This window comes from Hypanus sabinus, unplaced genomic scaffold, assembly GCF_030144855.1.
Source record: "Hypanus sabinus isolate sHypSab1 unplaced genomic scaffold, sHypSab1.hap1 scaffold_1290, whole genome shotgun sequence".
In the NCBI taxonomy this organism is placed as follows: domain Eukaryota; kingdom Metazoa; phylum Chordata; class Chondrichthyes; order Myliobatiformes; family Dasyatidae; genus Hypanus; species Hypanus sabinus.
Genome location: NW_026779357.1, coordinates 13232 through 85320, shown reverse-complemented (window position 1 = coordinate 85320; position 72089 = coordinate 13232). Strand labels below are relative to the sequence as shown.

Below are 72089 nucleotides of genomic sequence, written 5' to 3'. Positions count from 1 at the left end.
TCCCGTGGTCAGACTCAGTGTGATTATTCCTCTACACGGTCCCATCACACACGCCCGGGGTCAGACACAGAGGGAAACCCCCACCACACTGTCCCATCACACACTCCCGGTTTAGACACAGAGTGATTATTCCTTTACACGGTCCCACCAAACACTCCCGGGGTCAGACACAGTGTGATTATTCCTCTACACGGTCCCATCAAACACTCCCGGGTGTCAGACACAGAGTGATTATTCCTCTACAGGGTTCCATCAAACACTCCTGGGGTCAGACACAGAGTGATTATTCCTCTACACGGTACCATCACACACTCCCGGGGTCAGACACAGAGTGAATCTCCCTCCACACCGTCCCATCACACACTCCCGGGTTAGACACAGAGTGATTATACCTCTACACGGTCCCATCAAATACTCCCGGGGTCAGACACAGAGTGATTATTCCTCTACACGGTCCCATCAAACACTCCTGTGTGTCAGACACAGAGTGATTATTCCTCTACACGGTCCCATCAAGCACTCCTGGGGTCAGACACAGAGTGATTATTCCTCTACACGGTTCCATCAAACACTCCTGGGGTCAGACACAGAGTGATTATTCCTCTACACGGTACCATCACACTCGCCCGGGGTCAGACACAGAGTGAAACTCCCACCACACGGTCCCATCACACACTCCCGGGGTCAGACACAGAGTGAATCTCCCTCTACACCGCCCATCACACACTCCCGGGCTCAGACACAGAGTGAATCACCCACCACACGGTCCCATCACACACTCCCGGGGTCAGACAGAGAGTGAATCACCCTCTACACCGTCCCATCACACACTCCCGGGGTCAGACACAGAGTGATTGTTCCTCTACACCGCCCATCACACATTTTGGTATCAGACACAGAGTGATTATTCCTCTACACCGCCCATCACACACTCCCTCGGTCAGACACAGAGTGATTATTCCTCTACACGGTCCCATCACACACTCCCGGGGTCAGGCTCAGTGAATCTCCTTCCACACCGTCCTATCACACACTCCCGTGGTCAGACTCAGAGTGATTATTCCTCTACACGGTCCCATCACACACGCCCGGGGTCAGACACAGAGTGATTATTCCTCTACACGGCCCCATCACACACTCCCGGTTTAGACACAGAGTGATTGTTCCTCTACACGGTCCCACCAAACACTCCCGGGGTCAGACACAGAGTGATTATTCCTCTACACGGTCCCATCAAACACTCCCGGGTGTCAGACACAGAGTGATTATTCCTCTACAGGGTTCCATCAAACACTCCTGGGGTCAGACACATAGTGATTATTCCTCTACACGGTACCATCACACACGCCCGGGGTCAGACACAGAGGGAAACCCCCACCACACTGTCCCATCACACACTCCCGGTTTAGACACAGAGTGATTATTCCTCTACACGGTCCCACCAAACACTCCCGGGGTCAGACACTGAGTGATTATTCCTCTACACGGTCCCATCAAACACTCCCGGGTGTCAGACACAGAGTGATTATTCCTCTACAGGGTTCCATCAAACACTCCTGGGGTCATACACAGAGTGAAACTCCCACCACACGGTCCCATCACACACTCCCGGGGTCAGACACAGAGTGAATTTCCCTCTACACCGCCATCGCACAATCCCGGGGTCAGACACAGAGTGAATCACCCTCCACACCGCCCCATCACACACTCCCGGGGTCAGACACAGAGTGAGTATTCCTCTACAAGGTCCCATCAAACACTCCCGGGGTCAGACACAGAGTGATTATTCCTCTACACGGTGCATCAAACACACCCGGGGTCAGACACAGAGTGAATCTCCCTCCACACCGTCCCATCACACACTCCCGGGGTCAGACACAGAGTGAATCTCCCTCTGCACCGCCCATCAGACACTCCCGGGTTAGACACAGAGTGATTATTCCTCTACACGGTCCCATCAAACACTCCCGGGGTCAGACACAGAGTGATTATTCCTCTACACGGTCCCATCAAACACTCCCGGGGTCAGACACAGAGTGATTATTCCTCTAGACGGTACCATCACACACGCCCGGGGTCAGACACAGAGTGAATCTCCCTCCACACCGTCCCGTCACAAACTCCCGGGTTAGAGTGATTATTCCTCTACACGGTCCCATCAAACACTCCTGGCGGTCAGACACAGAGTGATTATTCCTCTGCACGGTCCCATCAAACACTCCTGGGGTCAGACACAGAGTGATTATTCCTCTACACGGTACCATCACACTAGCCCGGGGTCAGACACAGAGTGAAACTCCCACCACACGGTCCGATCACACACTCCCGGGGTCAGACACAGAGTGAATCTCCATCTACACCGCCCATCACACACTCCCGGGGTCAGACACAGAGTGAATCACCCACCACACGGTCCCATCTCACACTCCCGGGGTCAGACACAGAGTGAATCACCCTCTACAACGTCCCATCACACATTTTGGTGTCAGACACAGAGTGATTATTCCACTACACCGCCCATCACACACTCCCGGGGTCAGACACAGAGTGATTATTCCTCTACACGGTCCCATCACACACTCCCGGGGTCAGGCTCAGTGAATCTCCTTCCACACCGTCCCATCACACACTCCCGTGGTCAGACTCAGTGTGATTATTCCTCTACACGGTCCCATCACACACGCCCGGGGTCAGACACAGAGGGAAACCCACACCACACTGTCCCATCACACACTCCCGGTTTAGACACAGAGTGATTATTCCTTTACACGGTCCCACCAAACACTCCCGGGGTCAGACACAGTGTGATTATTCCTCTACACGGTCCCATCAAATACTCCCGGGTGTCAGACACAGAGTGATTATTCCTCTACAGGGTTCCATCAAACACTCCTGGGGTCAGACACAGAGTGATTATTCCTCTACACGGTACCATCACACACGCCCGGGGTCAGACACAGAGTGAATCACCCTCCACACCGTCCCATCACACACTCCCTGGTTAGACACAGAGTGATTATTCCTCTACACGGTCACACCAAACACTCCCGGGGTCAGACACAGAGTGATTATTCCTCTACACGGTCCCATCAAACACTCCCGGGGTCAGACACAGAGTGAATCTCCCTCCACACCGTCCCATCACACACTCCCGGGTTAGACACAGAGTGATTATACCTCTACACGGTCCCATCAAATACTCCCGGGGTCAGACACAGAGTGATTATTCCTCTACACGGTCCCATCAAACACTCCTGGGTGTCAGACACAGAGTGATTATTCCTCTACACGGTCCCATCAAACACTCCTGGGGTCAGACACAGAGTGATTATTCCTCTACACGGTTCCATCAAACACTCCTGGGGTCAGACACAGAGTGATTATTCCTCTACACGGTACCATCACACTCGCCCGGGGTCAGACACAGAGTGAAACTCCCACCACACGGTCCCATCACACACTCCCGGGGTCAGACACAGAGTGAATTTCCCTCTAAACCGCCATCGCACACTCCCGGGGTCAGACACAGAGTGAATCACCCTCCACACCGCCCCATCACACACTCCCGGGGTCAGACACAGAGTGATTATTCCTCTACAAGGTCCCATCAAACACTCCCGGGGTCAGACACAGAGTGATTATTCCTCTACACGGTGCATCAAACACACCCGGGGTCAGACACAGAGTGAATCTCCCTCCACACCGTCCCATCACACACTCCCGGGGTCAGACACAGAGTGAATCTCCCTCTGCACCGCCCATCACACACTCCCGGGTTAGACACAGAGTGATTATTCCTCTACACGGTCCCATCAAACACTCCCGGGGTCAGACACAGAGTGATTATTCCTCTACACGGTCCCATCAAACACTCCTGGGGGTCAGACACAGAGTGATTATTCCTCTGCACGGTCCCATCAAACACTCCTGGGGTCAGACACAGAGTGATTATTCCTCTACACGGTACCATCACACTAGCCCGGGGTCAGACACAGAGTGAAACTCCCACCACACGGTCCCATCACACACTCCCGGGGTCAGACACAGAGTGAATCTCCATCTACACCGCCCATCACACACTCCCGGGGTCAGACACAGAGTGAATCACCCACCACACGGTCCCATCACACACTCCCGGGGTCAGACACAGAGTGAATCACCCTCTACAACGTCCCATCACACATTTTGGTGTCAGACACAGAGTGATTATTCCACTACACCGCCCATCACACACTCCCGGGGTCAGACACAGAGTGATTATTCCTCTACACGGTCCCATCACACACTCCCGGGGTCAGGCTCAGTGAATCTCCTTCCACACCGTCCCATCACACACTCCCGTGGTCAGACTCAGTGTGATTATTCCTCTACACGGTCCCATCACACACGCCCGGGGTCAGACACAGAGGGAAACCCCCACCACACTGTCCCATCACACACTCCCGGTTTAGACACAGAGTGATTATTCCTTTACACGGTCCCACCAAACACTCCCGGGTCAGACACAGTGTGATTATTCCTCTACACGGTCCCATCAAACACTCCCGGGTGTCAGACACAGAGTGATTATTCCTCTACAGGGTTCCATCAAACACTCCTGGGGTCAGACACAGAGTGATTATTCCTCTACACGGTACCATCACACACGCCCGGGGTCAGACACAGAGTGAATCACCCTCCACACCGTCCCATCACACACTCCCTGGTTAGACACAGAGTGATTATTCCTCTACACGGTCACACCAAACACTCCCGGGGTCAGACACAGAGTGATTATTCCTCTACACGGTCCCATCAAACACTCCCGGGGTCAGACACAGAGTGAATCTCCCTCCACACCGTCCCATCACACACTCCCGGGTTAGACACAGAGTGATTATACCTCTACACGGTCCCATCAAATACTCCCGGGGTCAGACACAGAGTGATTATTCCTCTACACGGTCCCATCAAACACTCCTGGGTGTCAGACACAGAGTGATTATTCCTCTACACGGTCCCATCAAACACTCCTGGGGTCAGACACAGAGTGATTATTCCTCTACACGGTTCCATCAAACACTCCTGGGGTCAGACACAGAGTGATTATTCCTCTACACGGTACCATCACACTCGCCCGGGGTCAGACACAGAGTGAAACTCCCACCACACGGTCCCATCACACACTCCCGGGGTCAGACACAGAGTGAATCTCCCTCTACACCGCCCATCACACACTCCCGGGGTCAGACACAGAGTGAATCACCCACCACACGGTCCCATCACACACTCCCGGGGTCAGACAGAGAGTGAATCACCCTCTACACCGTCCCATCACACACTCCCGGGGTCAGACACAGAGTGATTGTTCCTCTACACCGCCCATCACACATTTTGGTATCAGACACAGAGTGATTATTCCTCTACACCGCCCATCACACACTCCCTCGGTCAGACACAGAGTGATTATTCCTCTACACGGTCCCATCACACACTCCCGGGGTCAGGCTCAGTGAATCTCCTTCCACACCGTCCTATCACACACTCCCGTGGTCAGGCTCAGTGAATCTCCTTCCACACCGTCCTATCACACACTCCCGTGGTCAGACTCAGAGTGATTATTCCTCTACACGGTCCCATCACACACGCCCGGGGTCAGACACAGAGTGATTATTCCTCTACACGGCCCCATCACACACTCCCGGGGTCAGACACAGAGTGATTATTCCTCTAGACGGTACCATCACACACGCCCGGGGTCAGACACAGAGTGAATCTCCCTCCACACCGTCCCGTCACAAACTCCCGGGTTAGAGTGATTATTCCTCTACACGGTCCCATCAAACACTCCTGGGGGTCAGACACAGAGTGATTATTCCTCTGCACGGTCCCATCAAACACTCCTGGGGTCAGACACAGAGTGATTATTCCTCTACACGGTACCATCACACTAGCCCGGGGTCAGACACAGAGTGAAACTCCCACCACACGGTCCGATCACACACTCCCGGGGTCAGACACAGAGTGAATCTCCATCTACACCGCCCATCACACACTCCCGGGGTCAGACACAGAGTGAATCACCCACCACACGGTCCCATCTCACACTCCCGGGGTCAGACACAGAGTGAATCACCCTCTACAACGTCCCATCACACATTTTGGTGTCAGACACAGAGTGATTATTCCACTACACCGCCCATCACACACTCCCGGGGTCAGACACAGAGTGATTATTCCTCTACACGGTCCCATCACACACTCCCGGGGTCAGGCTCAGTGAATCTCCTTCCACACCGTCCCATCACACACTCCCGTGGTCAGACTCAGTGTGATTATTCCTCTACACGGTCCCATCACACACGCCCGGGGTCAGACACAGAGGGAAACCCACACCACACTGTCCCATCACACACTCCCGGTTTAGACACAGAGTGATTATTCCTTTACACGGTCCCACCAAACACTCCCGGGGTCAGACACAGTGTGATTATTCCTCTACACGGTCCCATCAAACACTCCCGGGTGTCAGACACAGAGTGATTATTCCTCTACAGGGTTCCATCAAACACTCCTGGGGTCAGACACAGAGTGATTATTCCTCTACACGGTACCATCACACACGCCCGGGGTCAGACACAGAGTGAATCACCCTCCACACCGTCCCATCACACACTCCCTGGTTAGACACAGAGTGATTATTCCTCTACACGGTCACACCAAACACTCCCGGGGTCAGACACAGAGTGATTATTCCTCTACACGGTCCCATCAAACACTCCCGGGGTCAGACACAGAGTGAATCTCCCTCCACACCGTCCCATCACACACTCCCGGGTTAGACACAGAGTGATTATACCTCTACACGGTCCCATCAAATACTCCCGGGGTCAGACACAGAGTGATTATTCCTCTACACGGTCCCATCAAACACTCCTGGGTGTCAGACACAGAGTGATTATTCCTCTACACGGTCCCATCAAACACTCCTGGGGTCAGACACAGAGTGATTATTCCTCTACACGGTTCCATCAAACACTCCTGGGGTCAGACACAGAGTGATTATTCCTCTACACGGTACCATCACACTCGCCCGGGGTCAGACACAGAGTGAAACTCCCACCACACGGTCCCATCACACACTCCCGGGGTCAGACACAGAGTGAATCTCCCTCTACACCGCCCATCACACACTCCCGGGGTCAGACACAGAGTGAATCACCCACCACACGGTCCCATCACACACTCCCGGGGTCAGACAGAGAGTGAATCACCCTCTACACCGTCCCATCACACACTCCCGGGGTCAGACACAGAGTGATTGTTCCTCTACACCGCCCATCACACATTTTGGTATCAGACACAGAGTGATTATTCCTCTACACCGCCCATCACACACTCCCTCGGTCAGACACAGAGTGATTATTCCTCTACACGGTCCCATCACACACTCCCGGGGTCAGGCTCAGTGAATCTCCTTCCACACCGTCCTATCACACACTCCCGTGGTCAGGCTCAGTGAATCTCCTTCCACACCGTCCTATCACACACTCCCGTGGTCAGACTCAGAGTGATTATTCCTCTACACGGTCCCATCACACACGCCCGGGGTCAGACACAGAGTGATTATTCCTCTACACGGCCCCATCACACACTCCCGGGGTCAGACACAGAGTGATTATTCCTCTAGACGGTACCATCACACACGCCCGGGGTCAGACACAGAGTGAATCTCCCTCCACACCGTCCCGTCACAAACTCCCGGGTTAGAGTGATTATTCCTCTACACGGTCCCATCAAACACTCCTGGGGGTCAGACACAGAGTGATTATTCCTCTGCACGGTCCCATCAAACACTCCTGGGGTCAGACACAGAGTGATTATTCCTCTACACGGTACCATCACACTAGCCCGGGGTCAGACACAGAGTGAAACTCCCACCACACGGTCCGATCACACACTCCCGGGGTCAGACACAGAGTGAATCTCCATCTACACCGCCCATCACACACTCCCGGGGTCAGACACAGAGTGAATCACCCACCACACGGTCCCATCTCACACTCCCGGGGTCAGACACAGAGTGAATCACCCTCTACAACGTCCCATCACACATTTTGGTGTCAGACACAGAGTGATTATTCCACTACACCGCCCATCACACACTCCCGGGGTCAGACACAGAGTGATTATTCCTCTACACGGTCCCATCACACACTCCCGGGGTCAGGCTCAGTGAATCTCCTTCCACACCGTCCCATCACACACTCCCGTGGTCAGACTCAGTGTGATTATTCCTCTACACGGTCCCATCACACACGCCCGGGGTCAGACACAGAGGGAAACCCACACCACACTGTCCCATCACACACTCCCGGTTTAGACACAGAGTGATTATTCCTTTACACGGTCCCACCAAACACTCCCGGGGTCAGACACAGTGTGATTATTCCTCTACACGGTCCCATCAAATACTCCCGGGTGTCAGACACAGAGTGATTATTCCTCTACAGGGTTCCATCAAACACTCCTGGGGTCAGACACAGAGTGATTATTCCTCTACACGGTACCATCACACACGCCCGGGGTCAGACACAGAGTGAATCACCCTCCACACCGTCCCATCACACACTCCCTGGTTAGACACAGAGTGATTATTCCTCTACACGGTCACACCAAACACTCCCGGGGTCAGACACAGAGTGATTATTCCTCTACACGGTCCCATCAAACACTCCCGGGGTCAGACACAGAGTGAATCTCCCTCCACACCGTCCCATCACACACTCCCGGGTTAGACACAGAGTGATTATACCTCTACACGGTCCCATCAAATACTCCCGGGGTCAGACACAGAGTGATTATTCCTCTACACGGTCCCATCAAACACTCCTGGGTGTCAGACACAGAGTGATTATTCCTCTACACGGTCCCATCAAACACTCCTGGGGTCAGACACAGAGTGATTATTCCTCTACACGGTTCCATCAAACACTCCTGGGGTCAGACACAGAGTGATTATTCCTCTACACGGTACCATCACACTCGCCCGGGGTCAGACACAGAGTGAAACTCCCACCACACGGTCCCATCACACACTCCCGGGGTCAGACACAGAGTGAATTTCCCTCTAAACCGCCATCGCACACTCCCGGGGTCAGACACAGAGTGAATCACCCTCCACACCGCCCCATCACACACTCCCGGGGTCAGACACAGAGTGATTATTCCTCTACAAGGTCCCATCAAACACTCCCGGGGTCAGACACAGAGTGATTATTCCTCTACACGGTGCATCAAACACACCCGGGGTCAGACACAGAGTGAATCTCCCTCCACACCGTCCCATCACACACTCCCGGGGTCAGACACAGAGTGAATCTCCCTCTGCACCGCCCATCACACACTCCCGGGTTAGACACAGAGTGATTATTCCTCTACACGGTCCCATCAAACACTCCCGGGGTCAGACACAGAGTGATTATTCCTCTACACGGTCCCATCAAACACTCCTGGGGGTCAGACACAGAGTGATTATTCCTCTGCACGGTCCCATCAAACACTCCTGGGGTCAGACACAGAGTGATTATTCCTCTACACGGTACCATCACACTAGCCCGGGGTCAGACACAGAGTGAAACTCCCACCACACGGTCCCATCACACACTCCCGGGGTCAGACACAGAGTGAATCTCCATCTACACCGCCCATCACACACTCCCGGGGTCAGACACAGAGTGAATCACCCACCACACGGTCCCATCACACACTCCCGGGGTCAGACACAGAGTGAATCACCCTCTACAACGTCCCATCACACATTTTGGTGTCAGACACAGAGTGATTATTCCACTACACCGCCCATCACACACTCCCGGGGTCAGACACAGAGTGATTATTCCTCTACACGGTCCCATCACACACTCCCGGGGTCAGGCTCAGTGAATCTCCTTCCACACCGTCCCATCACACACTCCCGTGGTCAGACTCAGTGTGATTATTCCTCTACACGGTCCCATCACACACGCCCGGGGTCAGACACAGAGGGAAACCCCCACCACACTGTCCCATCACACACTCCCGGTTTAGACACAGAGTGATTATTCCTTTACACGGTCCCACCAAACACTCCCGGGGTCAGACACAGTGTGATTATTCCTCTACACGGTCCCATCAAACACTCCCGGGTGTCAGACACAGAGTGATTATTCCTCTACAGGGTTCCATCAAACACTCCTGGGGTCAGACACAGAGTGATTATTCCTCTACACGGTACCATCACACACGCCCGGGGTCAGACACAGAGTGAATCACCCTCCACACCGTCCCATCACACACTCCCTGGTTAGACACAGAGTGATTATTCCTCTACACGGTCACACCAAACACTCCCGGGGTCAGACACAGAGTGATTATTCCTCTACACGGTCCCATCAAACACTCCCGGGGTCAGACACAGAGTGAATCTCCCTCCACACCGTCCCATCACACACTCCCGGGTTAGACACAGAGTGATTATACCTCTACACGGTCCCATCAAATACTCCCGGGGTCAGACACAGAGTGATTATTCCTCTACACGGTCCCATCAAACACTCCTGGGTGTCAGACACAGAGTGATTATTCCTCTACACGGTCCCATCAAACACTCCTGGGGTCAGACACAGAGTGATTATTCCTCTACACGGTTCCATCAAACACTCCTGGGGTCAGACACAGAGTGATTATTCCTCTACACGGTACCATCACACTCGCCCGGGGTCAGACACAGAGTGAAACTCCCACCACACGGTCCCATCACACACTCCCGGGGTCAGACACAGAGTGAATCTCCCTCTACACCGCCCATCACACACTCCCGGGGTCAGACACAGAGTGAATCACCCACCACACGGTCCCATCACACACTCCCGGGGTCAGACAGAGAGTGAATCACCCTCTACACCGTCCCATCACACACTCCCGGGGTCAGACACAGAGTGATTGTTCCTCTACACCGCCCATCACACATTTTGGTATCAGACACAGAGTGATTATTCCTCTACACCGCCCATCACACACTCCCTCGGTCAGACACAGAGTGATTATTCCTCTACACGGTCCCATCACACACTCCCGGGGTCAGGCTCAGTGAATCTCCTTCCACACCGTCCTATCACACACTCCCGTGGTCAGGCTCAGTGAATCTCCTTCCACACCGTCCTATCACACACTCCCGTGGTCAGACTCAGAGTGATTATTCCTCTACACGGTCCCATCACACACGCCCGGGGTCAGACACAGAGTGATTATTCCTCTACACGGCCCCATCACACACTCCCGGTTTAGACACAGAGTGATTGTTCCTCTACACGGTCCCACCAAACACTCCCGGGGTCAGACACAGAGTGATTATTCCTCTACACGGTCCCATCAAACACTCCCGGGTGTCAGACACAGAGTGATTATTCCTCTACAGGGTTCCATCAAACACTCCTGGGGTCAGACACATAGTGATTATTCCTCTACACGGTACCATCACACACGCCCGGGGTCAGACACAGAGGGAAACCCCCACCACACTGTCCCATCACACACTCCCGGTTTAGACACAGAGTGATTATTCCTCTACACGGTCCCACCAAACACTCCCGGGGTCAGACACTGAGTGATTATTCCTCTACACGGTCCCATCAAACACTCCCGGGTGTCAGACACAGAGTGATTATTCCTCTACAGGGTTCCATCAAACACTCCTGGGGTCATACACAGAGTGAAACTCCCACCACACGGTCCCATCACACACTCCCGGGGTCAGACACAGAGTGAATTTCCCTCTACACCGCCATCGCACAATCCCGGGGTCAGACACAGAGTGAATCACCCTCCACACCGCCCCATCACACACTCCCGGGGTCAGACACAGAGTGATTATTCCTCTACAAGGTCCCATCAAACACTCCCGGGGTCAGACACAGAGTGATTATTCCTCTACACGGTGCATCAAACACACCCGGGGTCAGACACAGAGTGAATCTCCCTCCACACCGTCCCATCACACACTCCCGGGGTCAGACACAGAGTGAATCTCCCTCTGCACCGCCCATCACACACTCCCGGGTTAGACACAGAGTGATTATTCCTCTACACGGTCCCATCAAACACTCCCGGGGTCAGACACAGAGTGATTATTCCTCTACACGGTCCCATCAAACACTCCCGGGGTCAGACACAGAGTGATTATTCCTCTAGACGGTACCATCACACACGCCCGGGGTCAGACACAGAGTGAATCTCCCTCCACACCGTCCCGTCACAAACTCCCGGGTTAGAGTGATTATTCCTCTACACGGTCCCATCAAACACTCCTGGGGGTCAGACACAGAGTGATTATTCCTCTGCACGGTCCCATCAAACACTCCTGGGGTCAGACACAGAGTGATTATTCCTCTACACGGTACCATCACACTAGCCCGGGGTCAGACACAGAGTGAAACTCCCACCACACGGTCCCATCACACACTCCCGGGGTCAGACACAGAGTGGATCTCCATCTACACCGCCCATCACACACTCCCGGGGTCAGACACAGAGTGAATCACCCACCACACGGTCCCATCACACACTCCCGGGGTCAGACACAGAGTGAATCACCCTCTACAACGTCCCATCACACATTTTGGTGTCAGACACAGAGTGATTATTCCACTACACCGCCCATCACACACTCCCGGGGTCAGACACAGAGTGATTATTCCTCTACACGGTCCCATCACACACTCCCGGGGTCAGGCTCAGTGAATCTCCTTCCACACCGTCCCATCACACACTCCCGTGGTCAGACTCAGTGTGATTATTCCTCTACACGGTCCCATCACACACGCCCGGGGTCAGACACAGAGGGAAACCCCCACCACCCTGTCCCATCACACACTCCCGGTTTAGACACAGAGTGATTATTCCTTTACACGGTCCCACCAAACACTCCCGGGGTCAGACACAGTGTGATTATTCCTCTACACGGTCCCATCAAACACTCCCGGGTGTCAGACACAGAGTGATTATTCCTCTACAGGGTTCCATCAAACACTCCTGGGGTCAGACACAGAGTGATTATTCCTCTACACGGTACCATCACACACGCCCGGGGTCAGACACAGAGTGAATCACCCTCCACACCGTCCCATCACACACTCCCTGGTTAGACACAGAGTGATTATTCCTCTACACGATCACACCAAACACTCCCGGGGTCAGACACAGAGTGATTATTCCTCTACACGGTCCCATCAAACACTCCCGGGGTCAGACACAGAGTGAATCTCCCTCCACACCGTCCCATCACACACTCCCGGGTTAGACACAGAGTGATTATACCTCTACACGGTCCCATCAAATACTCCCGGGGTCAGACACAGAGTGATTATTCCTCTACACGGTCCCATCAAACACTCCTGGGTGTCAGACACAGAGTGATTATTCCTCTACACGGTCCCATCAAACACTCCTGGGGTCAGACACAGAGTGATTATTCCTCTACACGGTTCCATCAAACACTCCTGGGGTCAGACACAGAGTGATTATTCCTCTACACGGTACCATCACACTCGCCCGGGGTCAGACACAGAGTGAAACTCCCACCACACGGTCCCATCACACACTCCCGGGGTCAGACACAGAGTGAATTTCCCTCTACACCGCCATCGCACACTCCCGGGGTCAGACACAGAGTGAATCACCCTCCACACCGCCCCATCACACACTCCCGGGGTCAGACACAGAGTGATTATTCCTCTACAAGGTCCCATCAAACACTCCCGGGGTCAGACACAGAGTGATTATTCCTCTACACGGTGCATCAAACACACCCGGGGTCAGACACAGAGTGAATCTCCCTCCACACCGTCCCATCACACACTCCCGGGGTCAGACACAGAGTGAATCTCCCTCTGCACCGCCCATCACACACTCCCGGGTTAGACACAGAGTGATTATTCCTCTACACGGTCCCATCAAACACTCCCGGGGTCAGACACAGAGTGATTATTCCTCTACACGGTCCCATCAAACACTCCCGGGGTCAGACACAGAGTGATTATTCCTCTAGACGGTACCATCACACACGCCCGGGGTCAGACACAGAGTGAATCTCCCTCCACACCGTCCCGTCACAAACTCCCGGGTTAGAGTGATTATTCCTCTACACGGTCCCATCAAACACTCCTGGGGGTCAGACACAGAGTGATTATTCCTCTGCACGGTCCCATCAAACACTCCTGGGGTCAGACACAGAGTGATTATTCCTCTACACGGTACCATCACACTAGCCCGGGGTCAGACACAGAGTGAAACTCCCACCACACGGTCCCATCACACACTCCCGGGGTCAGACACAGAGTGAATCTCCATCTACACCGCCCATCACACACTCCCGGGGTCAGACACAGAGTGAATCACCCACCACACGGTCCCATCACACACTCCCGGGGTCAGACACAGAGTGAATCACCCTCTACAACGTCCCATCACACATTTTGGTGTCAGACACAGAGTGATTATTCCACTACACCGCCCATCACACACTCCCGGGGTCAGACACAGAGTGATTATTCCTCTACACGGTCCCATCACACACTCCCGGGGTCAGGCTCAGTGAATCTCCTTCCACACCGTCCCATCAAACACTCCCGGGTGTCAGACACAGAGTGATTATTCCTCTACAGGGTTCCATCAAACACTCCTGGGGTCAGACACAGAGTGATTATTCCTCTACACGGTACCATCACACACGCCCGGGGTCAGACACAGAGTGAATCACCCTCCACACCGTCCCATCACACACTCCCTGGTTAGACACAGAGTGATTATTCCTCTACACGGTCACACCAAACACTCCCGGGGTCAGACACAGAGTGATTATTCCTCTACACGGTCCCATCAAACACTCCCGGGGTCAGACACAGAGTGAATCTCCCTCCACACCGTCCCATCACACACTCCCGGGTTAGACACAGAGTGATTATACCTCTACACGGTCCCATCAAATACTCCCGGGGTCAGACACAGAGTGATTATTCCTCTACACGGTCCCATCAAACACTCCTGGGTGTCAGACACAGAGTGATTATTCCTCTACACGGTCCCATCAAACACTCCTGGGGTCAGACACAGAGTGATTATTCCTCTACACGGTTCCATCAAACACTCCTGGGGTCAGACACAGAGTGATTATTCCTCTACACGGTACCATCACACTCGCCCGGGGTCAGACACAGAGTGAAACTCCCACCACACGGTCCCATCACACACTCCCGGGGTCAGACACAGAGTGAATCTCCCTCTACACCGCCCATCACACACTCCCGGGGTCAGACACAGAGTGAATCACCCACCACACGGTCCCATCACACACTCCCGGGGTCAGACAGAGAGTGAATCACCCTCTACACCGTCCCATCACACACTCCCGGGGTCAGACACAGAGTGATTGTTCCTCTACACCGCCCATCACACATTTTGGTATCAGACACAGAGTGATTATTCCTCTACACCGCCCATCACAAACTCCCTCGGTCAGACACAGAGTGATTATTCCTCTACACGGTCCCATCACACACTCCCGGGGTCAGGCTCAGTGAATCTCCTTCCACACCGTCCTATCACACACTCCCGTGGTCAGACTCAGAGTGATTATTCCTCTACACGGTCCCATCACACACGCCCGGGGTCAGACACAGAGTGAATCTCCCTCCACACCGTCCCATCACACACTCCCGGGTTAGACACAGAGTGATTATACCTCTACACGGTCCCATCAAATACTCCCGGGGTCAGACACAGAGTGATTATTCCTCTACACGGTCCCATCAAACACTCCTGGGTGTCAGACACAGAGTGATTATTCCTCTACACGGTCCCATCAAACACTCCTGGGGTCAGACACAGAGTGATTATTCCTCTACACGGTTCCATCAAACACTCCTGGGGTCAGACACAGAGTGATTATTCCTCTACACGGTACCATCACACTCGCCCGGGGTCAGACACAGAGTGAAACTACCACCACACGGTCCCATCACACACTCCCGGGGTCAGACACAGAGTGAATCTCCCTCTACACCGCCCATCACACACTCCCGGGGTCAGACACAGAGTGAATCACCCACCACACGGTCCCATCACACACTCCCGGGGTCAGACAGAGAGTGAATCACCCTCTACACCGTCCCATCACACACTCCCGGGGTCAGACTCAGAGTGATTGTTCCTCTACACCGCCCATCACACATTTTGGTATCAGACACAGAGTGATTATTCCTCTACACCGCCCATCACACACTCCCTCGGTCAGACACAGAGTGATTATTCCTCTACACGGTCCCATCACACACTCCCGGGGTCAGGCTCAGTGAATCTCCTTCCACACCGTCCTATCACACACTCCCGTGGTCAGACTCAGAGTGATTATTCCTCTACACGGTCCCATCACACACGCCCGGGGTCAGACACAGAGTGATTATTCCTCTACACGGCCCCATCACACACTCCCGGTTTAGACACAGAGTGATTGTTCCTCTACACGGTCCCACCAAACACTCCCGGGGTCAGACACAGAGTGATTATTCCTCTACACGGTCCCATCAAACACTCCCGGGTGTCAGACACAGAGTGATTATTCCTCTACAGGGTTCCATCAAACTCTCCTGGGGTCAGACACAGAGTGAAACTCCCACCACACGGTCCCATCACACACTCCCGGGGTCAGACACAGAGTGAATTTCCCTCTACACCGCCATCGCACACTCCCGGGGTCAGACACAGAGTGAATCACCCTCCACACCGCCCCATCACACACTCCCGGGGTCAGACACAGAGTGATTATTCCTCTACAAGGTCCCATCAAACACTCCCGGGGTCAGACACAGAGTGATTATTCCTCTACACGGTGCATCAAACACACCCGGGGTCAGACACAGAGTGAATCTCCCTCCACACCGTCCCATCACACACTCCCGGGGTCAGACACAGAGTGAATCTCCCTCTGCACCGCCCATCACACACTCCCGGGTTAGACACAGAGTGATTATTCCTCTACACGGTCCCATCAAACACTCCCGGGGTCAGACACAGAGTGATTATTCCTCTACACGGTCCCATCAAACACTCCCGGGGTCAGACACAGAGTGATTATTCCTCTAGACGGTACCATCACACACGCCCGGGGTCAGACACAGAGTGAATCTCCCTCCACACCGTCCCGTCACAAACTCCCGGGTTAGAGTGATTATTCCTCTACACGGTCCCATCAAACACTCCTGGGGGTCAGACACAGAGTGATTATTCCTGTGCACGGTCCCATCAAACACTCCTGGGGTCAGACACAGAGTGATTATTCCTCTACACGGTACCATCACACTCGCCCGGGGTCAGACACAGAGTGAAACTCCCACCACACGGTCCCATCACACACTCCCGGGGTCAGACACAGAGTGAATCTCCATCTACACCGCCCATCACACACTCCCGGGGTCAGACACAGAGTGAATCACCCACCACACGGTCCCATCACACACTCCCGGGGTCAGACACAGAGTGAATCACCCTCTACAACGTCCCATCACACATTTTGGTGTCAGACACAGAGTGATTATTCCACTACACCGCCCATCACACACTCCCGGGGTCAGACACAGAGTGATTATTCCTCTACACGGTCCCATCACACACTCCCGGGGTCAGGCTCAGTGAATCTCCTTCCACACCGTCCCATCACACACTCCCGTGGTCAGACTCAGTGTGATTATTCCTCTACACGGTCCCATCACACACGCCCGGGGTCAGGCACAGAGGGAAACCCCCACCACACTGTCCCATCACACACTCCCGGTTTAGACACAGAGTGATTATTCCTTTACACGGTCCCACCAAACACTCCCGGGGTCAGACACAGTGTGATTATTCCTCTACACGGTCCCATCAAACACTCCTGGGTGTCAGACACAGAGTGATTATTCCTCTACAGGGTTCCATCAAACACTCCTGGGGTCAGACACAGAGTGATTATTCCACTACACGGTACCATCACACACGCCCGGGGTCAGACACAGAGTGATTATTCCTCCACACCGTCCCATCAAACACTCCCGGGGTCAGACACAGAGTGAATCTCCCTCCACACCGTCCCATCACACACTCCCGGGTTAGACACAGAGTGATTATACCTCTACACGGTCCCATCAAATACACCCGGGGTCAGACACAGAGTGATTATTCCTCTACACGGTCCCATCAAACACTCCTGGGTGTCAGACACAGAGTGATTATTCCTCTACACGGTCCCATCAAACACTCCTGGGGTCAGACACAGAGTGATTATTCCTCTACACGGTTCCATCAAACACTCCTGGGATCAGACACTGAGTGATTATTCCTCTACACGGTACCATCACACTCGCCCGGGGTCAGACACAGAGTGAAACTCCCACCACACGGTCCCATCACACACTCCCGGGGTCAGACACAGAGTGAATCTCCCTCTACACCGCCCATCACACACTCCCGGGGTCAGACACAGAGTGAATCACCCACCACACGGTCCCATCACACACTCCCGGGGTCAGACAGAGAGTGAATCACCCTCTACACCGTCCCATCACACACTCCCGGGGTCAGACACAGAGTGATTGTTCCTCTACACCGCCCATCACACATTTTGGTATCAGACACAGAGTGATTATTCCTCTACACCGCCCATCACACACTCCCTCGGTCAGACACAGAGTGATTATTCCTCTACACGGTCCCATCACACACTCCCGGGGTCAGGCTCAGTGAATCTCCTTCCACACCGTCCTATCACACACTCCCGTGGTCAGACTCAGAGTGATTATTCCTCTACACGGTCCCATCACACACGCCCGGGGTCAGACACAGAGTGATTATTCCTCTACACGGCCCCATCACACACTCCCGGTTTAGACACAGAGTGATTGTTCCTCTACACGGTCCCACCAAACACTCCCGGGGTCAGACACAGAGTGATTATTCCTCTACACGGTCCCATCAAACACTCCCGGGTGTCAGACACAGAGTGATTATTCCTCTACAGGGTTCCATCAAACACTCCTGGGGTCAGACACATAGTGATTATTCCTCTACACGGTACCATCACACACGCCCGGGGTCAGACACAGAGGGAAACCCCCACCACACTGTCCCATCACACACTCCCGGTTTAGACACAGAGTGATTATTCCTCTACACGGTCCCACCAAACACTCCCGGGGTCAGACACTGAGTGATTATTCCTCTACACGGTCCCATCAAACACTCCCGGGTGTCAGACACAGAGTGATTATTCCTCTACAGGGTTCCATCAAACACTCCTGGGGTCATACACAGAGTGAACCTCCCACCACACGGTCCCATCACACACTCCCGGGGTCAGACACAGAGTGAATTTCCCTCTACACCGCCATCGCACACTCCCGGGGTCAGACACAGAGTGAATCACCCTCCACACCGACCCATCACACACTCCCGGGGTCAGACACAGAGTGATTATTCCTCTACAAGGTCCCATCAAACACTCCCGGGGTCAGACACAGAGTGATTATTCCTCTACACGGCCCCATCACACACTCCCGGTTTAGACACAGAGTGATTATTCCTCTACACGGTCCCACCAAACACTCCCGGGGTCAGACACAGAGTGATTATTCCTCTACACGGTCCCATCAAACATTCCCGGGTATCAGACACAGAGTGATTATTCCTCTACAGGGTTCCATCAAACACTCCTGGGGTCAGACACATAGTGATTATTCCTCTACACGGTACCATCACACACGCCCGGGGTCAGACACAGAGGGAAACCCCCACCACACTGTCCCATCACACACTCCCGGTTTAGACACAGAGTGATTATTCCTCTACACGGTCCCACCAAACACTCCCGGGGTCAGACACTGAGTGATTATTCCTCTACACGGTCCCATCAAACACTGCCGGGTGTCAGACACAGAGTGATTATTCCTCTACAGGGTTCCATCAAACACTCCTGGGGTCATACACAGAGTGAAACACCCACCACACGGTCCCATCACACACTCCCGGGGTCAGACACAGAGTGAATTTCCCTCTACACCGCCATCGCACACTCCCGGGGTCAGACACAGAGTGAATCACCCTCCACACCGCCCCATCACACACTCCCGGGGTCAGACACAGAGTGATTATTCCTCTACAAGGTCCCATCAAACACTCCCGGGGTCAGACACAGAGTGATTATTCCTCTACACGGCCCCATCACACACTCCCGGTTTAGACACAGAGTGATTATTACTCTACACGGTCCCACCAAACACTCCCGGGGTCAGACACAGAGTGATTATTCCTCTACACGGTCCCATCAAACACTCCCGGGTATCAGACACAGAGTGATTATTCCTCTACAGGGTTCCATCAAACACTCCTGGGGTCAGACACATAGTGATTATTCCTCTACACGGTACCATCACACACGCCCGGGGTCAGACACAGAGGGAAACCCCCACCACACTGTCCCATCACACACTCCCGGTTTAGACACAGAGTGATTATTCCTCTACACGGTCCCACCAAACACTCCCGGGGTCAGACACTGAGTGATTATTCCTCTACACGGTCCCATCAAACACTGCCGGGTGTCAGACACAGAGTGATTATTCCTCTACAGGGTTCCATCAAACACTCCTGGGGTCATACACAGAGTGAAACTCCCACCACACGGTCCCATCACACACTCCCGGGGTCAGACTCAGAGTGATTATTCCTCTACACGGTCCCATCACACAGGCCCGGGGTCAGACACAGAGTGAAACTCCCACCCCACTGTCCCATCACACACTCCCGGTGTCAGACACAGAGTGAATCACCCGCCACACCGTCCCATCACACACTCCCGGTGTCAGACACAGAGTGATTGTTCCTCTTCACCGCCCATCACACACTCCCGGGGTCAGACACAGAGTGATTATTCCTTTACGCCGCCCATCACACACTCCCGGGGTCAGACACAGAGTGAATCTCCCTCAACACCGTCCCATCACACACTCCCGGGGTCAGACACAGAGTGATTATTCCTCTACACGGTCCCATCACACTCTCCCGGGGTCAGACAGAGTGATTATTGCTCTACACGGTCCCATCAAACACTCCCGGTGTCAGACACAGAGTGAATCACCCGCCACACCGTCCCATCACACACTCCCGGTGTCAGACACAGAGTGATTGTTCCTCTTCACCGCCCATCACACACTCCCGGGGTCAGACACAGAGTGATTATTCCTCTACACCGCCCATCACACACTCCCGGGGTCAGACACAGAGTGAATCTCCCTCAACACCGTCCCATCACACACTCCCGGGGTCAGACACAGAGTGATTATTCCTCTACACGGTCACATCACACTCTCCCGGGGTCAGACAGAGTGATTATTGCTCTACACGGTCCCATCAATCACTCCCGGGGTCAGACACAGAGTGAAGCTCCGTCCACACCGTCTCATCACACACTCCCGAGGTCAGACACAGAGTGATTATTCCTCTACACGGTCCCATCAAACACTCCCGGGGTCAGACACAGAGTGATTATTCCTCTACACGGTCCCATCAAACACTCCCGGGGGTCAGACACAGAGTGATTATTCCGCTACACGGTCCCATCAATCTCTCCCGGGGGTCAGACACAGAGTGATTATTCCTCTACACGGTACCATCAAACACTCCCGGGATCAGACACAGAGTGATTATTCCTCTACACGGTCCCATCAAACACTCCCGGGGGTCAGACACAGAGTGATTATTCCTCTACACGGTCAAATCAAACACTCCCGGGGTCAGACACAGTTTGATTATTCCTCTACACGGTCCCATCAAACACTCCCGGGGTCAGACACAGAGTGATTATTCCTCTACACGGTCCCATCAAACACTCCCGGGGGGCAGACACAGAGTGATTGTTCCTCTACACGGTCCCATCAAACACTCCTGGGGTCAGACACAGAGTGATTATTCCTCTACACGGTCCCATCACACACTCCCGGGGTCAGACACTGAGTGAATATCCTTCCATACCGTCCGATCACACTCTCCCGGGGTCAGACACAGAGTGAATCTCCCACCACATCGTTCCATCACACACTCCCGGGGTCAGACACAGAGTGAATCTCCTTCCATGCCGTCCGATCACACACTCCCGTGGTCAGACACAGAGTGATTATTGCTCTACACGGTCCCATCAAACACTGCCGGGATCAGACACTGAGTGAATCTCCGTCCACACCGTCTCATCACACACTCCCGGGGGTCAGACACAGAGTGATTATTCCGCTACACGGTCCCATCAATCTCTCCCGGGGGTCAGACACAGAGTGATTATTCCTCTACACGGTCCCATCAAACACTCCCGGGGGTCAGACACAGTGTGATTATTCCTCTACACGGTCCCATCAAACACTCCTGGGGTCAGACACAGAGTGATTATTCCTCTACACGGTCAAATCAAACACTCCCGGGGTCAGACACAGTTTGATTATTCCTCTACACGGTCCCATCAAACACTCCCGGGGTCAGACACAGAGTGATTATTCCTCTACACGGTCCCATCAAACACTCCCGGGGGTCAGACACAGAGTGATTGTTCCTCTACACGGTCCCATCAAACACTCCTGGGGTCAGACACAGAGTGATTATTCCTCTACACGGTTCCATCAAACAATCCCGGGGTCAGACACAGAGTGATTATTCCTCTACACGGTCCCATCACACACTCCCGGGGTCAGATACAGAGTGAATCTCCTTCCATACCGTCCGATCACACTCTCCCGGGGTCAGACACAGAGTGAATCTCCCTCCACACCGTTCCATCACACACTCCCGGGGACAGACACAGAGTGAATCTCCGTCCACACCGTCTCATCACACACTCCCGAGGTCAGACACATAGTGATTATTCCTCTACACGGTCAAATCAAGCACTCCCGGGTTCAGACACAGAGTGATTATTCCTCTACACGGTCCCATCTGACCAGTAGTCTCTTAAATTTCACCAGTGTATCTGCCTCCACCACTGACTCCGGAAGTGCATTCCCCGCACTAACCATACTCTGAGGAAAAAGAACATTCCTCTAATATCCCCCTTGAACTTCCCTCCACTTACCTTAAAGTCATGTCCTCTTGTAATGAGAAGTGGTGTCCTGAGGAAGAGGCGCTGGCTGTCCACTCTGTCTATTCCTCTTCATAACTTGTATCAATCTATCATGTATCATCTCATCCTCTTTCTATCCAAAGAGTAAAGTCCTAGCCCCCTTGATTTCTGATCATAATACATACTCTCTAAACCAGGTAACATCCTGGTGAATCTCCTCTCTACCCATTCCAATGCTTCCAAATCCTTCCTATAAGGCTTAATAAGATGGCTTAATCAGTGTTTTATAAGGCTGCATCATTACCTCGCTAACCTTAAACTATACCCTTCGTCTTATGAAAGCTAACAGCCTGTAAACTTTCTTAACTACCCTATCAACCTATGAGGCAACTTTCAGGGATCATGGACATGTACCCCAGATCTTTCCGCTCCGCCCCACTCCCATGTATCCTGCCATTTACTTTGTCTTGGAGTTTGTCTTTCTAAAGTATACCACCCCACACTTCTCCGAGTTTAACGCAATCTGCCACTTCTCAGCCCACGTCCGCATCCAATCAAGGTTTCTCTGCAATCTTAGTCAATTCTCTACACTATCCACAACACCACCAACCTTTGTGTCATCTGCAACCTTGTCAATCCACCCTTCTACCCCCACGTTAATAAAAATCACGAGAAGTAGGGGTCCCAGAACCAGCAGGCTGCGGAACATCAACCTCCGACAGCGTGTGGTGTGAAGTTTGAGGCCAAAGATGGAAGATTGTTTTGTGTGATGTGCTGGCTGTGTTCACGATCTTTTGCAGCTTTTTCCGGTCTTGGACAGGACAACATCCATACCAGGTTGGGATGAACCCTAGAAGAATTCTTTCTCCAGTGCACCTATAAAAAGTTAGTGTTAGTTTTAGGGGACTGGTCAAATTTCTTCAGCTTTCTCAGGAAGTAAAGGCGCCGGTGGGCCTTCTTGGCAGTCGATTCTGCTTGGTTAGAACAAGTCAGTCCATTTGTGATATTCACCCCGAAGAACTTAAAGCTTTTGACCGGTTCCACCCGCGCACTACCGATTTAGATGGCGTTGTGTGGTCCGCTACTCCTTCTGAAATCAACACCCAATTCGTTCGTCTTGCTGACATTGAGGGAGAGGTTATTTTGAACCTAGCTTCCTGTATTCCCTCGTTATACTTCCAACCCATGACAATGGTACCCACGAGGAACAGGGCATCACTTGCTCTGCCCTGGGCCTTGGACCTTCAGGACAATAGAAATGCTTACGTCACGCTGCGGTGTATTGGCAACAGCTCAGCGTTCAGCACAGTCATTTCCTCAGTTCTCATCAACAAGCTCCAAAACCTGGGCCTTTGCATCTCCCTCTGCAAAATAATGTTTGACTTCCGCATAGTGAAACCACAGTCCGTGCAGATCGGTCATAACATTTCCGATCTACAGGTAGTGTTGAAGTAGCAGAGAGGCTGCAGTCCTTATATAGATAGGGAAAATGCGAAATGTACTGGCAGATGGAATACAGTGCCTCGAAGTGTACGGTCATGCAGTTTTCCAGAAGAAATAAAAGTGTGAACTATTTTCTTAAAAAAAAAACAAAACTACCACGCAAAAGAATTTGGGAGTCCTGGTGGAGGATTCCCTCGAAGTTAACTTACTTGGAGTCGGTGGTGAGGAAGACAAATGAAGTGTTTGCATTTATTTCCAGATGACCAGAATATAAGAGAAAGGGTTTATTTTCTATGCTTTACAAGGCACTGGAGAGGTCACATTTGCTGTATTATGAGCAATGTTGGTCCCCTTAGAAAATAATGGATTTGCTGACGTTGGAGATGATACAACCAGATGACATTGCAAATCATAAGGCTATTCAGCCCATCAAATCTGATTTGTCATTCATGGCTAATCACGGATCACACTGAACCGACCTTGTCGCCGTATTTTTGATGCCCTAACCAATCAGAAAACTGTCATATTCCGCCTAACTCAATTCACGGGCTTGGACTCCAGCATGGTTTGTGGCAGAGCGTTCCGCATATTCGCTTTCCTCTGACAACAGGTTCTCCTCTTTGCTTCCATTCTGAAAGGACGCCTCCTAATTTTGAGTAGGTTGCCTCATGTTCTGGGTATCCCCACCACAGGAAACATCCCCTCCACATCCACCGTCCCCAGCCCTTTCAACATTCGGTAGGTTCAACAATATCACAAGATTGTTCAAACAATCTATTAGAGTTTTTCGCGGAGGTTGCCAGGAAAGTAGATGAAGAGAAGGCAGTGGATTCTGTCTACATGGACCTCAGTTAGGCCTTTGACAAGGTCCTGCATGGGGGTTTAGTTAGGAAGATACAAGGGCTAGGTATACATGGTAAGGTAGAAAATTAGATTAGGAATTGGCTTATTGGAAGAAGCCAGAGTGTGGTAGTGGAGGATTGCTTCCCTGAGTGAAGGCCTGTGACAAGTGGTGGGCCACAGGGATCAGTGCTGTGCCATTGTTATTTGTCATCTATATCAATGATATGGAGATAATGCGGTAAACTGGATCAGCAGATTTGCTGATGATACAAATTTTGGAGATTAAGTGGACAGTGAGGAAGGTTTTCTAAGCTTAGAGATGGATGTGGATCAGATGGAAAAAGGGGCTGAAAATGCAAGATGGATATTAATACAGACATGTGTGAGGTATTGCACTTTGGATGGAAAATCGAAGCGAGAACATACAAGGTAAATGGTAGGGTTCTGAGGAGTGCAGTAGAACAGAGGGATATGGTAATACAGATACTGAATTTCCAAAAAGTGGCGTCAAAGATAGATAGGGTAGTAAAGAGAGCTATTGGTACATTGGCCTTTATAAATCAAAGTATTGAGTATAAGAGTTGGAATGTTATAGGAAGGTTATATTAGACAATGGTGAAGGCGAATTTGGAGTTTTGGTCACCCAATTAAAGGAAGGATAGTAAAAAGAGTGTAGAGAAGGTTTACAAGGATGTTGCCGGGACTTGAGAAACTGAGTTACAGAGAAAGTTTGAATGGGTTAAGAATTTATTCCCTGGAGCGTAAAAGAATGAGGCGAGAATGAGCGATATAAAATTATGATGGGTATAGATAGAGTGAATGCAAGCAGCCTTCTTTTCACTGAGACGAGGGGATAGAAAAAGCACAAAGGACATAGGTTAAGGATGAAGGAGGAACAGTTTAAAGGAAATTTGGGAAGAGGTGTGGTTTCTTCACACAGTGAATGGTGGGAGTGTGGAATGAGCTGTGGGATGACGTAAATTCAGGCTCACTTATAAAAGTTAAGAAAAACTTGGACAGATACATGGATGACAGATGTATGGAAAGATAAGATCCAGGTGCAGGTCAGCGGGACTAGGCAGAAAAATGGTTCAGCACAGCCAAGAAGGGCCGGAGGTCCTGTTTAGTGCTGTAATGTTCAATGGTTCTATCGTTCTATCACCACGCATTCTTCTAACTTCCAATGCGTACAGACCCAAAGTTACCGAACGCTTCTCATAGGTTAACTCCTTCATTTCCAGTATTATCCTTGTGAACCTCGCCTGCACTCTCTCCAACGACAACATATCCTTTATGCGATATGGGGAACAGATCTGTTGCCAATACTCCAAGTGCGGCCTTTGTTGTTTCCTTATAAAGCATCAGCATTATATACTTGTTTTTCATTATTACTACTACTACTATTATTATTATTATTATTATTATTATTATTATTATTATTATTATTATTATTATTATTATTATTATTATTATTATTATTATTATTATTATTATTATTATTATTATTATTATTATTATTATTGTTATTATTATTATTATTATTATTTTCCCCTTAAAATAAATGCCACCATCGCATTTGCCTTCTTAACCCAGACTCAGCCTGCAAATTAAACTTCTGGGATTCTTGCTCCAGGGATCTACTCATCATCCTCTAACTTTTGGGAGACTTGAACAAGTGGTCCAATCTTATGCCTCTACACATCCCATTATTCCATTGAGATACTGATACATGTGACTTATGCTTCTCCCTCACAAATTGCAGAATTAATTTAATTATACCTCTTCAGTATACAGACTTCAGGCTTTTGACCCTCGCACTACCAAATACGAAGGATTCGGTTTGAGATATCCCGGACCCTGGCACGCCGAAGGCATCATGCCATCCGGGAATCTCATTCTGTCACAACAAGCCTCCAGTCTGTTAGCCTATCTAACGAATCCCCTATCACCACAGCGTATTTCTTCTTCCTTCTTCCCTTCTGAGTCAAGTGGCAGACTCACTGCAAAACAGCCGACCAATGGGACCCCTCTATTAGTTTGTTTGCACGACTGTATCTAAAGTGTTCTACATTCTACTAATGATGATGACCACAGGGCTACTCTGCACTGGTTCATTAACTGCTTTCCCCTGTCTCGCTGTCACCCAGTTTCCTGTGTCCTCTTCCTTTGGTGTAACTGCCTGCCTTTGTCACATCTGTCACCCGACAAGGCTCTCGTATTATTTGAATATCTCGGATGTTAGCGTCTCACAGGATCTACACAGGGCCCAGAACGTGGACCAGCTGTACTTTGTCACACTCCACGATACGTCCACAGCGGGTGCAACCTCATTTGCTCTCCACTGGGCCTTGGACCATTGCACAACAGTAATGGTTACGCCAGGCTGCGGTTTATTGTCCGTAGCTCAGCGTTCAGCACAATCATTTCCTCAGTTCTTAAAAACAAGCTCCAAATTCTGGGCCAGGTATATAACGTAGAACGTAGAATGCACAGTACAAGCCCGTAGGCCCACAATGTTGTGTCGACATTTAATCCCTGCATTCTATATCACCCCCCCCAACTAAAATTCCTCAATATACCTGTCTAGTACTCTATTAAATTCCACTAGTGCAACTGCCTCCACCACTGACTCAGGTAGTGCATTCCACGCACCAACAAGTCTCTGAGTAAAAATAAACGTCCTCTCATCCCCCTTAAACTTCCCTCCCCTTAGCTTAAAGACATGTCCTCTTGTACTGTGCCCTGAGGAAGAGGTGCTGCCTGTCCACTTTATCTATTCCTCTTAATATCTTGTACACCTCTATCATATCTCCTGTCATCCTCCTTCTCTCCAGTGAGTAAGGCCCGAGCTCCCTTAATTTCTGACCATAATCCATACTCTCTAAACCAGGCAGCATCCTGGTAAATCTCCTCTGTACCCTTCCCAATGCTTTCGCATCCTTCCAATAGTGGGGCGACCAGAACTGGACACGGTATTCCAAGTGTGGCTGAACCAGAGTTTGATATGGCCGCATCATTACAACTTGAACCTTAAATTCTATCCTTCGTATAATGAAGCTAACACCCCGTGAACTTTCGTAACTGCCCTATCTACCTGTGAGACAAATTTCTGGGATCTGTGGACATCTACCCCCAGATATATCAGCTTCTCCATGGTACCAAGTATCCTGCCATTTACTTAGTACTCCTCCTTGGAGTTTGTCCTGTCAAAGTGCACACCTGACCCCTCTCAGGTTTGAACTCCATCTGCCACTCCTGAGCCCACTTCTGCAATCTTCGATAATCCTCAACACTACCCAAAACAACACAAACTTTGTGTCTCATGCAAACTTTCCAATCCTTCTACCCACACATCCAAGCCGTTAATAAAAATCGCGAAAAGCAGGGAGCCCAGGACCAACATGCTCCAGAATATCAACCTCACTCATATTGTCCTCACTGTCATCAAGTTCCCTCTCATTGGTAAATGCCGAAGAGAAGTATTCATTAAGGATCTCACACACTTCCACAGCCTGCAGGTACACATTCCCACCTTTATCTGTAATCGGTCCTACCTTCACCCCTATCATCCTTTTGCTCTTCACATCATTGAAAGAGGCCTTGGGGTTTTCCTTTACCCTTCTCGCCAAGGCATTCTCATGCCCCCTACTTGCTCTCCTCAGCCCCTTCTGAACCTTCTTGCTTGCTACCCTATATTCCTTAATAGCTCCATCTGATCCTTGCTTCCTAAACCCCATGTATGCTGCCCTCTACCACCTGACTAGATGTCCACCTCACTTGTCAACCCTGGTTCCATCACCCTACCAGTCTTTATCTTCCTCATTGGGTCGAATTATCCCCAACATCCTGATCCCTAAATTTCGACCACATGTCCATAGTATATTTCACCCCAATTAACACCTGCAAGTTCTAGTCTTATATCTTCATAATTTCAATTTCCCCAATTAAAAATTCTCCTATTCTCTCTGATTCTATTCTTTTCCATGATATTTCCAAAGGCCAACAGAGGAGGTCACTGTCTCTCAGATGCTCACCCACTGAGAGATCTGTGATCTGACCCGGTTCCTTGTCTATTACTAGATTTAGTATGGCATTCCCCCTATTCGGCCTGTCAACATACTGTGACAGGAAACCGTCCTGGACACACTAAAGACACTTTGCCCCGTCTAACCCAACGGACGGTTAAAGTGTTATCACCGTCTGCAACAGGATGTTTAATTTCTCATCAGGGAACCACAGTGAGTGCAGTCCAATAATAACAATACCGATCAAGAGGCAATTTTGAGGTAGAAGAGAGGCTGCAGAAGGACTTAAACACATTAGGAAAATGGACAAATGTGCAGCAGATAGAGTACAGTATGGGAGAGTGTATGGCCAGACACTGATAGAAAAATATGATAGTTGACCATTTTCTAAATGCAGAAATATTTACGGTACAAAGGGATCTCGTGCAGGATTCCTTTAAGATTTATTTGCAGGTTCAGTCGGAACTGAGGAAGGAAAATATGATGTTACTTTTTTTTATTGTGGAGGACTGAAATATATAAGCAAGGATGGAATTTTGTGACTTTATAAGGCACAGGTGCGGCTCAGTTTAAGTGTTGTGAGTATCTTGGGGCTCCTGATGGAGGAAAGGATGTCCATACTTTGGACAGGGTTCGCAACAGGTGCACAATACTTATTCTGTGATTGAAAGCCTTGGTATACGGGAAGCTTTCACGGCTCTGGGCCGGAATACACTGGAAATCAAAGGATAAGGGGTGCACAGAGGGCGCCTCTCTAATCTTAGATGTATCCTCTGGTCTTTCACTGCGGGGAAATCATCTCCACATCCACTCGAGCAAAGCCTTTCTCCATTTGAGAGGTTTCGATGAGGTCACAACTTATTGACTTAATCCTGGTGTAGGCCCAGAGTCTTCAAACGATTTTTATGGAATCAACCTCTTGACTCTCTTTAGAACCCTCTTCAGCTTCAGTACATCCTTTACTAAATAAAAGGCCCACAACCGTTCACAGTACTCCACGAGAGGCCTCACCAATGCTTTGTAAATTCTCAGTATTACATCATTGCTTTTATGTTCCAGCCCTCTTGAAATGAATTCCGATTTTGCATTTACTTTCTTCAACCCGCAAAATAAAGTTTAGAGGATCCCATTCATCCTTCGATATTTTTCCGAATTTTCTCTCCATTTAAAGAAGAGGCTCTGCGCTCTCGGCTTCCTGAAAACAGCCTGCCCCTCCACCCATCTTCAAATCCTCTGCAAACGTCGCAACTACGCAATCAGCTCCATCATCCAAATGATTGTCATACAAGGTAGAAAGTATTGCTCCCAACACAGGCCCCTGTGGAAAGTGATGAGCCACCGGCAGCCAAACAAAAAGTCTCCGCTCATTCCCACTCTTTGCCTCCTGTCACTGAAACACCGCTTTGTCCATTATACTCTGGACATTAGAATTCATCACCTCTATTCATCCAGTTCGATGGCGTCTACATTTTACGCTGCAACTCAACCAATTTACTGCGATGTTGCCTCCTCAATAGCCTCTCCTCAGTACACATTCACTCTGTTTGTAAGCCAGTTGCGTCATCTTCAGCACTATTTTCAGCCAAAGCAGTTTATTCTGCATTGAAATGTATACAGCCCAGGAAAATATCTGCACTGATCTCTACCAGCTGATTACCAATTTTACGTGAGTTCCTATCACCATCCGCCTCCACAACCTCAGCAATAACTGTTCTGGAACTCTGTCGCCTACTTCTCGGTGGCTATCAGAAACCTCTGTGTGGAGATTGTATAATCTGGTTCTAGACTTGCTAGCACATAGCAATATTGGAGATCCTGCCCTTTAACCTAACACGCTGTGTCTTCTCCTCACTTATCCTACCCATGCCATTGGTAGCCAAATGGAACACGATCAGAGAAGCTCCCCTGCTGGGCCTCGGACCATCTGGACAATTGCAATGCCTACAGCAGCCTGCGGTTTACTGACGACAGCTCAGAGTTCAGCACAATCATTTCCTCATTTCTAATCAACAAGCTCCAAATCCCGGGCAGTGCATCTCCCTCTGCAACCGAATGTTTTACTTCCTCATCGGGAAACCACAGTCAGTGTAGATCGGCCAAAATATTTCCGATCAACAAACAGTGCTTAAGTAGCAGGCAGGCTACAGAGGGGTTCATGCAGATTAGGAAAAACGGGCAAGCTAGTGTCTGATGGGATAACGTGTTTGCAGGTACATGATCATGCAATTTGGTATCAGAAACAAAGGTGTAGACTATTTTCTAAATGTAGAGAAAATTCAGCAGTCTACGGACAAAAGGGTTTGGGCATCCACGTGCAGGATTCCCTCAAAATTAAGTTACAGGAGCAGTAGTTGGTGAGGAAGTAAAATACGCGTCAGCATTCATTTCCAGATGAGGAGAAGAGAAATCAACGATCAAAAACCGACTTAAATACACACTGAAACCTGGTCTCCTTCGGTCTGTGGTAGAGCATTCCACAGATTCACGACTCGCTGGTTAAATAAATAATTCCTCCCGAACCCTGTTCTGAGAGGGTGCTCCTCAATTCTGAGGCTGTGTAGTTTAGTTCTATACACCAACCCCAAAGGAAGAGACCTTCCCTATCCACCCTGTCTCTTCTTTCAGCATTGGTTAGGTTTCAATCAGACTTAGCCCACTCCCACTCCCGCTCTTCCGCATTCTTCTAAATTCCAGTGAGTGCAGTCCCCAAGCAGCTAAATGTTATTTAGAGTTTACCCCTTCATTTCCTTAATTACCCTTGATAACCTCCTCTGAACTCTCTTCAATCAGAACCCATCCTTTATTTACAATATGCAATAGATAATAGACAATAGGTGCAGAAGTAGACCATTTGTCCCTTCGAGCCTGCACCGCTATTCTGAGATCATGGCTGATCATCTGCTATCAATACCAGGTTCCTGCCTTGTCCCTTCATCCTTTGATTCCCCTATCCATAAGATACCTATCTAGCTCCTACTTGAAAGCATACAGAGAATTGGCCTCCACGACCTTCCGAGGCAGTGCATTCCAGACACCCACAGCAGCCTGGGAGAAGAAGTTTTTCCTTAACTCTGTCCAAAATGACCTACCCCTTATTCTCAAACCATGCCCTCTGGTACTGGACTCTCCCAGCATCTGGAACATATTTCCTGCCTCTATCTTGTCCAATCCCATCATAATCTTATATGTTTCAATCAGATCCCCTCTCAATCTCCTTAATTCCAGTGTGTACAAGCCCAGTCTCTCTAAACTCTCTGCGTAAGACAGTCCAGACATCCCAGGAATTAACCTCATGAATCTACGCTGCACTTCCTCTACAGCCAGGATGACCTTCCTTAACCCTGGAGACCAAAACTGTACCCAATACTCCAGGTATGGTCTCACCAGGGCTCTGTACAAATGCAGAAGGATTCCCTTGCTCTTGTACTCAATTCCCTTTGTAATCAAGGCCAACATTCCATTAGCCATATATTATCCGTAGATATATCTCATATCTGGGATATGGGGCCCAGAACCGTTGCAAATACTCGTTTCTGCCTGGTTAGAGCGTAAAGAAGGCTCAGCATTATTGCCCTGTTTTCCCGTTTCATTCCCTTTCACATAAATGGTAACATTCACTTGCCTTCTTTACAACAGACCCAAACTGCAAATAAACTGTCTGGGAACCTTACACGAGGACTCCTAACTCACTCTGCTCCTCTGATATTTGAAACTTCCTCCCAACTGATAATTGTCCGCCCTGTTGTGCCTTTTTCCAAAATTCATTTTCATACGTTTCGCAACATTACATTCGCTCTGCCATTTTGCCCATTCTTCCAATTTATCTCTAACCTGCTGTAATCGCATTGCTTCCTCAGCTCGACCTACCCCTTCACCGACCTTTTCATCATCCTCACACTTGGCCATGAATTTATCAATTCAATCTCCTAAATCGTTAACAAACATGGTAAAATTAACTGTCGCAATTCAGACCACTGAGGATCCCCAATAGACACCAACGGCCAATCAGAAAAGCAGCCTTTTATTACCACGCTCTTCCTTCTGCCTGTCAGCCATTCCGCGATCCATGCCAGAATCTCTCCTGTAACGCCATAGGATTTTCCCTTGTTCAGTTGCCTAAAGTGTGGCGCCTTGTCAAATGCCCTCTGAAAAACCACGAGAGTGACAACAACTGCCTGTCCTGCGTCCACTCGGTTTGTTACTCCCTCTGAGAACTCTAACAACTTGTCCGGCAAGATTCGTACTCACAGACACTCACAGTGACATCCACTGTCTCTCCCGTGTCCACTCGGTTTGTTACTCCCTCTGAGAACTCTAACAGGCTTGTCCGGCAGGATTCACACTCACAGACACTCACAGTGACATCCACTGTCTCCCCTGTGTCCACTCGGTTTGTTACTTCCTCTGAGACTCTAACAGCCTTGTCCGGCAAGATTCGTACTCACAGACACTCACAGCGACATCCACTGTCTCCCTGTGTCCACTCGGTTTGTTACTCCCTCTGAGAACTCTAACAGGCTTGTCCGGCAGGATTCACACTCACAGACACTCACAGTGACATCCACTGTCTCTCCTGTGTCCACTCGGTTTGTTACTTCCTCTGAGAACTCAAACAGGCTTGTCCGGCAAGATTTACACTCACAGACACTCACAGTGACATCCACTGTCCCCCTGTGTCCACTCGGTTTGTTACTTCCTCTGAGAACTCTAACCGGCTTGTCCGGCACGATTCACACACACAGACACTCACAGTGACATCCACTGTCTCTCCTGTGTCCACTCGGTTTGTTACTCCCTCTGAGAACTGAATAACAGTCTTGTCCGGCAGGATTCACACTCACAGACACTCACAGTGACATCCACTGTCTCTCCTGTGTCCACTCGGTTTGTTATCCCTCTGAGAACTCTAACAGGCTTGTCCGGTAAGATTCGCACTCACAGCCACTCACAGTGACATCCACTGTCTCTCCTGTGTCCACTCGGTTTGTTACTCCCTCTGAGAACTCTAACAGGCTTGTCCGGCAGGATTCACACTCACAGACACTCACAGTGACATCCACTGTCTCTCCTGTGTCCACTCGGTTTGTTACTCCCTCTGAGAACTCTAACAGGCTTGTCCGGCAGGATTCACACTCACAGACACTCACAGTGACACCCACTGTCCCCCTAGGTCCACTCGGTTAGTTACTCCCTCTGTGAACTCTAATAGGCTTGTCCGGTAAGATCCGCACTCACAGACGCCATGCTGACGTTCACTTATTTTCTGATTCCTCTTAAAGGACCACAACCTTCTCCTGAGGAACAGAGACTGATTCTTCCGCAGCCAGTTGAGGCTGTTTTTTTAAAAACTACTTCATCATCCGACTTCACACTCACTATTGCTCACTATTGCTAACTTACATTAAATTCCGTTGACTTTAATGTAGTCCTTATTATCTCTCGTCAGCCGCGGATGCCATATGAGAACTTCTCTATCTCTGGGGTATATCTATCTTGCGCCTTGTGAACTGTTCCTCGAAACTCTACCCAACTCTGCTATGCCGTGGTCGCCCCCAGTAACCTCCTCCAATCCCCCTGGGCAAGCTCCTCTCTCATGCTTCTGTCATTCCCTTCATTCCATTGTGCGAGAAAAATAAAAAGCGGAAAAGTAAAAAGTAAGAGTGGAGTGAAGTGAAGCGAAGAAAATTAAAGTGTAACGAGAGAAAGATAACATGATTTTAAAAGCACAATGAGTGTTAAGTCACTTTGTCTGAATGCCCGTATTTTTCCAAATAAGGTCGGTGAACGTGTGGCACAAAGCAGTACAAAAGGGAATGATATAGTGGCCATTATAGAGACGTGGTTGCAGGGTGGAGAGGATTGGGAATTTAATATCCAAGGATATCAGGCAATATTGATAGATAAGCAGGAATGTCAAGGAGGTGGATTGGAGTTCGTAATTAAGGACGAGATTAGACCGACACTGAGAGACAATATACGGTAAGACCCAAAGAGCAGAATGCCGAATCCATCTGGTTACACATAGCTCATTCATTCAAACACGGAGAAGGTGCCATGTTCCCGACTGAACATCCAGCTTTCCCCGGAGTGTGGTTCGCTGTCACTTTCCCTTGAAGGTTCAGACTGCTAATTATTGCCCGTCAGCGATCTTCCCCTCCACCGAGAACATGTTCAAGAAGAAATGCCTCGGGAAGACCACTTTCATCACCGAGGAAATGCCGGTGAAATTCCCCGGACTCCCGCCGGGAATTACCCTGTGTTCATCGAAACCATCGGGGAAGGGTACAGGCGTCTTAAAACTCAACCATTTACGAGCAGTTGCTTCCCCTCCGCCATCAGATTGCGAACGCTCCCTGAACATTTAAACACTCCATCGGTATTCAACTGTATGCAGTATTTATTAATTTTCCAAACTTATGTTAATTTTACAACTTTTCACCGTGCTGAGCTCACGTTGAAGTTGTACAAGGCGTCACTGAGGCCGCGTTTGGAGGGCGGTGTTCAGTTCCGGTCGCCCTCATGGAGGAAAGATGTCACTGAGCTGGAAAGAGTGTCTGAGGGAGAATTCCAAGGATCTTGCCGGGACTCGAGCGTCTGAGATATGGAGAGAAGACAAGAAGGATGTGTCTATATTCGTTGGAGCGTGGGTATGAAGCCAGGAGGGGCACAGATAGGGTGAATGTGCACAGTCTTTTTTCCCCTTGGTTGAGAGTGTGTATAGAGAACGGAGAGAGGAGAGGCAGAGACTGGGGTTCGATCGGGAGAGGAGGGGTGGAAAGGGAGTGAGTTAGAGAGATGAAGGGTAAAAAGAGAAAAAACAGTAGAAAGGGGGAGATGTAGAAATGGTTTGAGAGTGGGGCAGATTGAATGGCGAGAAGTGAGGTGCAGTCAGTTGATTGAACTCGGCCCCACGGGCTGTTGACAGAAACCTTGGATCTCTTCAGGAATATCCGTGTCTAAATGTGCCGACTTCTCGCAGATGAATCTGTGTTTCCATTTGCAATTATAACTCCCGTACGAGCCGCAGTTACTGCAGCTGGTCGACCCATAGGATATCTTGTACAGAAGATCAGAGGCCACATTTCTATCAAAGAGGGTTAGACAATTTCAATAGAGAAAAAACAGTCCCAGTAGACAACCGGAGACGTCGCCAAACTAATAGCTCTGATCTGCGCTCTCCCCACAGCCCCCTGTCAGCCTCGGAACTAATCCCATGATACCGCGCTCTCCCCACAGCCCCCGGTCAGCCTTGGAACTAATCCCATGATACCGCACTCTCCCCACAGCCCCCTGTCAGCCTCGGAACTAATCCCATGATACCGCGCTCTCCCCACTGCCCAAGTCAGCCTCGGAACTAATCCCATGATACCGCACTCTCCCCACAGCCCCCTGTCAGCCTCGGAACTAATTCCATGATACCGCGCTCTCCCCACAGCCCACAGTCAGCCTCGGAACTAATCCCATGATACCGCGCTCTCCTCACAGCTCCAGGTCCATGGCCGAACGAATCTCATTATACCGCGCTCTGCTAAAATCCCGAATAATCTCCCAAATCAATCCCACTTCCTCACCCTCTCGGGACAACACTCTGTCAGTCAACAAACTAATCCCGCGGCTCCACTCTCAAAACAACACCGAGCCTTTGTCCAAACTGATCTCACTGACTCCCTCTCTCCCCATAGATCTGGGTCAGAACTCAAACTAATCCCACTGCCCGACTCTATCCACACGACCTCGTTTCATTCTCCAAACTAACCCACTGTCCCAATCCAACACCACAGACCGGCAACAGTCCAAACCTCACCTGTTTGCGCATTTTCCGATCCAGTATGATACAGATTGATAGACAGCATTAGAAACAAAATTCTGTGAAATTAAATCATTTCAGATAATGTTTAGAAACAGACTCTGTCATTGCATATCCATGTGAAAGGACGGAGCAGAGAGGGAAACACCCATTGACTGAGCTCGGGAGTATGGAGGGAGATTCACTCTGTGTTTGACCCCGGGAGTGTGTGATGGGATGGTGTGGAGGGGATACACTCTGTGTCTGACCCCGGGAGTGTGTGATAGGACGGGGTGGAGTCAGCGTCACTCTGTGTCTGAACCCGGGAGTGTGTGATGGGACGGTGTGGAGGGAGATTAACTCTGTGTCTGATCCCGGGATTGTGTGATGGGACGGTGTGGAGGGAGACTCAGTCTGTGTCTGACCCCGGGAGTGTGTGATGGGACGGTGTGGAGGGAGATTCACTCTCTGTCTGACCCCGGGAGTGTGTGATTGGACGTTGTGGAGGGAGATTCACTCTCTGTCTGACCCCGGGAGTGTGTGATGGGACGGTGTGGAGGTAGATTCACTTTGTGTCTGACCCCGGGAGTGTGTGATGGGACGGTCTGGAGGGACATTCACTCTGTGTCTGACCCCGGGAGTGTGTGATGGGACGGTCCGGAGGGAGATTCACTCTGTGTCCGACCCCGGGAGTGTGTGATGGGACGGTGAGGAGGGAGATTCACTCTGTGTCTGACCCCGGGAGTGTGTGATGGGACGGTGTGGAGGGAAATTCACTCTGTGTCTGACCCCGGGATTGTGTGATGGGACGGTGTGGAGGGAGATTCACTCTGTGTCTGCCACCGGGAGTATGTGATGGGACGGGGTGGACGGAGATTCACTCTGTATCTGACCCCGGGAGTGTGTGATGAGACGCTGTGGAGGGAGATTCACTCTGTGTCTGACCCCGGGAGTGTGCGACGGGACATTGTGGAATGATCTTCCCAGGAGTGTGGGCGGGGGGGGGGTGTCGGTGGACGGAGTAGGATTGTGTGGGGGGAGAATCACTGTTTGTCTCATCCCGGGATCTCCTGATTACTGATATCTCTTCTCAGGGCAAGACATACCTTTTCCTTGTTTGAATTTATTTCGAGGAGCCCTGAATCAAGTTCTGAACAATGTTGCCTCGCTGCATCATAAGTATTTGCGATCTTGGATATGAAATAACACCGGTCTTCATTTTTGATCCAGATTTGCGGACACGTTTGCTCTGCAACTAAGAATAAAGAAACCAGATATCTCCCTCCGTAATTCCCGTCGCATCAACTGGGATCAGTAAAAAGTTAGCCTCCCTCCACACCGTCCCATCACACACCCGTGTTCAGTCACAGGGTGAAGCTCCCACGACACCGTCCCATCACACACTCCCGTGTTCAGTCACAGAGTGAAGCTCCCACGACACCGTCCCATCACACACTCCCGTGTTCAGACACAGAGTGATTATTCCTCTACACGGTCCCATCAAACACTCCCGGGGTCAGACACAGAGTGAATCTCCGTCCAGACCGTCCCATTACACACTCCCGGGTTAGACACAGAGGGATTATTCCTCTATACGGTACCATCAAACACTCCCGGAGTCAGACACAGAGTGATTATTCCTCTACACGGTCCCATCAAACACTCCCGGGGTCAGACACAGAGTGATTATTCCTCTATACGGTACCATCAAACACTCCCGGGGTCAGACACAGAATGATTATTCCTCTACACGGTCCCATCAAACAATCCCGGGGTCAGACACAGAGTGATTATTCCTCTACACGGTCCCATCAAACACTCCCGGGGTCAGACACAGAGTGATTATTCCTCTACACCTTCCCATCAAACTCTCCCGGGGTCAGACACAGAGTGAATCTCCCTCCTCACAGTCCCATCACACACTCCCGGGGTCAAACTCAGAGTGGATCTCCCTCCACACCGTCTCATCTCTCACTCCCTCCGCACCGTCCCATCTCTCACTCCCTCCGCACCGTCCCATCTCTCACTCCCTCCGCACCGTCCCATCACACACCAACGGGGTCAGACACAGAGTGAATCTCCCTCTACACCGTCCCATCAAAAACTGCCGAGCTCAGACACAGTGCGACGCTCCCTCCACACCGTCCCATCACACAACCCCGTGGTCAGACACACAGTGAATCTCCCTCCACACCGTCCATCACACACTGACGGGACCAGGCATAAAGTGAACCTCCCTCCACACCGTCCTATCAGACATACCCTGGGTCAGACACAGAGTGAATCTCCCTCCACACGGACCCATCACACACTCCCGGGGTCAGACACAGAATGAATCTCCCTCCACATCGCCCCATCACACAAACCTTGGGTCAGACACAGAAACAGGCTCCCTTCACACTGTCCATCACACTCTTTACGGGCTCAGGCATAGAGTGAACCTCCCTCCACACCGTCCTATCAGACATACCCTGGGTCAGACACAGAGTGAATATCCCGCCACACCGTTTCATCACACACCCCCGGGGTCGATGTGAATCTCCCTCCACATCGTTCTATCACATTCTTGTTTGGATCAGACGCGGAGCGAAGCTCACTCCGCCCAGTCACGCCACTCATTCTAGCAGTCAAACATAGAGCAAAACCCGCTTCTTCCGAGCTATCACAGAATGTCAATCGCAGAGAGAAGGTCCTGATGCATCATCTCTTCACACAGTCAGGGTCAGACTCAAAGTGATGTAATACAGTACCGACCAGCCGAATCTCACAATCCCGGCATCAGACACTAGGCGTCGCTGTTTGCACAACGTCCCCTCACACTTTACAGGGTCAGATACAGAACGATGCTCCCATGGATTCTCCACCTTCCAGTAATTCCCTCCCCTTCCGTACTAGCATCCCAGTTTCACTCTTCCTCCTCCTCCAGCAACCTGTCACCTCCACCATGCTTCCACCTCCTACAACTACCCATGGAGCGTTCCTCTTACCTTCGTTAGAACCACAGACCACAACAGCACCATGCAGGCCCTTCAGCCCTCCATGCTGTGCCGTCCCATATAATTCTTAAAAACATGTACTAAACCCACACTACCCAGTAACACTCCATTATTCTTTCAAATATGTGCCTGTCCAAAAGACTTTTAAATGCCCCTAATGTTTTAGCCTCCACCACCATCGCCGGCAAGTCATTCCAGCCGCTCACAAACCCTCTGACTAAAAAGTCATAACCCTGTGGTTTCCAATAAACTTCCCTCCCTTACTGTTTACATATGCCCTCTGTTGTTTGCTATTGGTGCCCTGCAAAACAGGTACTGTCTATCCTCCCTATCTATGCCTCTCATAATTCTGAACACCTCTATCAAGTCCCGTCTCATTCTTCTACGCTCCAAACAGAAAATTCCCAGCTCTGTTAACCTTGCTTCATACGACTTGATCTCCACATCAGGCAACATCCATAGGGGAGGCTTCTTTACCTTTCCTGCCTATCCACTAGCTGCTACCCATAACCCACAGCTTCATTTTTCCCTTCACTGGCTTTTCATCTAGCACCTACCATCCTTAACCTTCCCACCCTTCCCCCACGTTCTCTATAGTGCCCCTGCCCTACTCCTCAGTCCTGAGGAAGGGTCACGATCATAAAACATAGACTGTTCTTTTCCACGGAAGCTGCCCGACCAGCTAAGTTCATCAAGCATGCTGTTTGTGTTGCCTTGACCGCATCATGTGCAGAGTACTTTGTGTTTAAGTTCCCTCCATACCATTCTATAACACACTCCCGGGCTCAGACACTAGATGTCGATCATTCCACACGGCCGAATCACATATTCCAGGGTCAAACACAGAGTGAAAATCTCTCCGCACTGTCCCATCACACACTCCCGGGGTCAGACACAGAGTGAATCTCCCTCCACACTGTCCCATCACACACTATCGGGGTCAGACACAGAGTGAATCTCCCTCCACAAAGTCCTATCACTCACTCCCTGGTTCAGACACAGAGGAATTCTCCCTCCACACCGTGCCATCACACACTCCCGGGGTCAGTCACAGAGTGAAACACCCTCTACACCGTCCCATCTCACACACAGCCGGCGTCGCTGTGAAACTCCCTCCACATCGCTCTGTCACATTCTTTTGAGATCAGACAGTGAAGCTCACTCCGCACAGTCACGTCACTCATTCAGGTATTCAAACAGAGAGCAAGACCCGCTTCTTCCGAGCTATCACAGAGATGTCAAACGCAGAGAGAAGGTCCAGATGCATCATCTCTTCACACAGTCAGGGTCAGACGCAAAGTAATGTAATACAGTACCCGACCTGCCGCATTACACAGTCCCGGCATCAGACAGTAGGTGTCGCTGTTTTGCTCACCGTCGCTTCTCACTTTCCAGTGTCAGACACAGGACGAAGCTCCCTTGAACTTTCCAGCTTCCAGTAATTCCCTCCCCCTACCTGCCCACATCCCAGTTTTAATCACTGGAATTTAGAAGATAAGGGGGGATCTTATTCAAACATATAAAATTCGAAAGGAATTGGACAGGCTAAATGCTGGAAGGTTGTGTCCGACGTAGGGGAAGTCCGGAACAAGGGGTCACAGTTCTAGTCTAAAGGGGAAGCCTTTTAGGAAAAGGAAACACTTATATGAGGAAAAACGATATGAGAAAAAACTTCTTCAGACAGAGAGTGGTGAATCTGTGGAATTCTCTGCCACAGGAAACAGTTGAGGCCGGTTCATTGGCTATATTTATGAGGAAGTTAGATATGACCCTTTTGGCTAAAGGGATCAGTGGGTATGGAGAGAAAGCATGTTCAGGGATCTGAGTTGGATGATCAGCCATGATCATACTGAAAGGCGGTGCAGGCTCGAAGGGCCGAATAGCCTACTTCACCTATTTTCTGTGTTTCTTTGTTCCCTCCTCCTCCAGCTCCCTATCAGTTCCCTCATGGTACCGCTTCCATCGACTATCTATCGTGCTTTTCTATTACATTCCTTAGAACCATTGAACACCACAGCACAATGCAGGCACCTCAGCCCTCCATGTTGTGCCAACCAATGTAATTTTTGCAAAATGTACTAAACCCACACTACCCTATAACCTTCCATTCTTCTTTCATACATGTGCTTGTCAAAGAGGCTCTAAAATACCCTGAATTTTTTTAGCCTATTGGCGGTCTGGGAAACAGGTACTGACTCTCCAGCCTATCTATGCCTCTCTTAATCTTGTAGAGCTCTATCAAGTCCCCTCTCAGTCTTCTACGCTCCAAAGAAAAAAGTCCCAGCTCTGCTAACCTTGCTTCATATGACTTGATCTCCAAACCCGGCAGCATCCATAGGGGAGCTTTCTTTACCTTCCCTGCTACCCATAACTCTCATCTTGATCTTCCCTCTTACCGGTTTCTCATCCAGCACCTACCATACTTATCCTTCCCACCTTTCTCCCATGTTCTCTATAGAGCCCCTGCTCCCACCCCTCAGTCCTGACGAAGGGTCACAGCCATAAAACGTTGACTGTTCCTTTCCACGGAAGCCTCCCGACCTGCTGAGTGCATCAATCGTGATGTGCGTGTTGCTTTGCCCGCAGCATGTGCAGAATATTTTGTGTTTAAGCTCCCTCCACTTCGTCCTATAACACACTCCCGGGCTCGGAAACCAGATGTCGGTCATTGCACATGGTCCCATCACATTGTCCAGGATCAAACAGAGTGAAATTCCCTCCACACTGTCCCGTCGCACTCTCCTTGGTTCAGACACAGAGTGAATCTCCCTCCACACCGTCCCTTCACACACTCCCGGGGTCAGACACAGAGTGAATCTCCCTCCACACCATCCCATCACACACTCCCGGGGTCAGTGACAGAGTGAGCCTCCCTCCACACCGTCCCATCACACTCTCCCGGGGTCAGACACACAGTGAATCTCCCTCCACTCCGTCCCATCACACACTCCCGGGGTCAGACGCAGAGTGAATATCCCTCCGTACCGTCCCATCACAGACTCCCGGGGTCAGACACAGAGTGAATCTCCCCCCACACCGTCCCATCAAACACAACAGACACAGAGTGAATATCCCTCCGCACCGTCCCATCACACACTCCCGGGGTCAGACACAGAGTGAATCTCCCCCCACACCGTCCCATCACACACTCCCCGGGTCAGACACAGAGTGAATCTCCCTCCACACCGTCCCATCACACACACCAGACGTCAGACACAGAGTGAATCTCCCTTCACACAGTCCCATCACAAACTCCCGGGGTCAGGCAAAGAGTGAAACTCCCTCCACACCGTCCCATCACACACTCCCGGGGTCAGACATAGAGTGAAACTTCCTGCACACCGTCCCATCACCCACACCCGGGGTCGATGTGAAACACCCTCCACAACGTCCTGTCACATTCCTTTGGGATCAGACGTGGAGCGAAGCTCACTCCGCCAGTCACGTCACTCATTCTAGCAGTCAAACATAGTGCAAAACCCGCTTCTCCCGAGCTATCACAGAGCCGTCAATCGCAGGGAGAAGGCCCTGATGCATCATCTCTTCACACAGTCAGGGTCAGACGCAAAGTGATGCAATACAGTTCCCGTCCTGCCGAATCACGCATTCCCGGCATTAGACAGTAGGTGTCGCTGGTTGCACACCGTCCCTACACACTTTCCAGGGTCAGACACAGATGGAAGCTGCCTTGAATTCTCCAACTTCCAGTAATTCCCTCCAGCTCCCTTCCTCTTCGCACTTTCACTCTTCCTCCGCCTCCAGCTCACTCTCACCTCCCTCATGGTTTTTCCTTCTTCTACTACACATAATGCTTCTCCCTTACATTCCTTCGAACAACAGAACACAAGTGCACAATGCAGGCACTTCAGCCCTCCGTGTTTTACCGACCCATATAATCCTTTAAAAAAATTACTAAACCCACACTTCTCCATTACCCTCCATGTTTCTTTCAACCCCGTGCCTGTCCAAGAGGCTCGTAAATGTCCCTAAAGTTTTAGCCTCCACCACCATCCTTGGCAAGTCATTCCAGGCGCTCACAACCGTCTGTGTAAAAACCTTACCCCTGATATCTCTCCTAAACTTCCCTACCTGACGTTTTACATATGCCGTCTGGTGTTTGCTATTGGTGCCCTGCAAAACAGGTACTGACTATCCACCCTATCAATGCCTCTCATAATCTTGTAGACCATATCGTCCCCTCTCATTCTTCTACGTTCCAAATAGAAAAGTCCCAGCTCTGCTAACCTTGATTCATACGACTTGATCTTCACATCAGGCAACATCCATAGGGGACGCTTCTTTACCTTTCCTGCCTATCCCCTCGCTGCTTCCCATTACACTCATCTTGATCTCAACCCTCACTTGTTTTTCACCAAGCACCGACCATCGATAACCTTCCCAACCTTCCCCCACGTTCTCTATAGAGCCCCTGGCCAACCCCTCAGTCCTGATGAAGGGTCACGGCTAAAACACGTTGACTGTTCCTTTCCACGGAAGCTGCCCGACCTGTTAAATTCATCAATCGTACTGTGTGTGTTGCTTTGACCGCAACATCTGCAGAGTACTTTGTGTTTAAGCTTCTTACACACCGCCCCATCACACACTCCCGGGGTCAGACACAGAGTGAATCTCCCTCCACACCGTCCCATCACACACTCCCGGGCTCAGACACAGAGTGAATCTCCCTCCACACCATCCCATCACACACTCCCGGGGTCAGACACAGAGTGAATCTCCCTCCACTCCGTCCCATCACACACTCCCGGGGTCAGACACAGAGTGAATCTCGGTCCTCAAAGTCACATCACACATCCCGTGGTCAGGCACAGAGTGAATCTCCCTCCACACAATCCCATCACACACTCCCGGGGTCAGACCGAGAGTAAATCTCGGTCCTCAAAGTCACATCACACATCCCGTGGTCAGGCACAGAGTGAATCTCCCTCCACACAGTCCCATCACACACTCCCGGTCAGACATACAGAGAAACCCCCTCCACACCATCCCATCACACACTCCCAGGGTCAGACACACAGTGAAACCCCCTCCACACCGTTCCATAACGCACTCTCGGGGTCAGACACAGATTGAATCTCCCCCCACACCGTCCAATCACACACTCTCCGGGTCAGAGACATAGTGAATCTTCCTCCACACCGTTCCTTCACACACTCCCGGTGTCAGATTCAGAGTGAATCTCCCTCCACACTGTCCCATCGCACACTCCGGGTCAGAGACAGAGTGAATCTTCCTCCACAACGTCCGATCACACACTCCCGGGGTCAGACACAGAGTGAAACTCCCTCCACACCGTTCCTTCACACACTCCCGGTGTCAGACACAGAGTGAATCTCCCTCCACACTGTCCCATCGCACACTCCCGGGGTCAGACACAGAGTGAATCTCCCACCACACCGTCCCACCACACACTCCCGGTGTCAGACACAGAGTGAATCTCCCTCCACACTGTCCCATCGCATACTCCCGGGGTAAGTGATGCAGTGAAACTCTCCACATCTTCCATTCTCACCCCCTGCTATATGGAGCAGTTGAAACGGAGGATGTCGTCTCACCTGTTCTCCTGATAAGGTATTGGCAAATCTGAGCTTTGTTTTCGGTGATGTTTCTGTACTTCATTTCGAGCTGATTGAACTGATAACGGAGATCGTTGTGCGTTCGATTCAGTTCCGAGAGATCCGAGTTGAGGACGGAAATGTTGTTTTCGAGGATAGTCAGGTTGTTGTTCTTAGCGGAAAGACTATTCAGACAGGTTCTCTGAGAGAGATCCAGGAGAGAGTTCTCGGATGTCCTCGATTCAAGCGTTGAGTTCAATGCATGGACTTGCTGTTGATATTGATGCTGGGTCCTGTTCATCTCCTGATGTTGTTCCCAAAGTCTCCGGTAGTTTCGGTCGGAGGTGATCAGAGACTGTCGAGTCTGTGATACTGACAGCGATAGTAAAGGGTGTCAGTGTGAGGTGTGAGTTGTGTCGGTGTCAGATGAGGGGAGTGTCTGTGTCACAGTGAGAAGTCTCTATGTGACGAGGTCTGAGGAGTGTCGATGTCACTGTGTGGGGAGTGACGGTGTCGCACTGAGGTGCGTGTCTATGTCACAGTGAGGGATGTGTGACTGTCATAGTGAGGGGCCTGTCTGTGTCACAATGAGAAATGTGTCGTTGTCACACTGAGCAGTGTGTCTGTGTCACAGTGAGGTGTGTGACGATGTCACAGTGAGTGTCACAGTGATTGACCTCTCTGTGACACAATGTGGGGAATGTTGGTTTCACAGAGAGGAGCCTGTCTATGTCACGGTGTGGTGTGTGTTGCTTTCACGCAGAAGGTTGCATCATTGTTCCGGAGAAGTTTGTGCCGGTGTCACAGTGAGGAGAGTGTTGGTGTCACGGTGAGCGGAGTGGTGGTGTCACTGTGAGGGGTGTGTCAATGTTGCGGTGTGGGGAGAGTAAGTGTCACGGTGAGAGGGAGTGTCGGTGTAAGGGAGTCACAGTTCGCAGTCTCAGTGTCACGTTCAGGGGAGTAGCGGTGTCACACTAAAGGGAGAGTCGGTGTCACGGTGTGGAGAGTGTCCGGATCACTGTGCTGGGAGTGTCATAGTGAGAGGGAGTGTCCATGTAACAGTGAGGGGGACTGACAATGACATGGTAAGGGGCGTGACATGGATAGGGGAGTGTCGATGTCACAGAGAAGGGTGTGCAGATCTCACGGTGAAGGCTGTGGCAGTGTAGCGGTGAGAGATGTGTCGGTGTCACGGCAAGTGTACTGTCGTGCACGGTGTGAGGGTACTATCGTAATAATGGTAAGGGTCTTCTCTATGCTATGTTGAGGGTAACGTCTGTGTCACGGCGGGGGTCTTGCCGCTGTCACGGTGAGGAACGTGTCGGTGTCAGAGTGAGCTTTTTGCGCTAACATTTCATTTGACTCTGTTTGTTTACGGTATGACTACACCCGGAGCCCGTTCCACTCACCATAGATCGAAAGCCCGGCCACCATCGCGACCAGGCCGATCGTAACGAGACAGAGTAGGGAGATCTTACGGACGGATCGATTTCCGATGTTCTGCTTCGGCTCCTGTTTCTGCGCACCTGTAGAGAGCCCATTCAGAGTGTGTGTGAAATCAGCCTTATCCCCCACTGGGTCTCCCTTCCACCCACCATCCGCGCCCTATCCCACCATCACGATCACCCCTCCCTCTCACAATCCCATCTACTTTCAGCCTTCATCCCCGACAGTCCAAATTACTTAACTTGGCAAAGGCTGACAGGTGTCTGACGGATTCCAGAGATCAGTCAGATCTCCCCTGAGCCTCCTCGGCTCCAAAGGAAGCGACCCAGGTGTCCGACCTCTCGTTGTAACACGTGGCACCGAATCCCGGCAGAGTCCTGTTAAACCTCTCCGGAGGCTCCCCAACGCCCTGACATCCTTCCGATAATGGGGTGACCAGAACTGTATACAATACGCCGGATTCAGCCTAACCAGTGATTTTTGTTTTTATGAAGTTGCATTATAACAGCCGAAGTTTTAAACTCAGTGCCCCAACTGATATAAGCTTGGTATAACTGATAATGGCAAGAATGATATAAGCCTTCTTCGTCATCCTCTCAGAATGGATGAACCAATGCATAGGTCTACAGGACCCCGGTGCTGAACAACACACTTGAAGGTTCTGTCTTTAATAGTCCGCTATCTCTGGATATTTGACCTACCATCACAAATCAGAAACTGATCCATGTCTTTACAGGTCCTCTAAGCGATCCACAAGACCCATCAGCCTATCATCTAGAAACAGAACAAACCACGCACCTATACTTTCATTCAGATCGTTTATATACATCACAGACAGGGGAGATCCCACCCACGTCCATAGTTACAGGTCACCTCATTGGAGGAGAACAAGGTTACTCGATCTCAGAATGCAGAATAAAGTATCAAAGTTACTGAGAAATTGCAGTGCAGGCAGTCTATAAGGTTGAAGAGCCACGAAGAGGAGGATTTGAGGTCAAGAGTACATCTTATCGCATTAGGTGTCCGTTCAGTAGTCTGATTACTGTCGTGTACAAACTGTCCTTGAACCACCTGATACATGATTTCCCATTTTCACTCCGATGGGAGGGTGCCGAGGAGAGACTGTTCGGGGTGGCTGGAACCATTTATTTGATGATGCTGACTGTATTCCCGAGGCAGCAGGAAGTGCAGTCAGAGTTCATGGAGGGGAAGCTGGTTTCGGAGCTAGGTTCAGCTCTTTCCACAACGCTCTGCAGTTTCTTGCGGTCATGGGCGGAGCAGTGATTATATTTTTAGTGAGGAACCAGGACGTTTCATGAGAACAGTGTAGTAGACATGGTGAACAGGGAAGACAATATTTTGTTTTTCACTTTGTAGACGACTCTGCAGAATTTTGTGGGTCTCAGTGTCATAAGGTTGGGTGGGCGTTGATGCAGGACACAGACACTAAAGTACTAAGAACAAGACGGGACAGACTAACGGACGGGACAGGTCGCAGACTAGGCTAGGAAAGCAGGACCAGGAAGAGGGACTGTGGGCAAGGAGCCTTGGCGTGGACTCCGAGCCCGTGACTGCACAAGGACCGAGTCTTGACTTGGGTTCGGACCCCAAACCAGGCGTAGACGTGACGAGGCATGGGTTCTTGGAGCTTGAGATTGGGATTCGTGGAGTTCGGCGCTTGAGATTGGGATTCTTGTTTCTCAAGGCTTGAGACTGGGGTTCTTGGAGCTCAAGGCCTGAGATTGGGATTCTTGTTTCTCGAGGCTTGAGGCTGGGGTTCTTGGAGCTCGAGGCTTGAGGCTGGGATTCTTGTTTCTCGAGGCTTGAGGCTGGAGTTCTTGGAGATCGAGGCTTGAGGCTGGGGTTCTTGGAGCTCGAGGCTTGAGGCTGGAGCTCTTGGAGATCGAGGCTTGAGGCTGGGATTCTTGTTTCTCGAGGCTTGAGGCTGGAGTTCTTGGAGATCGAGGCTTGAGGCTGGGATTCTTGTTTCTCGAGGCTTGAGGCTGGAGCTCTTGGAGCTCGAGGCTTGAGATTGGGGTTCTTGGAGCTCGAGGCTTGAGGCTCTTGGAGCTCGGGGCTTGAGGCTGGAGTTCCTGGAGATCGAGCTTTGGGCTTGGGTTCTTGGGGAGCTTGGCGCTTGAATAACTCGGAGGCTGGAGCTTGGAGGCAGACTAGGAACTGTACCTCAACACAGAGCCGGGACTTATCCTTCGACAAGTCGGGACTCCTCTTTAACAAGACACTAACATGGACAGTACGTAGACATGGAGCCGGGACTTATCATTCGACAAGTCGGGACTCCTCTTTAACAAGACACTAACATGGACAGTACGTAGACATGAAGCCGGGACTTATCATTCGACAAGCCGGGACTCCTCTTTAACAAGACACTAACATGGACAGTACGTAGACATGGAGCCGGGACTTATCATTCGACAAGCCGGGACTCCTCTTTAACAAGACACGAACATGGACAGTACGTAGACATGGAGCCGGGACTTATCATTCGACAAGTCGGGACTCCTCTTTAACAAGACACTAACATGGACAGTATGTAGACATGGAGCCGGGACTTATCATTCGACAAGCCGGGACTCAACTGTCACTCCACACAAAGATTGGGCAGGACCATCCATCTGGTAATGGCAGAACGGACTGAATTACCCGACGGAGACAAAGACAATACAAGACAGATTTCCCGGCAAGGCAACAGCAGAACGGCCTGATTTGCCCCACGGAGGCGAGGACAAGACAAAACAGATCATCCCGCAGGGCAACGGCAGAACTGCCTGAATTACCCCACGGGTATCACAGGTAGACAGGGAGGCTGGAGAGTGTTGTAGAACAGAGGGACCCAAGGTTACAGGGACACGGTTCTCTGAAAGTGGAGTCACAGGTAGACAGGGACCCCAGGGAGTGTTGTGGAACAGAGGGACCCAAGGTTACAGGGATACGGTTCTCTGAAAGTGGAGTCACAGGTAAACAGGGACGCTGGAGAGTGTTGTAGAACAGAGGGATCCAAGGTTACAGGGACACTGTTCTCTGAAAGAGGATTCACAGGGAGACAGAGCGGTGAAGAAAGCTTCTGTCGCGCCGCCCTTCATCCGTCAGGACAAGGAGTACAGGGGATGGGAGGTCACTTTGGAAATGTACAGACTTCAGGGAATCCACACTTGGGGTAGAGTGTTTCGTTTCCCTGTCCTCCTTTGGATAGATGCCACTGAACTGGAGACAGAACAGAGGAGATTTACGAACATTCATGGACTCCAGTGACTGAGTTATGGAAATAATTCAGGCAGTTTATGATTAAATGCCACGGAGCGCAGAGGTGACCTGACAGGGTTGTACAAAACCACTCGGGGCACGGACAAGATGAACGCAGAGTCATTTTTCTCTTAGCTTGGAGAATCGAGGACCAAAACGCTCCGGGATATGGTGATAGCTGTAGGTGATGTAACTGGGGAGAAGAGTGACAACATTTTTTTTTTATCCAGAGAGTGGTCCGTCTTTGGGAAGAGCTGGCAGAGGAAGTGGTCGATGCAAATGCATTAGAACTTGAACACTTTTGCCTAAAGCACGTGACCCCTTCAGAGTGATGTCATTATTGTGAACTCTGACCTGACTGTGCAGCCACTGACAATTCGGCGGGTCCCGAGGCAATGGGAGGATCTTCATGAGCATCGATGTGAAGTTCATCTTTCGGTGGTTTCAGCACTGAGTAGGTGGAGTTCAGACCGTCTGAGAGAGAATGAGAGAGAGAAAGAGAAATAGAAGGAGGACAGTCCGGTCGGGAACGTACGTTGTCTATCGGCGGCGGTTGTTTCCAAAAGGAGCTCTGAGAGTGTTAGTCCATTTTGCGTGGCCTGTCAGTGGCTCTAACCGGAGCACCAGTTGTGAGTTGGGTGGTAGGGAAGGTTCCGGCACAAAAAGGAGACACTGCCGAGTGGAGCGTTAATCAAAGGAGAGATCTGAGACAGAGTAGTCGGGCCTTGGCTGGAGCTACTTGGGGACCGGGTTTAAGGAACTGGACATGCAGCCCGATGACCTTCATCTGGTCTTGGAAATTGAGGAGGTGATAGGCAGGAGCAATATGCAAGTAGTTACACCAGGGCTTGGGAGCCAGATAAGTAGGCAACAGTCCCGAGAGGGAAGAGCAGGAGGCAGACATTAGAAAGTACCCTAGTGGCTGTCCCTCTTAACAATAAGTACTGCGGTTTGAGTACTGTTAGGGAGGGAGTGTTGGGTGACGGCATTCCTATGGGATACAACTATGGCCGCTTCTCTGGCATAGGGTCTGGTCCTGTGGCTCAGAAGGGTAGGGAAGCGAAGAGGACGACAGCAGTAATAGGGGACTCTATAGTTAGAGGGTCAGGCAGGCGACTCTGTGGACGCTGAGTCCAGTGATATAGTGAGTTGGATGATAAATGCCTGGCTGAGGGACTGGAGCAGGGTTCAATGTGTCCCCGTTTTGGACAGGCGTGACCTGCACAAAAAGGGCGGGTTACACTTGAATGCGAGGGGTACCAGTAGTCGAGCGAGGAGGATTGCAAAGCCTATAGAAGCAATTTTAAACTAGAATTGCTGGGTGGTTGGAACCGAAGTGAAGAGACGGTCAAATGAACTCTCACCCACTGCAGACGCAGTACTACTGTACACATACTTCTGCACTCCAGGCAACGCGAAGCGCAGAATCAAATATGGCTGTGTTGATTGTACGCTCTGGTATCAATTGTTTGGCGACAATAAAGTAATATTATATAGAGACTGTTGGGAGACAGTGTGAAAGGGAGGATAGTCAGGTGATAGAGAACAGAAATCCTGATTTGAGTTTATTTGGAGAAGGAAGTCTGAGAATCGGAACCGGAGAGCTGCAGGAGTCATTCTGAATTTTCTTCCCATCGGGGTTAAGAGAGGCGGGACTGCGCAGGCGTGTGACGTCGTGCAGTGAGGCGTTGAAGATTTAAAAAGGAACACGGACTTTTACAGCGGGCAGCGTCGTTTTGCGGGCAACGGAGTGAGCCGGGAGCAGATTGAAGGCTTAAGGGCTTTCGCTCAAGGGGCTTAGACGGAATCAGGCGAGGCAAGGCAGGTCTGGTTTTCAGTTTTTCCTGTTATTTGAGAAAAGGGGGAATTATGAGTGAGTGGGCAGGTTGTTGTTCTCGGTGTCAGATGTTGGAGCTAATGAAGTCTCCTAGCCTCCAGGACGTCCATATCTGCGCCAGGAGCGCCGAGCTGCAGCTCCTAAGGGACCGGGTTAGGGAACTGGAGCTGCAGCTCGATGACTTTGGTCTGGTCAGGGAGAGTGAGGAGATGTTGGAGATTAGTTACAGCCAGGTGGTCACACCAGGGCCACGAGAGGCAGACAAGTGGATCTCGGTCAGCAGAGGGAAGGGGAAGAGTCAGGTACTAGAGAGTACCCCAGTGGCTGTACCCTTTGACAATAAGTACTCCTGTTTGAGTACTGTTGGTGGGGGGGGGGGTGGTTGGTGACAGCCTACCTGGGGGAAGCAACAGTGGCCGTGCCTCCGGCACAGAGTCCGGCCCCGTAGCCCAGAAGGATAGGGGAAGGAAGGCGGTAGTAATAGGGGACTCGATAGTTAGGGCGTCAGATAGGCGATGGTGTGGACGCTGTCGGGAGACCCGGATGATAGCTTGCCTCCCTTGTGCCAGGTCTGGGATGTTTCTGATCGCGTCCAAATATCCTGAACTGGGAGTGTGAAGAGCCAGTGGTAGTGGTACATATCGGCACCAATGGCATAGATAGGAAAAGGGAGGAGGTTCTGAAAGCAGAACATAGGGAGTTGGGAAGGCAGTTAAGAAGAAGGATCTCGGGATTACTACCTGTGCCATGCCACAGTGAGCGCGGGAATGGAACGAGATAGAGGATAAATACGTGGCTGAGGCTTTGGAGCAAGGGGCAGGGATTCAAGTTTCTATATCACTGGGACTTCTTCTGGGGCAGGTGTGACCTGTGCAATAAGGACGGGTTGCTCTTGAATCATAATGGGGCAAATATCCTGGCGGGGAGATTTGCTAAGGGTATTGGAGAGTCTTTAAAATAGAACGGTTGGGGGTGGGAATCAAATTGAAGAGACCAGAAGAGATGATAGTAGTTCACAAATCGTGAAAACGAGCAGTGTGTGAGGGAGGATAGGGAGGTGATAGAGAAGGGGTACGCTAGTCCGAAGATGTAGGGGAGAAGGAAGAAAAAGAAGATAGTAAAGTTGTTTGCACCATTACGGATACACAGAGAGTAAGATGTGCAGAATTTCTTAAATACATTTATTTTAATGCTAGGAGCATTTTAAGACAAGTGAATTAGCTTACAGCATGGATTCATACCAGGAAATATGACGTTGTAGTTATTACTGAAACACGGTTGCACGGCGGGTGTGGTTGGCAACTAAATATACCTGGATTTCGTTGCTTCAGGTGTGATAGAATCGGAGGGGCAAGAGGGGGAGGTATTTCATTGCTTGTCAGAGAAAATATTTCCGCGGTGTTTTGACAGAATAGATTAGAAGGCTATGTGAGTGGAATTGAGGAATGGGAAAGGTATAGTAGCACTTCCCGAGGTATATTATTGACCACCTGATGGGGAGCGAGAATTAGAGGAGCAAATCTGTCAGGCGATAACAGATATTTGTAGTAAGAACAAGGTTGTGATTGTGGGAGAATATAATTTTCCACACTTAGACCGGGAAGTCCATTTATGTAAAAGGGATGGATGGTTTGGAATTTATAAAATGTGTGCAGGATAGTTTTTGAAGCAATACATGGAAGTACCAACTCGAGAAGGAGCAAAGTTGGATCTCTTTTTCGATATTGATAGAGGTCAGATGCCGGAGCTATGTGTTTGGGAGAACTACCGGACCACTGATCACAATGCCATTAGTTTCAATATAATTTTGCATAAGGAAAGGTCTGGATCAAGGGTGATATTTTTGATTGGAAAAACGGCCTGCTTGAAGAGATGTGAAAGGATTTAGTAGGAGTGGGCTGAGACAATTTGATTCATGGGAAGGATGTAATAGAGAATAGGAAGTCATTAAAAGTTGAAATTTTGATGGTACAGAATTTTTATATTCTTGTTAGGTTGAAAGGAAAGGTTAATGGTTTGAGAGCCATGATTTTCGAGGGATATTGGAGACATGGTTCGGAAAAAGAGAGAGAACGACAATAAATATTGGCAGCATGGAGTAAATCAGGTGCTCGAGAAATATAAAGAATGTAAAAAAAATCTGAAGAAGGGAATTAGAATAGCTAAAGGAAGATATGAGGTTGCTTTGGCAAGTTAGTTGAAGATAAATCGGAAGTGTTTCAACAGTTATATTGACACCAAAAGTATAGCGAGGGATAAAATTGGTCACTTAGAGAATCAGTGTGGTCAGTTATGTGTGGAGCCGAAAAAGATGGGGGAGATTTGGAATAATTTATTTTCTTTGGTATTCACTAAGGAGAAGGATATTGAATAGTGCAATGTAAGAGAAACAAGTAGGGTAGTTAGTTAAACTGTGATGATTGAAGAGGAGGAAGTACTGAAGCTTTTAAGGAACATAACGGTGGATAAGTCTCCGGTTGCTAACAGGATATTCCCTATGACCTTGAGGGAAGTCCGTGTAGAAATAGCAGGGGTTCTGACAGAAATATTTCAAATATCTTCCGAAACGGTGATGGTGACGGAGGATTGGCGTATTGCTCATGTGGTTGCATTATTTAAAAAATAGTTCTAGGAGTACACCTATCAATTATCAGCCTGTACGCTTGACGTCAGTGGTGGGTGAATTAATAGAAAGTAGTCTTAGAGGTGGTATATAAAATTATCTCGAAAGACAAGGTCTGATTCGAAACAGTCAGCATAGATTTGTGCGTAGAAGGTCGTGTTTGACAAATCTTATTGAATTTTTTGAAGAGGCCACTACGAAAGTTGACCAGGGTAAAGCAGTTTATGTCGTCGAAATGGTCTTCAGTAAGGCCGTTTACAAATTTCCACACAGAATGTTGGCTCGGAAGGTTCAATCGTTAGGTATTAATTTTGAAGTAGTAAAATGCATTTAAAAGTGGCTGGATGGGAGATGCCAGAGAGTAGTGGTGAATAACTATTTGTCGGTTGGAGGCCTGTGACTAGTGGTGTGCCTTAGGGATCTGTACTGGGTCCAATGTTGTTTTTAATGTACATTAATGATCTGGATGATGGGGTGGTAAATTGGATAGTAAGTCTGCAGATGATACTAAGACAGGTGGCTTTGTAGATAATGAAGTTGCTTTTGAAAGCTTACAGAGAGATTTAGGCCGGTTAGAAGAGTGGGCTGAAAGAATGCAGATGGACTTCAATGCTGATAGATATGAGGTGCTACACTTTGCTGGGACAAATCAAAATAAGACATACATGTACCAGGCTTTGGATGCTTCGGAAAGGACAGTGAGTGAGGCAAATGTTCTGGGGCCCTGGCTCTGCTGATCAGAGTCTGTGTCACCGCAACAGAAAAGGAGGAAGTCATCGCGGGATTGTCTACTGAGTCTCATGTTAGCCGCGGGGAGGGGTTACTAAATCTACTTGGACTTTTTTATCGAGCACAGAATAGTTACACGATATCGAGGAACAGATAGGGAGACCTGTTCAGGAAAGCTGTAATAATAACAGAGTTGTCGTGGTGGAAGATTAGAATTTCCCGAATACTTATTGGCATCTCCCTGGATCAAGGGTTTTCGATAGGATAGAGGTTGTAATTTTCTTGACGCAAATTGTAGATAAACGTACAGGAGGAGAGTCTGTACTTGATCTGATATTGGTAAATGAACCTGGTTAGGTGTCATGTCTCTCAGTGGAAGAGCATTTTGGAGATAGATAAAGCAGTTTTATCTCCTTCACCATTGCATTGGAGAGGGATAGGAACAAGTAGGTTAAGAAAGAGTTTAAAAACACAAACACGATAAAATCTTCAGATGCTGGAACTTCCAGGAACACTCCAGCATGCCAGGCAGCATCTATAAGCATCATGAATGGGGACGGGAAAGGTTCTGAAGGATCGGAGGTTTGCAGATATCGTTCCCCATTAAAGGAGAGTAGAGGTAGCCGAGGCAATTATAGATCAGATAGACTTACTCTAGTTGTTGGTAAGTTGCTGGAACAGATCCTCAGAGGAAGGGTTTATGAAAGTTGGGAGAGGCATAATAGGATTAGGAATAGTCAGCATGGCTTAGTCAAAGACACGTCGTACTTTACGAGCCTGAATCAATATACTGAGGATACGACTGAACACATTGATGAAGGTTGATCAGTAGATGTAGTGTATATGGATTACAGTAAGCCATTGGATATGGTACCGCATGCAAGACTTATTGAGAATGTAAGGTGACAAAGGGTCCAAGAGGACCTTGCTTTGTTGATCCAGAATTGGCTTTCTCACAGAAAGCAAAGTGTCGTTTTGGACGGGTCATATTCTGTATGGAAATCGATGACCAGTGGTGTGTCTCAAGGGTCCTATTCTGGGTCCCATTTCCCTCCTGGATTTTATAAATGACCTGGATAGGGAAGTGAATTGATATGTTAGTGCATTTGCTGATGACAAAAAGGTTGGGGTGTTGAGAATAGTCTGGAGGGCTGTCATAGCTGACAGCGGGACATTGATAGGATGCCAAATTGGGCTGACAATTAGCTGATGGAGTTCAACTCAGAGAAGTATGAGGTGCTTAAATTTTCTAGGTCAAATATGATTTTAGAATATAGACTTAATAGTAAGTCTCTTAGCAGTATGGAAGATCAGCGGGATCCTGGGATCAAAGTCTACAGGATACTCAAAGCCGTTGCCCAGGTTTAACTTGTGGTTAAAAAGGCATATGGTGCATTGGTCTTCATCAACCGTGGGATTGAATTGACCAGCCAACAGGTAATGTTACAGCTATATAACACTCTGGCCAGCCCCCACTGGGTGTACTCTGCTCAGTTCTGGTCCCCTCGCTCCAGGATATATGTGGAAACTATAGAGAAAGTCCAAAGGAGATTACAAGGATGCTGCCTGTTTTGGGGAGCATGTGTGAACTGGACCTTTTCTCCTTGGAGCGAAGGAGGATCAGATGTGACCTGATAGAAGTGTATAAGATGATAAGAAACATTGATCGTGTGAATAATCAGAGGCTTTCTCCCAGAGCCTAAATGTGGTTTGAAGTTGGTACAGAATAAATGTCAGGGGTAGGCTTTTTTCCGCAGACAGTGGTGAGTAAGTGGAATGGGCTGCCGGCAACGGTGGTGAATGCAAAAACAATAGGGTCTTTCAAGAGACTCCTGGAAAGGTACATGGTGCTTACAGACATAGAGGGCTATGTGCAACAGGATGTAATTTCTAAAGTAGGCACATGTTCCGAGCAGCTCCGATGGGTGTGTACAGAAGTGAGAAGGTTCGGGGTGGGTGGAGGAGGTTGTTTGATGCTGCTGGCTGCTTTACAGAATCAGCAGTATGTGTCGAACGGGTTCATGGGGGGAAGCTGTTTTCAGAACTGGGCTTAGCTCTTTCCACAACGCTCGGCAGTTTCCTGTGGTCATGGGCGGAGCAGTGTTTATAATTTTAGTGATGAACCAAGACTTTTCATGAGAACAGGGTAGTAGAAATGGTGAAAATGGAAGACAATAAGACACTTTCCCCCCCCCCCCCCGGTAGACTACTCGGCTGAATGGGGGGTTTAAAGACTGATATGTCCGGATTGATAGACATAAGGGACGCTTGACAAGTCCCGTATGAAGATCCCAGATGGTAGATCAGTCTGGAAGATGCGAGAGAGGAATGTAGGGAGAAACGGAGAAGGAATGGAGCGGTGCAAATGGGCCAGCGATGGAAAGGTAGTGAGTGCAGAGGAGACAATGGGGAAGGAGATGACAGGTGGCGTGAAACCCAGGGAGATTTGTCGTGCGGATTTGACAGGGGATGACAAACCAGAAACTGGTAGTAGATGTACCACACAGAGGCTTGCCCAAGGCTATTAACAAGGGCTCAGATGGTAGACTGATGTGGAGATGTTGTGGAACCCAAGGTGATCTGTACGGCTAATTTCATTGCGGAGGATTGATTAGGACGAGATGCTGGATGCAATGTATACAGATTTTAATAACGTCCCAGATGACATACTGCTCTGGGCGATGCTGTGGGACACACGCAGGGATGGCTGATTTGATATAAGAATGGCTCGGCGACAAGGTCTAGGGTGACAGTTAATTTCGTAGACTGGAAGCCCGTCACTAGAGGTGTTCACGGGCGGTCGGCGGTGGGACCAGTGATCTTTCTCAAATATATCGACCATTTATAACAGTTTATACAATACACGGCAGGTGAGCTTGCAGACGACTTTGACGTTGACGGCGTTTTAAATAGTGAAAACAGTTATCTCTTACAGTGGGATCTCGATTCGCCGGGGAATGTGGCTGAACAGGGGCTAATGCAATTCATTTTGTGCTATCGTATATCAGGAGGACAAACAACGGGGTTGGACTTACACAATGCAAGGAAGGAAACTTGGGAAATGTTAAGGAACAGCCTGACGCAGGGCTACAGGTACACGGTCCTTGAAAGTACAGTCACAGGTAGACAGGGTTCCTGGGGAGTGATGTGGGTCAGACAGACCCAGGGCTCAAGGTGAACTTTTCCCAGAAAATGCAGTCACAGGTAGACAAGGACCCTGGGGAGTGATGTGGAACAGAGGGACCCAGGGCTCGAGGTGCACGGTTGCCAGGAAGTGAAGTCACAGCTAGACATGGTGGTGGGGAAGACGTCTGACACGCCGCCCTTCATCAGTGAGGGCAATGCGTACAGGAGTAGGGAGGTCACATTGGAATTGTACAAGTCGTTAGTGAAGCTACACTTGGAGTAGTTTGTTCCGTTGCCGTCGTCTTGCTCTGGATAAGATGCCACTGAGCTGGAGAGAGTGCAGAGGTGATTTACGATGACATTGCAGGAACTCGAGTAACAGAATTGTGGAGATAAGTTAGACGGGTTGTCAGTTTATACCTCGGAACGCGCAGGTGACCTTGTGCAGTTGTTTAAAAGCACATGGGGCACAGACAAGGTGAATGCACAGAGTCGTTTTTTGTTCTATCTAGGTTTTGAGAATTGAGAACCAGGACCCCACAGGGATCAGTTGACTGTAGAAGGTGGTGCATCTGGGGACACGAGTGAAGATATGTTTCAATATTGAGATTGTGTTCCGTCAATGGAACGAGCTGCCAGGGGAAATGGTCGATGCAGATGCATTAGAACTTAAACATCTGTACGTATAGCATGTGACCCCTTCATGCTAATGTTAATACTGTGAACTCTGACCTGCTTGGGCAGTCACTGACAGTGTGGCGGGTCCGGAGGCGATTGGAGTGTCTTCATCTTCATCGATGAGAAGTTCATTTGTCCCAAGCTTCAGTACTGTGTAGGAGGATGTTAGACTGTCTGGGAAGGAAAGAGAGAGGATGTGAGGGAGGGTGAGAAAGTGAAGGTGGTCGAGAATGGTGGGTGTGAGGACAGGGAGACAAAGCAGAGAGAGGTGACACGGAGCGAATAGGCTGAGAGTTAAGGGGAGAAGGTGAGGGAGAGGGGAAGGGAGGGGTCAAGAGGATTCCCAGTGGGAATGAGAACATATAACGGATCGATGTGGTGTGGGGGGGGGGGTTGGAGGGTAACAGAGCGATGTAATGGGCGGGAATATTGTATAGATATGGGGGAACAGAACAAGGCGAGAATGGGAGAGAATGTGGGGGAGAAAGATGGAGAGAGGTTTTGAGTGGATGGGGAGAGACAAGAGTGAGAGCGGCAGTGCAACTGAGGGACAGAGGGGTAGAGTGAGGGGGGAATGGGACGGAGATGGAGAGGGACAGAGGGAGAGTGAGAGAAGTCATGCGAGAGGTTGTTTTTATTGTTTTTCATAGTTGTGTTTTTTGCAAGCTTTGAACAATTTTCACACACTGGATATACCACGGTCTTCTGGGGACTAACATGTTGGAGTGATTTTTGCCCTCCATTGTGTTTCTTTGTGTTGTGGCTGATTGCAAGAGGAAAAGCGGTACGGGAACGTGGTGGTTTACTGTACCAGACTCCCGGGTTCAATTCCCGCCACTGACCGCAACGAGCTGGTCCGAATTACCCTTGCCCATTTGGCAAATCGCTGCCGGCGCACAGATTGCTGGTGTTGTGGAAAGTGTGGAACATCGCTGATTGATTAAATGGGAAGGGAATCAGCTGTAGATGGATGGGGAAATGGCAAACGGAGTTTCCTCCGGGTAAGAATGAGGTTCTGCGATCTGGAAAGTCAAATTTGGTGGGACAGGACCTTCCCTATCGAAAGGGATCACGTTTACACGCTTATGTTAGGCACATGGTTTTAACCGGGCATTTGGCCACGTCCGTTTCATGGGAGATACATTCACAAGATTGCGATGACTGGGATTCATAATGAACTAGGAACTTGGGCTCAGAGTTATCTTGTGTACAGACCTCAGAGAGCGGCGGTCGCTGGTTGGAACTCCAAGACTACGGTGTAGTCCATAGATCCGTCCTCCGACTGCTGCTGTTCGTGGCAATGTTGCGGATGCAAATCTGGATATTCAAGTAGGCTTTGTGTCTTTATGATGTCCTGCCTTTGAGAGTTAGTGAATTGTTTTATTATTTCGAGGTAGAGAGCAGAGACCACCCAGCAGAGTACAGAAACTGGCCTACAATGTTGTCCCGAATGCATTCACTCTTGTACTAGACATTTCAACTTTGGTTAAAGGTCCTGTCTGGAGACTCAGTCTATGTCTCTCGTGATCGTATAAACCTTTGTCGGACCTCCCGTTCAACATCTCCGGAGACTACTCAAGACCTTCTAACCAAACCGCTCCTCTAAACTGTCATCGGGGTCATTCACGTACATCACAGACAGAAGAGGTGCCAGTTACATCCAGAGATACCGATCACTTCATGGTAGTGCTGCAGTGGAAATCGATCACAGAATGCAGAATAAACGGTGACAGTCACAGAGAATGTGCATAGAATAAGATGCAGCGGCAAAGGGACAGCAAATTGCGAGGTCAAGAGTACACTTTGTATGGTAGAGGACGGTTCAATAGTCTGATAACTCTGGGGTAGAAGCTGTCCTTCAGCCGAGTGAGACATGCCTTCGCATCTACTCTCCGATGGGAAGGTGCAGAAGACAGAATGGCCGGCGTGGCTGGAGGTTGTTCTGTGATGCTGCTGGCTGCTTCATCGAGGCACCAGGATCTGGGGAGGGAGTTCATGGAAGGGACGCGGGTTTCCGAGATAGGCTCAGCTCTTTCCAAAACGCTCAGTAGGTTCTTGCGGTCACGGGTGAAGCTGTTTCAACATTGTGAGTGAGGAACAAAGCTCAGCAGTTACTTGCGGTCACGGGTGAAGCGGATTCGACATTGTGAGTGAGGAACAAAGCTCAGCAGTTACTTGCGGTCACGGGTGAAGCAGTTTCTATATTGTGAGTGAGGAACCAGGGCGTTTCATGAGAACAGGGAAGGAGAGAATAGGGAACTCTATAAGACATTTAACCGTTCCAGTCGGTGGGCTACTCTGTAAAATGGTGGGAGGCACAGCGAAATTTGTCTGACTGATTGGTGCGCATGGGCAGACATAAGGTACGCTGACTGACAGGTCCCCAGATTGTTTATCCCACTGGAAGATGGAAGGAAGGTACATCGGTAGGGACGGAGAAGAATGGAGTGGTTAGACAAGGAGGGCGAGGAGAAAATATGAAGTGTGGAAGATAGTGGGGGAAAGGAGATACTAGATTGCGTGAGACCTAGAGAGAGTTGTCGGATAATTTGACAGGGAGGACAGATCAAGCACGGGTAGTGGGTGTATCGTACGTAGTGTTGAAAAGGCCTATCGACAAGTGTTCAGATAGTAGACTGCTCTGGAAGATGATATGAAAGAGATCTGTCTGACTTGTTAGACTGCGGAGGACTGATCCGGTCAGGTTGGTAGATGTAATATACACAGATTTAGCACGCTCCCAGATGGTTTACCGCTCTGAAAGTTGGTGTACGACAAAAGGAGGGATGGCTGACTGGATCTAGACAATACGCAATAGTTAGTAGGTGCAGGAGTATGCCATTCGGTCCTCTAGCCAGCACCGCTATTCACTGATATCATGGTTGATCATACAATATAAAATTGACTCGGCGGTGGGAGCAAAGTTTGATGGTTGAAGTTCGTTTCTCAGACTGGAGGCCGGACCCCAGCCATGTTTACCAGAATGTCGCTAGTGGGACCAAGGATCTTTGTCAACTATATCGAACATTTGTAACAGATTACACAATACGCGTTTGATAAGCTTGCAGTTTGTTCGCATGCTTCGGGAGGGATTAACTAAATTTCAAGCGGGATGGGACCCGGAGCGATCGTGCAGTGAAAGAAGTGCATGTAGTAAAACCAGATATAACATATCGATAGGCTTTGAGGATAGAGAAGCAGAATAAATGCTGTAAAGGTAGTAAAGTAGAAGGGCTAATGTGTGTACACATCAAAGCAAGAAGCATCAGGAACAAAGGTGATGATCTGAGAGCGTGGTTGCATACATGGAATTATGATGTAGTGGCCATTAAGCAGACTTGGCTGGCACCAGGGCAGACATGGATTCTCATTATTCCTGGATTTCAGTGCTTTAAAAGTGATAGAGAGGGGGTAGGGGAGGAGGGAGGCATTACTGGCCAGGGATACTGTTACACCTACAGAAAGCTTGGGTAATGTAGCAGGATCCTCTTTTGAGTCTGTATGGGTGGAGGTCAGGAACAGGAAGGGAGCAGTTACACTACTGTGGGTATTTGTATGGACTCACTGGTAGCAACAGAGATACCGAGGAACAGATTGTGAGACAGATTTTGAAAAGGTGCAATAATGACAGCGTTGTTATCATGGGTGTCCTTACTTCCCTAATATTGATTGGCACTTGACTAGTTCCAAGGGTGCAGATGGGGCAGAATTTGACAAGTGTGTCCAGGACGGATTCCTGTCACAGTATGTCACTGGGGAAATGCCATACAAGAACTAGTATTAGGTAACGAGCAGAGTCAGGTCACAAATCTGTCAGTGTGTGAGCATCTGTAGGACAGTGATCATCGCTCCCTGTCCTTGAGCATTGTCATGGAAAAGGATAGAATCAGAGAGGGCAGCAAAATTTTTAATTGGGGAACGGCAAATTATGAGGCTATAAGGCTAGAACTTGCGGGTGTGAATTGAAATGATGTTTTTGCATGGACATCTACTATGGACATGTGGTCGATGATTCAGGATGTCTTGCAGGAAGTTCGGGATAAATCTGCCCCGGTGAGGAAGATAAAAAAATGATAGAGTGAAGGAACCATGGGTGACAAGTGAGATGGAAAATCTAGTCAGGTGGAAGAAGGCAGCAGACATGAGGTTTAGGAAGGAAGGATAAAATGGGTCTATTGAGGAATATAGGGTAGTAACAAAGGAGCTTATTGAGGGACTGAGAGGAGCATGAAGTAGGCACGAGAAGGCCTTGGCAAGAAGGGAAAAGGAAAACCCCAAGGCATTCTTCAATTATGTGAAGGCATTCTTTAATTATCAAAAGGATGACAGGCGTGAAAGTAGTGCTGATTTAAGATAAAAGTGGGATGGAGGCTGTGGAAGTGAGCGAGGTCCTTAATGAATACTTCTCTTCTGTATTCACCACTGAGAGGGAACCTGATGACGGTGAGGACAATATGAGTCAGGTTGATGTTCTGATGCATGTTGATATTAAAGGAGAGGAGGTGCTGGAGTTGGCAAAATACATTAGGACGGATAAGTCCCCGGGGCCTAACGAAACATTGCCCAGACTGCTCCACGAGGGAAGAGATTGCTGTGACTCTGGCTAGGATCGTTATGTCCTTGTTATCCACGGGAATGTTACTGGAGGATTGGAGGTAGGCGAGCGTTGTCCCCTTGTTCAAAACTGTATTAGGGATAGTCCGGGTAATTATAGACCAGTGAGCCTTACGTCTATGGTAGGAGAGCTGTGGGAAAAGATTCTTAGAGATAGATTCTGTAGGCATTTTGAGAATCATGGTCTGATAAAGGACAGGCAGCATGGCTTTGTGAAAGGCAGACCGTCTCTAACAAGTGTGATAGAGTTCTGTGAGGAGGTGACCGGGCATATATATGAGGTTAGTGCAGTAGTTGTGTTCTACATGGATTTTAGTAAGGTGTTTCACAAGGTTCAACACGGTAGGCTTATTTAGAAAGTCGGATTGCATGGGATCCAGGGACGGCTGGTCAGGTGGATTCAGAATTGGCTTGCCTAAAAAGGCAGAGGACCGCGTTGGAGGAATTACATTCAGATTGGAGGGTTGTGACCAGTGGTGACCCACAACGATCTGTTCTGGGACCTCTACTTCTCGTGATTTTTATTAGTGACCTGGATCTGGTGGTAGAAGTCCGGGTTGGAAAGTTTGCAGACGATACAGAGTTCGGTGGTGTTGTACATAGTGTAGGGGATTTTTGAAGATAGCAGACAGATATTGATGCAATGCAGAATTGGGCTAAGAAGTGGCAGATGGAGTTCAAACCGGAGAAGTGTGAGGTGGTACACATTGGAAGGACAAACTCCAAGGCAGAGATCAAAGTAAATGAGAGGACACTTGGTAGTGTGAAGGAGCATAGGGATATGGGGGTACATATCCACAGACCCCTGAAAGTTGTCTCACAGGTAGATAGTGTAGTTAAGAAAGCTTATGTGGTGTTAGCTTTCATAAGTCAAGGGATAGAGTTTAAGAGAAACGATGTAATAATATAGCACTATAAAACTCTAGTTAGGCCACACTTGGAGCACTGTGCCCAGTTCTGGTTACTTCACTATAGGAAGGAAGTGGAAGCACTGGAAATGGTACAGAGGAGATTTACCAGGATGCTGCCTGGTTAAGAGAGTATGAATTATGATCAGAGATTAAAGGAGCTAAGGCTTTACTCGTTGGAGAGAAGGAGGATGACAGGATGCATGATAGAAATTTACAAGATATTAAGAGGAATTGACAGTGGACAGCCAGCGCTTCTTCCCCAGGGCAACACTGCTTAGTACAAGAGAACATGGTCTTATGGTAAGGGGAGGGAAGTTCCAGGGGGATATTAGAGGAAGGATTTTCACCCAGAAATTGGTTGGTGCGTGGAATGCACTGCCCGAGTCAGTGGTAGAGGCAGATACACTAGTGAAATTGAAGAGTCTACTAAACAGGCAGATTGGGGAATTTAATGTGGGGGAGGGGGGTTAGGATTTTATACCTTGGCTTTCATGGGTGACTGACAGAGGCTTAAAAAACGTGGGGCAAGGCAAGGTGAATGCACAGAGTTATTTTATATACACTTGCAGAATCGAGGATCAGGACGCACAGTTCTGAGGTGATAGTAGAAAGAGATTTAACTGCGGACTAAAGTGATTTTTTTTTAATCAGGCGATGCTATATCTTTGGAAGGAACTGCCAGAGAAATGGTCGATTCAGATGTATTAGTACTTCTATACTTGTGCGTATAGCACGTAACCACCATCAGAATGGCGTCATCATTGTGAACTCTGACCTGCCTGAGCAGTCACTGGCATTTCTCCTAGTCCCGACGCAACAGGAGGATCTTCATCCTTAGCGACGTGAAGTTCATTTTGGCGAATGTTCAGCTGAGAATAGGTGGGGTCCAGACCATCTGGGAGAGAATGGAAGAGAATGTGAGAGAGAGACAAATAGAAGTGCAAGGGACAGGTAGAGAATGAAGGGGTGGAGTGAGAGACGGATGAATTATGATGGAAATGAGGAAGTGAGTAGGGAAAGACGTGGAGACAGAACATCAGAGAGAGGAATGGATGGAGAGAGGAAATAGGGCGAGAGATGAAGATATACAAGAGATATACAATTGGCTCTGTGTGAGAAGCAAAGGGTTAATGTTGCTGTTCCTTTCTTGGACTGGGAACCCGTCGCTAGCAGAAGCAAATGCATTTTAAATCTGTTAAGTGCGAACTATGGTATTTCTGTCAGGCAGCCCAGGGTTGGGCTTTCACAGAGTATCGGAGGAACACTAAGGAGTGTTGGAGAACAGACGAACTCGCGGTCCAGGAACACGGTTCCCAGAAAGTGAAGCCACAAGTATACAGGGCGGTGCAGAATGTGCCTGAACGCAGACCTTCAACAGAATGTCACTGAGTACAGGAATTAGGCGAACATGTTGCATTTGTACATGACGTGGATACACGTGTAGTACGGTGCTCAGTGTTGGACGTTCTCTTCCCCGAAAGATACCATCGAACTGGAAATGAGTGCTCGGGGAAATGTACGACGACGTTGCCTGGACTCCAGGGACTGAGTTCGGTAAAGAGGTTGTGGTGATTGGAACTTTATTCCTCGAGGCGCAGGGGGTATCTTTGAGTGGTATTTAAAGTCACGAGGAGCATCAACAGAGTGAATGGGTGCAATTATTTCCCCTAGACCTGGACAATCGACGGCCTGATCGTACAGGTATAAGGAGAGAGGGGGAAATAGATCCAACCGTTTGTTACCCAGATGGTCGTCAGTTTGTGGAACAAGCTGCCAGGTAATTGATGGACACGAATGCCTCACACACTTGGGCATTTGGGTGTATGACATGTGAGGCCTCCAGAATGACATCGTTGTTGCATCACTGACCTGTTTGTATATTGATGAGGGTTTCGACTTCCCGAATATTCAGTTCGGTGTATGTGGATGTCAGCTGGTCTGCGAGAGAGAGATAGACAAGGAAAAGTGAGCGCGGTGGAGAATCGGGGACAGTGAGATACAGAGGGAAAGGAAGAGAGTACAGACAGAGAGGGAAGAGAAGGTTGGGGACAGCGAGAGGGATGACGGGAAATGGGCAAGCGGGGGAAGCGAGACGGAGTACAAAGACAGAGAGGCTGAAATGGATGGATGGAGTGGTTGGGAGAGGGGTGATCGAAGAGAGGCGATGGACGGGAAAATGGAATAGAATGGGAACAGAGAACAAGGAGAGATGGGGAGAAAGAGGGAATAAAGTGAGGTGAAGGAATGAGGTAGTCAGCGCAGAGAGTAGGATTCAGAAGTGAAACAGAGGGGTGAGAGAATATAAACGAAAGGGTGAAGAAATGTGGAAAAGGGAGGTCGGAAGAGTTAAACGGAGTGAGATAGTGAGGGAAAGAGTGCAGAAGGGAGAACGAGAGTGAGAGACCGGGAGACGGTGACCGAGCGAAGAGGAATGATAAAGTGAGCAATGAGAGAGGGAAGATTTAATGGGGAAGAAGGAGTAGAGAGAGACTGGGAGACAGTTAGACAGCGGACAGAATGAGTGTGCAAGGGAGGCAAGAGAGGATGGAAAGGAAGGGGCAGGTAAAGAGGTTTGGAGAGAGTGAATAGAGGGAACGATACCATGAGAGACAGGGTAGGGGGAGAGGGTGTACGGAGGAGAGAGTGGTTGAAGGACTGAGAGCGAGGGGAGGGGCGTTAGAGAGAGACAGCATGTGGAGAATAGTGAGAGAGCAAAGAGTGAGGACAAGAGAAGTGAGAGTGGATGAGATGGGAAAAGGGGGATCGACGGGAGAAGAGAAAGGTAACATGAATGAGCGTGAGAGAAAAAGCAAGAGGGAAGGTGGGACGAGATAAGGCTTGTGAAGAGAGAGAGGGGGGAGAGGAGAGCGAAGAGGCGAGGGGGGATTAAAAATACACTCTGGAGGTCTCCCACATCACGGCATCTCTCAATCCCCTCTCTAAACACCACCCTTCCCACGGCGCTCATTATATACCTGCCATTCCACAGCGCTGCCTCCTTTTGCAGTATTCAACGCTCACCCCTCAGTCACCCTTGCACCCCAGCGCCCCGACCACGACACTTCCACAGCACTGCCCCTCCCATGGCGTTCCGTTCTCCCACACCACTCTCTCTGCACCTCACTCCACACTGCTGCCTCGATACCGCCATCCTATGCCGGCCGATCCAATCCACCCTTCCCTAAGCGCGCCACTGTCACAGACCCCCCCCCCCCCTTACGTTGCTCCTCATACTCGACTCTCCTGCGCGCTCCCTCCGACATATTCTCAAACACTGAATCTAAATGGTCATCTGTCAGTTTGCCCTGAGGTCTTTCGACAGGAAAGGACACATTGTATGAACACAGTCAAGGCAAAATAATGAAGCTGACCTCCATCTCTACGGACCTGGTGCACAGAGAGGGTCTTGACCTTAGGCCAAGATACAGCATGTTCAGAAATTGGCTGAGGCTCTCTCATCATTGACCCAGCACTGACAGCCGAGATCAGACACGGTGTGACCCTCGCTCCACACCGTCCCATCACACTCTCCCGGGATCAAACACAGAGTGAATCTCCTTCCACACCGTCCCATCACACACTCCCGGGGTCAGACACAGAGTGAATCTCCCTCCACACCGTCCCATCACATACTCCCGGGGTCAGACACAGAGTGAATCTCCATCCACACAGTCCCATCACACACTCCCGGGGTCAGACACAGAGTGAATCTCCCTCCACACCGTCCCATCACATACTCACGGGGTCAGACACAGAGTGAATCTCCATCCACACCGTCCCATCACACTCTCCTGGGGTCAGACACAGAGTGAATCTCCCTCCACACCGTTCCTTCACATACTCCCGGGGTCAAACACAGAGCGAATCTCCCACTGCTGCGTCTCACAGACCTGTGCTCAGACACATGGTGATGCTCCCTCCCCACTGTGCCGTCACAAACGCCCGGGGTCAAACGCAGAGTGGTTTCCATCCATTCTGTCCATCACACGCTCTCGGAATCAGTCTCAGATTGAGACTCCCTCCCTCCGACTTTCTGCCCCAATCACCTCTTGAAGGAGACCATGAACCTGTATTTGTGGGTTTCTTATTCATGTAAGTCTCGCTGTCGTCCATCCTGTGGAGGATCCTCTGCGTCTCTGAGCTCAGGAAGGAGAAGCAACAGTTGTCAAAGGAAACCGGTTATGTCAAGGGAGTCAGTCCGACGCCAACAAACTCGAGCTGAACAGCTGATGCAGAGGAACCGAGAGCAGGGTGCGGGGGAGGTGTCGTGGAGAGGGATTGAGAGTGTGTGAGAGGGCGGCCCACAGTGATAAGAGTGGCGCTGTGAAGAGTAGTGAGAGTGGGGAGAAAGAGGGGGAAGGAGAGTGGGGGAGATAGTGTATTGGCCGTGAGAGAAGTGAGTGACAGTGGACTGAGTGGGTGGAGGGGAAGGTAGAAGCTGGGAGTGATGGGAGTGGAAGGAGGGAAGGGAAAATAAGAGCGAAGGAGATGGCAAAACGGGAAAGGATGAGGAAGATGAGTAGAGAAATATAGGGAGAGTAAATTGGGAGAGACAGGGAGAAATGTGGACGCGTTGAAAGTGAGGAAGAGAGGGAGAGAGATAGAATGGAGCGGAGCGGAGGATAGGAAGGAGAGAGAGGGTGTTACAGAGAAGAAAGCGGAGTGCAGCAAAGGGAGGCATGAGGGAGAAGGAATGTAGACGATAGCTGGCGGGAGTAGTCGAATGGGGAGAGAGACGAATGGAATTGAAAAGAGGAAGTGGAGAAGGAGGGCGGGTAGAAGGAATGTCGGAGTGATTTGTTTCACTCATACAGAGCTTCTGTTGTTCTGTAGATTTACATCTCCCGGTTTGTTCCTGGTTTGTATGACGGACACTCCCACTGCTCCTGCTCATCGCCGGCACTTCAGTCTGCGAGAAACCACGGGCCCAGGACAAACTCCCAAAACCCACCGATCTCAGTGAGCCCCCTCCCTCCGAGTAACGTGAACAGCTCCCCTCAAAACTCGTGTTTCCTCGACTTCTCCTGCCATTGGCGCACTATACCTTCCCTTCTTTATCACATCTCTGTCTCTGTCTCTCTCTGTCTCTCTCTCTCTCTCTCTCTCTCTCTCTCTCTCTCTCTCTCTCTCGCTCGCTCGCTCTCTCTCTCTCTCTCTCTCTCTCTCTCTCTCTCTCTCTCTCTCCCTCTCTCTCTCTCTCTCTCTCTCTCTCTCTCTCTCTCGCTCGCTCGCTCTCTCTCTCTCTCCCTCTCTCTCTCTCTCTCTCTCTCTCTCTCTCTCTCTCTCTCTCTCTCTCTCTCTCTCTCTCTCTCTCTCTCTCTCTCTCTCTCTCTCTCTCTCTCTCTCTTTCTCCTTCTCTGACCCTGCTCTCTCAGCCTTCTGCCTCCAACATTCCCATTGCCCCATTTGTCTGCCCCTCTCTCTGCTTCCTCTCCACCACCAACACCAGTGTCACCCCAATCTGGAGAGAACACCCTCTGCCCACCAACCTTACACCCCGACCACAACCCACTGAATTTTCCCCGTCCGTTCCGCCTTTCCGAGGAGGGGGGTTGAGGAAGAGTTTGGGAATTTGGTAATGTTCAGATCGGGACTTGCAGCTGTCTCAGAATTTCTCTCCCTTCTTCCAATTTCCCGAACTCCCCCTCCTTGGCCCTCTATCCCTTTCTCCCTTCGTTACTCCTCCACCCAATACTCCCCCTTCTCTTGCACTACATCGTTCCTCATTTCCTTTTGCCCTCTCCGCCACCTTTGTCTGCCACACTCCCTCCCTCTCTCTCCTCTCCCAACATCGCCAGTATCTACAATTTATCCCCTCCTAGCCTTCCGTCCCTCCCCAGCACCTCCCAACCTATCGTTCGCTCATCACAACTCCCACTACCACAGCTACCTTCCCCTCCACACTCCTGTTAGCACTCCTTTCACCTCTTCCCTCCCCTTTCCTCATTCTCCTCCGTCATAGTCCAGCTCTCTCCCGTCATTCACTTACTACCTTCTGCCAATATCCTCCATCCATCCCTCCCTACTCCGCTATCCACAGTTCCCGATATTGAGCTGGGACCCACCCACTCCGTTAGAGCCTCCCCTGTGGAGCGCTGTGATGAGGGAGCTCCACGCCGTCATGTCCACCCGGGCATCGCTCCACGCTGGTGGGCAGCCACCTCCCTCCGGGGCAGGGGGATGAATAAAATTGTGAAGGCCAAGTAGCCTTTCGGGCCTTCCCCAGGAGCCGCGATTCCAAGGACGAGTTTCCTCCAAACTTTGCTCTGCCCCTCCTTTTCACCCCCAGCTTTCGCACCCCCTTCACCTACCGATGTCCCTCTGCAGGAACCGCCGCCTTTCACACAAGACCGTGAAGGCGAGGAAGAGATCGCCAGAGAGGTCGCGAAGAGATCAGAGCGGAGAAGAAGGAGATCAGAGGGGGACGCGTGGGGAAGAGGAGAAGGAGTAGGAGAGGGTTCTTCCATGCCCGTCCGCCATAGGGTAATCCCTCTGGCGCACCGAGGAACGGGAAAAGAAGGCCCCACCGTCGCACAGATCCGGGAGATGTGGGAATCATTCACGGAGGTGGCGGGAGATGAGTTATCCCGTGATATCCTTCCTTCCCACTCGTTCACCCACACTTGTTTTTGCCTGCCATTCTCTGTCCTCCACCTCCAAAATCTCCTTCGTCCCCACCTTGCCCCTCCCTTGCATCAGTCCCCTTGGTACCCTCACTCATCTGCCTCCCTCGGACTGTCATCCTCACCTTCTCGCTCCACCACTCCCCTCCATTTCTCCCACATTCTACTCCCATGGTTCTTCACTTCCCAACACTTACCGCCTCTCTCTCCACCGCCCCAAAATCGCTCTCGCCCTCCACCCCTCCCTCTAACTACCCGCCTTTCCACTCTCCAGGATCCTCTCTCCCTCTTCTGTTTCTCCCTCCTGCTGTACCTCAAACTCCCTCCCTACTCCACTGCAACCTTACATCACCTCTTTCACTCATCTCCTTTTCCGCTTCCTCCCACTATCCATATAACAACCCTTCGCCTTTCTGTTCCTGTCCC

At 50.0% G+C, this 72089-nt stretch overlaps 2 protein-coding genes across 2 annotated transcripts; both read right to left on the bottom strand.

Annotated features, from left to right (window-relative positions):
* Positions 1–35842: 35842 nt before the first annotated feature.
* LOC132386766 (C-type lectin domain family 7 member A-like) lies at positions 35843–45939 on the bottom strand. The gene is made up of 4 exons (XM_059959097.1): positions 45813–45939; positions 38350–38498; positions 37262–37323; positions 35843–36541 (listed from the first exon to the last, which is right to left on the bottom strand). Exons 1-4 carry the CDS (start codon positions 45874–45876, stop codon positions 36346–36348), a joined length of 471 nt encoding a protein of 156 aa, XP_059815080.1. The 5' UTR covers positions 45877–45939; the 3' UTR covers positions 35843–36345.
* Positions 45940–45985: 46 nt separating this feature from the next.
* Positions 45986–68303, bottom strand: LOC132386767 (uncharacterized). The gene is made up of 8 exons (XM_059959099.1): positions 68261–68303; positions 66910–66978; positions 65816–65935; positions 59570–59689; positions 50877–50996; positions 47222–47338; positions 46075–46184; positions 45986–45997 (listed from the first exon to the last, which is right to left on the bottom strand). Exons 1-8 carry the CDS (start codon positions 68301–68303, stop codon positions 45986–45988), a joined length of 711 nt encoding a protein of 236 aa, XP_059815082.1.
* Positions 68304–72089: the final 3786 nt, after the last annotated feature.

What these genes read in the sequence shown, in the direction of transcription:
- LOC132386767 (XM_059959099.1), bottom strand. Translation starts at nt 68,303, where the DNA reads ATGTCGGAGGGAGCGCGCAGGAGAGTCGAGTATGAGGAGCAAC. An exon ending in AGTCGAGTATGAGGAGCAAC is followed by an intron (nt 66,979 to 68,260) that starts GTAAGGGGGGGG and finishes TCTCTCTCGCAG; the next exon opens with ACCAGCTGACATCCACATAC. An exon ending in GGCCGGGCTTTCGATCTATG is followed by an intron (nt 46,185 to 47,221) that starts GTGAGTGGAACG and finishes TATCGCTGTCAG; the next exon opens with TATCACAGACTCGACAGTCT.
- LOC132386766 (XM_059959097.1), bottom strand. Translation starts at nt 45,876, where the DNA reads ATGAAGTACAGAAACATCACCGAAAACAAAGCTCAGATTTGCCAATAC. An exon ending in ATACCTTATCAGGAGAACAG is followed by an intron (nt 38,499 to 45,812) that starts GTGAGACGACAT and finishes CTTTATTCTTAG; the next exon opens with TTGCAGAGCAAACGTGTCCG. An exon ending in TAAATTCAAACAAGGAAAAG is followed by an intron (nt 37,324 to 38,349) that starts GTATGTCTTGCC and finishes TTAATTTCACAG; the next exon opens with AATTTTGTTTCTAATGCTGT.